At 40.5% G+C, this 72,089-nt stretch overlaps 1 long non-coding RNA gene across 1 annotated transcript; it reads right to left on the reverse strand.

Annotated features, from left to right (window-relative positions):
- Positions 1 to 32,213: 32,213 nt before the first annotated feature.
- On the reverse strand, positions 32,214 to 60,239 carry LOC122557700 (uncharacterized). The gene is made up of 4 exons (XR_006313915.2): positions 60,163 to 60,239; positions 54,858 to 54,929; positions 36,229 to 36,399; positions 32,214 to 33,030 (listed from the first exon to the last, which is right to left on the reverse strand). It is a non-coding gene; the product is annotated as an uncharacterized LOC122557700 (long non-coding RNA).
- Positions 60,240 to 72,089: the final 11,850 nt, after the last annotated feature.

Here is a 72,089-nt window from a genome sequence, read left to right on the forward strand (position 1 = left end):
AAGTAAAGAACAAAACTAACCAGCTGTTTCCAAATTTGCCCAACAGAACATTCTTTTGCTTGAAGAAGAAGAAAACCTTAATTAACTTCTTGATCCATATGACTTCACACTCAAGATGGAAAAGGTATAAGTACAGTGTTTACAAAGTATCCAGGGAAGGCTTGTTGATGCATTTCAAGTTAATTTTGCTTTGCGTTATAACTACATCAGCACCTTTCCATAATGCCACAAGACTGGTCTTTAAATAGTCTTTTGAACTCTGTTCATTTTGTAAGTATATATATCAGATCAGAGATAAGATAAACACAGTGTCATCAAAATATGTGTGAAACAAATAAAAATCTTTCTTATGTGAGGAGTGTAATTTTGGGTGACTAGTATCTACGGAAATGGCAGTCACATTTACTTATTGGGCTTTACTCTCTCAATGAATTTCTCATCACAAATGGTTTTAGTGCCTTTGATTTCAAAATAACATGAACTTTGTAACGCCAGGAATGTTCATATGATGTACTTACAGCCGTGTATATTATTACTTGACATTTAATCCATTACTGAGAATTATATCTATAAATACTCTCAAACATTAAATATACTTCAATTCCACATAATAAATATTTCAAATCTCTGTTAAAATAAGATCATAGCTAGCATAGTTATACAACACTCAAGTCATATCATATCTTCTGAATAAACTACAATCTACATTTATTGTCCAATGATGACTCATTGTTCACAGCTGAATTAACATTCAATTTCTTCTAAATGCTTACTATCACCTTACCTATTGTAATCAAAAATTGCAACAGATACAAATTTGTTTAATGAAAATACATTAAGACCAAGCTCCAAGTGAATGTTGTCATATTTCATTTTCAATAAAAGCAGATATATAAAATCCGGAGAAAGGTAATTGATTGACCAGGAAAAACAAAGTTAGTTCAATGGGCTGGGAAAATGGAAATAAAATCTAGCCCCATTGACAAATGTGCATTCAATAGTTGACAAATCAATGGTCGAGCAGTAGGGGTGCATCAATGCAGATTTGTTAACACTAGTATATCAGCACAGCTATACCAATTTCTTATAAACATTTTGAATTCCAGAACTGTATGACATTCAACACCTCAGCTGGGAATTTCATAAATTAAAGTCAGGCTGCCTGGAGGAGATACTGAGTAGATGCAAGGTGGATCACATTGGAACAAGAAAGAAGTGTTTGGGAAAGTATTTAAAGATAAGGAGGAAAATCATAGAAGGAAAATTGGGAACAGTGCAGACAATTATCACACATTGTGGGTCTAGGAGAGTTCGTCAGTGATTTTTCAGAAAGTATTTTCATCCAAAGATTTTGCCAGATAACCTAACATTCCAAGGAACCAACTCATTTTTACAGCCATTTCAAAAGCCTGCAAACATATGCAAATAAGCTGTCAACCCAACCTCAAAGCATCATCCTTTTAATGAGCAGAGCTTGCTTCCAGTGCAATTTTCACAACTAGCAGAGATTATCCAGGAAACTCAAGCACAATCTATGATTTAAAAAAATTCCCCAATCAGATGTGCTTGTAATGCTATTGAACAAAATGCAAAAAAAAGTGAAAGAGTGCAAAAAAAAATGAGCATCAAGTAGAAGAGTGAGTGAAAGTTGCACACAGAGGAAGTCTGCGTCATCTCACCTGGGAGTTGCAGAGACATTGGTCATGCAAGGGAGCAGCTCAGAACAGAAGGATATTCATTGAGGCCTACAGTGCTTATCTGAGAGTGGAGAGGCATTGGACCTGGGAGGAAGCAGCTCAGAGTGGGAGGCTATAAATCATGGACATAAATCTTCAGGCATCGATTTGATCTGACAATCGGAGAGGCATAACATTCAGCTGCTTTGAACTAGCCTGGGTGGAATGCAAAAGGAGAATGAAAAAACAAAATAATGACATTACAGAAATTCTGTAAGAAACTGCTATTAGGGACCAGCTTTAAATTGCTGTGAATTGTAAAAGTGTATTATTTTTAAAGAAATAGCTATACTTAGGTTTAACTAAGAATCAGGGAAAGTCTGGGTCTAAATAATAAAGTTATATAAGTAATCTGAAATGGAACAAAGTTAATCTAAGGGAAATAATTTTAAGCTATGGCAATTCATTTCGGTTGATTTGAATGTGTGGCCTTTAGTATGTGGGAAGTCATGGGCCTGGCAGGTGTTCTAAACTGCCACATAAGCAGGAAATACTGTCGGTTATAGAAATTTGAGATCCGGGTTTCAGAGCTCAAGCGGTTGCTGCAGTCATTGTGGCACATTCACAAGACTGAGAGTTATGAGGATAGCCCTTTCAGAGAGGTAGCCACACCACAGCCTAAGGGCCTGGAGGCAGAAAGGGAATAAATAGGTGACCATCAGGCAGTCCTAGAGAAACTGGCAAAATATGCAGAAGACCCATTGGATCCCACTCATAAATCATTTGAGAGTTGATGAGGACAGTGGTCTGTCAAGGGAGTGCAGTCAGAGCCAAGTTTATGATACCGCAAACAGCCTGACTGACCATGAAGGGAGGAAGAAAAAAGTGATAGTGATTGTGATAGTGATAGGAGATTCATTAGTTAGGTGAACAGACAGGTGTTTCTGTCACCATAGATGTGACTCCAGGATGGTACGTTGCCTTCTACATGCCATGCTCAAGGATGTCACACAGCAGCCACAGGACAGTCTTCTGAGGAGAGTGCACAGGCAGAAATTGCAATTCACATTGGTACCAATGACTTAGATAAAAAGGGGGATTGTAATTTAGGAAAGTATGAGAAAATCAGAAGCAGGACCTCAAACATAGTAATCTTCAGTTTGTTCCCAGTGGCTCATGTAAGTGAGTACATAAATGTGAGGACAAGAAAATAAATATATGGCTGGAAAGATGTACAGGAGGGTGGGCTTTAGATTCCTCATTCACTGAACAGATTCTGGAGAAAATGACTCCTGAACAATCTGGATGGGTTTGCATCTGAGCAGAGCTGGGACTGAGTTCCTAGTGGGGTGTTTTGCTAGGATTGTTGGAAGAGCTTTAAATTAATTCTGGGAACAAAGAGAGGATATTAAAGAGGAATACCAGGGTGCACAAAAGACTTGGAGAGATGGACAGCACTAGTATAGAGAACAGAATCTCAATCGGTGACATTAGAATAAAGGATAAAGTAATTAAGTCTAAATCAGGGTTACTGTGCATATTTGGGAAAATGTACTAAATGCGATTGGGAAATTACAATGTCAGATTGCCACATGCAAATAGTGTTAATACTGATCGGCCTCAAGGAAGGGCAGAACTGGGTATGAAGGATTCTTGGTACAAGATATTCAGAAAAGATAAAAAAAGGAGGCAGAGGTGGCAGTAGTTGTTAAGGACAGCATTGTAATGCTGGAGAAAGAGGATGACCCAGAGATTTAAGGACAGAATCAAGTTGGCTACAGCTAAGACACAAAAAAATTGCAATTACAATACTCCGTATAATGTACAGCTCACCAAATAGTGGGAAGGATGTAGGGAAACAAAGAGAGTCATTGAGTCTTAGAGATATACAGCACAGAAACAGATCCTTTGGTCCAACTCATCCAGGCCGACCAGATATCCTGAATAAATCTAGTCCCATTTGCCAGCATTTAGCTCATATCCCTCTAACTCCTTCCTATTCATTAACCCATCCAGATGCCTTTTATCTGAAGGGAAATTTCAGTGCGATGCCAACATTATATAGTGATTATTAATGTGACCGTTAACTGCCCAAATGCATGAAGGATGGTGAGGAGCCAACGTTCCTTGATTGGATTCAGGAAAATTCATACAGCAGTTATGTATTCAGTAGGATAAACTTATTCTTGGAAATGAGGTTGTCAGTTGTCAGTTGGAAATGTTTAGGATAACTAACAGGGAGAGAGTGGACTTCAAGGAGGCAAGAACAGAGCTGGGCCAGATAGACTGGAACAAAGGTTTTGCAGGAAAAGCTGCAAATGAACAATAGTCTACCTTCAAAGAGGTGATGGTTCAGATACAGTCAAGTTACATTCCTTCAAGGCAAATAAATGTAGAGCTCTCTAGATGGAAAAGGCAATAGAAATTAAAGGGAAGACAAAGAAAAAGAGTGCCAATGAAAGGTGTCAGATCGAAAATACAACTGAAGACCAATAGGAATACAGAAAGTTCAAAGGGGAGGTGGAAAATCATGTCAGAGAAGCGAAGTGGGATTATGCAAAAAGATAGGTGGCCAATATAACGTTGAATGCCAAAGTCTCAACAGGCAGATCGGTAGTAAAACTGATTAAGGACTAAAGAGAGGATTTACACACTGAGGTAACAGACATGGCTGAGATGTTAAATGAGTACTTTGCATCGGTGTTTACCAAGGAGGGAGATGCTCCCCAGGCCATGGTGACAGAGAAGGAAGCTCAACGTGTCCAATACTGATAAGGGGCAAATGTTGGACAGACTGCTAGTAATTAACGTTGACAAGGCACCAAGTCCAGATAAGATACATCCATGGATATTGAAGGAAATGAGGATGGAAATTGCAGGGGCACTGGCCATAATCTTTCAGTCTTACCTGGGCCCAGGGGAAATACCAGAGGACTGAATAATTGCAGAAGTTAGTCCCTAATGCAGAAATGGTTATCAAAATAAGCCCCAGAATTGCAGACCAGTCAGTTTGACTTCAGTATTGGGAAATCCTGGAAATAATGATTCAAGAAGGAATTTGTTTTCACATGGAAAAAGAAAGGGTTTCTAACATGCTGAATCTTTTTGAAGAGGTAACAGAGGGCTCAGTGAAGATAATGTATTGTTGTGCTGCACTTGGACTTTTAAAAGGAAATCAGTATAGTGAAACACATCATACATGTGAGAAACATTACAGCTCAAGGAATAAAATGGACAGGAGCAATATGGATACAAAGCTGTCTGTAATAGGAAACAGTGTGTAATGGTCAATGGATATCTTTTGAGCTGGAGGAAGTTTTGTAGTGGAGTTTCCCAGGAGTCAATATTGGAACCCTTGCATTTCCTGATATATATGTTAATGATGTAGATCTCGGCATGTGGGGCATAGTTTCAAAGTTTGCAGATGATATGAAACTTGGAAGCATTATAAATGATAGTATAGAACTTCAAAGAATATAGACAAGTTGGTGGAGTGGGCAGATACATGGTTGATGAATTTCAATGTGGAAAATGTGAGATGATGGATTTTGGTAGGAAGATAATGTAAACAGGGGATATAATACTTAAGGAGGAAGTGAGGACTACTGATGCTGGAGATCAGAGTCAAAAAGGGTGGCACTGGAAAAGCACAGCAGGTCAGACAGCATCTGAGGAGCAGGAGAGCGGACGTTTCGAGCATAAGCCCTTCATCAGGTATAATACTTAAGACATGGAGGAGCAAAGGCATCTGAATGTATGAGTGCATAAATCATTGAAAGTAGCAGAATAGGTGAGAGAGGTCAGTTAATACAGTATTCAGTAAAGTGGACTTTATTAGTAGAGCTTCCAACCTCAGTTCGGGAACCCCATACTGCCCGGTTCTATCTCCTACCCAAGATCCACAAGCCTGACTACCCCAGCAACCCATCGTCTCAGCCTGCTCTCACCCCATCGAACTCATCGCCACATACCTTGATACTATCCAATCCCACCTGGTCCAGGAACTCCCCACATACGTTCGGGACACCACCCACACCCTCCACCTCCTCCAAGACTTTCATTTGCCAGGGCCCCAAAGCCTGATCTTCACCATGGACATCCAGTCCCTATGCACCTCCATCTGCCATGACGAGGACCTCCAAGCCCTTTGTTTCTCCCCTCCCTACGTTCCCACCAGTACTGTTCCAATGACACTCTCATTCATTTCGTGAACTGGTCCTCACCCTCAATAATTTCTGCTTTGAATCCTTCCACTTCCTCCAGACGAAAAGGGTAGCCATGGGCACCCACATGGGCCCCAGCTATGCCTGTCTCTTTGTCGGCTACAGAGAACAGTCCAACTTCCGTAGTTACTCTGCCACCATTCCCCACCTTTTCCCCGCTACATTGATGACTGTATCAGCGCCACCACCTGCTCCCACAAGGAGGTTGAATAGTTCATCAATTTCACCAACACATTCTACCCTGAACTTACGTTCACCTGGACCATCTCAGATACTTCCTTCACTTCCTGGATCTCTACACCTCCATCAACAGTGACCAACTCAATACTGACATCTTCTCTAAACCCACCAACTCCCAGAGAAACCAAGACACACCTCCTCCCACACTGGCTCCTGTAAAAATGCTATCCCTTAATCCCAATTCCTCCAGTGCATCTCATGCACTTCCTCCACCTCTGCCCTCGAACCCCACCCCTCCAACACAACAAGTACAGAATCCTCCCCTGCAGCCTCCACCCCACCCCGGTCCTCACCTTCCATTCCACCAATCCACAAATCTCCATACATATCACATCATTCTCTACCATTTCCACCATCTACAAATGGACCCCACCACCACAGATATATTTCCCTCCCCACCCCTATCCACTTTCCGTAAAAACCGATCCCTCCAAGACTCCCTCGTCAGGTCCACATCCCCCCACCAACCCATCCTCCGCTCCTGACACCTTCCCCTGCCACTGCAGGAATTGTAAAATCTGCACCCACACCTCCCCCCACCTCTGTCCAAGACCCCAAAGGAGCCTTCCACATCCATCAAAGTTTCAGCTTCACATCCACACATGCGGTCTCCTCTATAATGGGGAGATAGGATGCCTCCACTCGGAGAGCTTCAGAGAACATCTCTAGGACACTCACACCAACCAATCCCACCGCCCCATAGCCAAACATTTCAACTCCCCCTCCCACTCCGCCAAGGACAGGCAGGTCCCGGGCCTCCTCCACTGCCACTCCCTAACCATCTGATGCCTGGAGAAAGAACGCCTCATCTTCCGCCTCGGGACCCTCAAACCCCATTGCATCAATGTAGATTTCACCAGTTTCCTCACTTCCCCTCTGCCCACCTTATCCCAGTTCCAACCTTCTAACTCAGCACCGCCCTCATAACTTGTCCTACCTGTCCATCTTCCTTCCCACCTATCTCTCCACTCTCCTCTCCGAACTATCACCATTACCCCCACTTCCATCTACCTATTGCACTCTCAGCTATCTAGCCCCCAGCCCCACCTCCCTCCCATTTATCTCACCCCCTCATTTCCTCATTCCTGATGAAGGGATTTTGCCTGAAATATCAATTCTCCAACTCCTCGGATGCTGCCTGACCTGCTGTGCTTTTCCAGCACCACACTCTTGACTCTAATCTCCAGCAACTGCAGTCCTCACTTTCGCCTTTATTAATAGAATCCACAAGCAAACGAGAAACAGCATTATTGGTAACTTATTCAAAACACTTATTCGACCTCAACTAGAGTATGGTATACAGTTCTGCACCTCACATTATAGGAAAGATGTGAATGCATGAGAGAGAATATAGAAACAATTTATGAGAATGATTCCTGAGATGAGAAGTATCAGTTGTGAGTATATGCTGTAGTGGAAGGTTTCCTGATGAAAGGCTTATCCCTGAAATGTCGATTCTCCTGCTCCTCAGATGCTGCCTGACTTGCTGTGTTTTTCCAGCACCACACTATATGTTGAAGTGGTTGGGTCTGTACTTATTAGAGTGTCAGCCAAAAGGAGATCTAATACAAAAAACGTTTTTCAAAATATGAGAGGTCTGCATAGAAAGATAGGGAGAAACTGGTTCTATTCATTTAAGGAAACAAGAGAGCACAAATTTAAAGTGAATTGCAAACATAGCAAATATGACATAAGAAAAGACACTTTCATAGGATAAGTAGTTCCTGTGTGGAATGCACTGCCTGGACGTGTGGTGGAGGCAGAGTCAATTGACGCATTTCAAAGAGCATTGGATGATTATTTGAATAAAAACAATATGCAAACCTATGGGGAAAAGGCAGGCAAATGGTACTAAGTTATTATTCTTATTTGGAGAGTTAGTATAGGCACGATGGGATGAATGACTCCATCTGGGTCATAATAATTTTGTGATTCTTTAGAGAAACAGCACAACTGATCTGAAACTCCCAGGGCTTATATTTTTGGTTCGGTCCATAACAAAAATATTTTCTCCCTATCTATTCCTTTAAGATTCTTCATTGTTTTAAAGATCTCATTTAACTTGGCCCTCAGTCTTCACTTTAGAATCATAGAGTTTAGAAATGTATAGCACAGAAACAGATCCTTCAGTCCAACCTGTCCATGCTGACCAGATATCCTAAATTAATCTAGTCCCATTTGCCAGCATTTGGCCCATGTACCTCTGAACCCTCCCTGTTCATGTACCAATCCAGATGCATTTTAAATGTTGTAATTGTACCAGACTCCAACACTTCCTCTAGCAGCTCATTCCACACAAGCACCATCCTCCACCACCCTTAGGTGCCTTTCAAATCTTCCTCCTCTCATCGTAAACTTAGTCCCTCTAGTTTTTGACTCCCCTATCCTGGGAGAAAGAACTTGGCTATTTGCCCTATCCTTGCTCCTCATGGTCTTTTTAAACATCTATAAGGTCACCCCTCAGCCTCCGACGCTCCAGGGAAAATAGCCCCATCCTATTCAGGCTCTCCCTACAGCTCAAACCCTCCAATCCTGACAAAGTCCAGACAGCAGAGCCGTTCTGAACTCCTTTCTCTTGAACTCTCAATTCTGTATCATTCCTGTTTACCTTTTTGCACCTTCTCCAATGCTTTTCTGTAATACAGGAACCTCAACTACGCATACTACTTTTGGGCAGAATGTTTGGATGGCAGGGTTTCCTGCTCCGAATCTGAAAACGTTGGCAGGGAGCATCTACTACTCCTGACAGTGGCCTTGTAGCCATTTAATAATGTTTATTCATTTAATGTAACTGATCCCAAACAAATAGAGAACAAAGATTATTTGTGGATAAAGGAGTCAGAAGGGAAACCCATCTTTTCTCATCTGTCAACAACAAAATTAGTAAAAAAACAAATTGTTCACAAATCAGGATGCCAGCAGTATTGTATGGCAGATACCCTTGAAAGATTGCTGATACATTTATTACATCATTCAAGCAATATTGCTTCAACTATTTACCATTTGGAATCTTGTCTGCACCAGAAATTTTCCAAAGGGCAATGACGCAAATCCTGAAAGGGAAGTGGGATCCATTTGCCGTATAGATATTCTAGTGCATGGTAAAATAAAGTAAGGACACAACCAAAGGATCAGGAAATGTCCAGGACACTGCAGAATGCACTAAATGAGAAAAGTCAGTTCTTCACAACAATAATGTCCAAGAAAAATGCATCACAGTGGATTGATAGAAAACAAGGAAGCAAACAATGAATTTCTAGTACCAAAGTGCATAAATGATCTACAGCACTTCTTAGGCATTGTAAATCAAATAAACAATCATAGTAAATAATTTATCCCTAATTTAGCCAGTCTTATTCCATCAACCAGACAGCTTTTGGAGAAAGGACAGCAATAGTATTGAAGTCAGGAACAGACTGTAGCATTTGAAACAATTTTTAACAAGTTATTTTCTACTGATGTTTTGGCACATTAAATTCAATGTTTATTCACTACAAAAGCTGACGATGCATTGTCCACAGGGCAAGGTGTATTCCTTATGTTAGTTCAACTAGATGGAACAAAAAAAACCTGCAGATTTTATGTTGGGAGCTGTGAAGAAGATCAAAAAGAGTTATGTAATCATAGAAAAGAAAGCCATTTGCCAATGCATAGGGCTGTGAAAGGCTCACAGATTATCTCCCAGAACTAAATTCCAAGTTGAAAGGGACGATAACCTATGGTAACATTATTCAAATTGAAACAAATCTCAAAAATGCCTACACACATCAAGAGATTCAGGCTTAGACTGATGAGACATGATTGTGTCCCCAGCAAGGTGCAAGTAAGTAATGGCAGATAAACTCTCAAGAACAGCAGTGAATCAAGTAGAAAAAGATCTTCTACCTGAAGAACCAGAGTTCTTTCTATAGCAATAGCCAATGTTTTACCAGAAACTTAGGGAAAACTCAGAAATGTGTGCAGCTCAAAAATTGGACAAGGAAAGGTCAAACAGCTTTGTATGCAAGGGTGGTTGAAATATAATTCAGCAGATTAAGTGTTGAAAGGTACCACAAGTAAAATCATCACTTGACAACAGTGGAAGATTGGCTGGTGTACAACTATAGAGTGATTGTACTAAACTCAGTGTGGGTAAAAATTCTGAAGAAACTTTGTAGACATCACAAAATTCAGAGTACAAAGGATTTTCACAATCTACATTTTCCATGAAGAATTGGTATTAGACAATGGAATTCTTTATGTGAACGAGGCTTTCAGGGAGTTCAATTTAGAGGCAACCATCAACCGAGTCACAAATTCTCCCCTCCATCCATTTTTAAACTGAGGTAAAACCCCAGAACTTAGAGATAAAGTCTTGTTTCAGTTTTACTTTGTTTTTGTGCAGTTCTGTGAAATCCTTGGATGGATATGATTGTATAGAACAGTGCTCTGAGAAAGGGAGAATATAATAAAACTAGATTGCCTTTGTGTAAGGAATTAATGATGTTCTCAAACCAGAAGTGTTGGGATATAACTCTGAATAGGTTACTGGAAACTGGGTGTATTTAAGTTCAGGTGTATGATAGTTCCAGGAAGAAGATTTCAGTATTTCCAGTTGCGGAGTTAAAGTCACAGTTACCTTAGGCCGATCAAGGTTATAGGTAAAGATTTTATTTTTACCTACCACGAGACTGAAAAAGTTCTGCTTTTTGTTCCTGTACAAGGGATTTTCTTCTTGTAATTTGTAAAGGAGCTTTCTGTGATTAATGGGACTAGCCTTCAATTGTGTGCGTAAAAGTCTTTTAGTTTGTGTGTAACTAAGTAGTTCTGCTTTTTCTATTTTATCTTTCCTTCTAGTGAATACGTTTCTGTTCAACAATAAAATCTGCAACATTGAGTGCTTATGCTTCAGGGACATACCACCTCATTCAAACTAAACAAAAAAAATTATCTATCAAGCCAGATTTCAATCTGAATTTCTGACTTGTACGGTAATTACGTTGACTAATGTAATAACAGAATGCAAACTGGAAATAAGCTGTAATCAGTTACACAGCGACATTATGAAATAATAGGTACTCACTAACTGAATTGTTAATGGGAAGAAGGTTAAAACATGACATTTTTAAACTTTTATTCATTCACAGGACAAGGGCATCACCGGCCAGGCCAGCATTGCTTGTCCATTCCTAATTTTTAAGAGTCAACTGCATTGCTTGGACCTAGAGTTACATGTAGGCCAAATCAGGTAAAGATGGTAGTTTTTCTTCATAAAGGGCATTTTTGAACCAGACGGGCTTTTCCTGACAATCGACAATGGATTCATGATCATCAGTGGACTCTTAATTCCAGATTTTCAGTGAATTAAAATGAAATTGCAGCATCAGTCTTGTTGGGATTCGAACCCAGCTCCCTAGGACATTACCAAGGTCTCTAGATTAACAGTCCAGCTATTATACCACTAGGTCATTGCCTGCCCCATGAAGGGAAAGAAACCTTGATGAGGATTATATACAGGCCTCCCAGAAATAATCAGGATGTGGGGCAGAAAATAAATCAGGAGCTAGAAAAAGCATGTAAAAAAGGCACTATTACAATAATCATGAGAGACTTCAACATCTCGGTGGACTGAAAAAGCAGGTTGGTAGCTTATCTAAGAAAAGGAATCCATGGAAAGTGTATAAGAGGTTTTTTTTGGAGACGTTTGTGGTACAGGCCACTAGGGAACAGGCAATTCTGGATTTGGTGATGTGTAATGAGGTAAACATGACTAGGGAGTTCAAGGTGAAGGAAAACCTAGGGGTCAAAAATGATATAATAGAATTCACCCTTCTGTTTGAGAGGGAGAAACTGGAATGAGATGTAACAGTATTACAATTGAGCACAGGTAACTACAAAGTCACAAGAGAGGAGCTGGCCAGAGTTGATTGGAAAGAGCCTAGCAGGGAAGATGGTAGAGCAGCAATGACAGGGGTTTCTGAGGGTAATTCAGGAGGCACAGCAGAAATTCACCCAAAGGAAGAAGAAACATACTAAGAGGAGGTTGAAACACCCATGGCTGACAAGAGAAGTCAACAACAGCATAAAAGCAAAGGTGGTGAAGGTTAATGGGAATCCAAAGAATTGGGAAGATATTAAAATCCATCAAAGGACGATTAAAAAAGCATTGGGGGTGAGGGGAAGATCACAAATGAGGGTACACTAGCTAGTAAGATAATATAAAAGAAGATTGCAACAGTTTTTTTAGATATATAAAAGGTAAGAGAGAAGTAAGAGTTGACATTGGACTGCTAGAAAATGAGGCTAGAGAAGTAGTAATGTGGAACAAAGAAGGTTCGAAGGTAGAAGCCAGAGGGTGGTGGTGGAGAGTTGTATTTCAGACTGGAGTCCTGTGACCAGTGGAGTGTCACAAGGATCGGTGCTGGCTCCACTACTTTTCATCATTTATACAAATGATTTGGATGTGAGCATAAGAGGTATAGTTAGTAAGTTTGCAGATGACACCAAAATTGGAGGTGTAGTGGACAGTGAAGAAGGCTACCTCAGATTACAACGGGATCTTGATCAGATGGGCCAATGGGCTGAGAAGTGGCAGATGAAGTTTCATTTAGATAAATGCCAGGTGCTGCATTTTGGGAAAGCAAATCTTAGAAGAGAAAATGAGGTCTGCAGATGCTGGAGGTCAGAGATGGAAATGTGTTGCTGGAGAAGCGCAGCAGGTCAGGCAGCATCTAGGGAACAGGAGAATCGACGTTTCGGGCATTAGCCCTTCTTCAGGAATGGCTAATGCCCGAAACGTCGATTCTCCTGTTCCCTAGATGCTGCCTGACCTGCTGCGCTTCTCCAGCAACACATTTCCATCAAAGCAAATCTTAGCAAGGCTTATACACTTAATGATAAGGTCCTAGGGAGTGTTACTGAACAAAGAGACCTTGGAGTGCAGGTTCATAGCTCCTTGAAAGTGGAGTCACAGGTAGATAGGATAGTGAAGAAGGCGTTTTGTATGCTTTCCTTTATTGGTCAGAGTAGTGAGTACAGGAGTTGGGAGGTCATATTGGGAGGACATTGGTTAGGCCACTGTCGAAATAGTGTGTGCAATTCTGGTCTCCTTCCTATCGGAAAGATGTTGTGAAACTTGAAAGAATTCAGAAAAGATTCACAAGAATGTTGTCAAGGTTGGAGAATTTGAGCTATAGGGAGAGGTTGAATAGGCTAGGGCTGTTTTCCCTGGAGCGTTGAGGCTGATGGGTGACCTTATAGAGGTTTATAAAATCATAAGGTTCATGGATAGGATAAACAGACAAAGTCTGTGGGAGAGGGTGGGAGAGTCCAGTACAAGAGGGCATAGGTTTAGGATGACAGGGGAAAGACATAAAAGAGACCTAAGACGCAACTTTTTCATGCAGAGGGTGGTATGTGTATGGAATGAGCTGCCAGAGGAAGTGGTGGAGGCTGGTACAATTGCAACATTTAAGAAGCATTTGGATGGTATATGAATAGGAAGGATTTGGAGGGATATGGGCAGATGCTGGCAGGTGGGACTAGATTGGGTTGGGATATCTAGTTGGCATAGATAAGTTGGACCTAAGGGTCTATTTCCGTGCTGTACATCTCTATGACTCTATGACTCTAAATGGTGGAGGAACTGAATAAGTACTTTGCATTAGTATTCAAGGTGGAAGACACCAGTAGCACACCAGAACTTCAAGAGAGTCGGGGGCAGAGAAGACTATTGAGGCCATCATGAAGGAGAAGGTGCTAAGAAAGATGAAAGGTGTGGAGGTGGACAAATCGTCCAGACTGGATGGAGTGCACCCCAAATTTCTTGAAGAGATGTCTGATGAGACTGTGGAGGCATTGATGGTGATCTTTCAGGAAGGGTCCCAGAAAACGGGAAACTGGTCCATGTAGCACTCCTGTTTAAGAAGGGAGGGAGCAGGAGATGGGAAATTATTGGCTGGTTAACCTGACCTTGGTTGTTGGTAAGATTTTGGAATCCATTATTAAGAATTAGATTGCAAAGTGCTTAGAAGTGCATGGTAAAATAGGCCTGAGTCAGCACAGCTTTATCAATGGGAGATCATGTCTGATAAATCTGTTAGAATTCATTGAGGAGGAAATGAGTAAGTTAGACAAAGCAAAGCTCGTGGAAATGATCTATTTGGATTTACAAAAGGCCTTTGGCAAGATGCTGCACAGGAGGCTTCTAATTAGGATAAGATCCCATGGTGTGAGGGACAAACTACTGGCATGGATAGAAGATTGGCTGGCTGGGAGAAGGCGGAGACTTGGGATAAAGGGGTCAGTGTGCCAGTCAGTGACTAATAGAGTTTTGCAGGGGTCTGTGTTGGGACCACAACTATTCACATTATACATTAACGATCTGGATGAAGGAACTGAGTGCATTGTTGCTAAGTTTGCAGTTGTCACAAAGATAGCTGGTGTTGAGGAGGCAGGGAGGCTGCAGACAGACTTGGCAGACTAGGACAGAGGGAAAAGAGGCAGCAGATGGAATACAATGTGGGAAAATGTGACATTATACACTTAGCTTGAAAAAATAGAGGCATAGACTATTTTCTAAATGGTGAATGGCTTTAGAAATCTGAAGCACAAAGGGACTAAGGAGACCTCAGATTATGATTCTTTTAAGGTTGACATGGTTCAGTTGGCAGTTAGGAAGGCAAACGCAATGCTAACATTCATTTCATCCAGACTAGAATACAAGAGCTGGGATGACCCGGTGAGCCTGGATACAGCTCTGGTCAGATCACATTTGAAATATTCTGAACAGTTTTGGACCCTGTATCTAAGTAAGCACCTTGGAGGGGGTCCAGAGAAGATTTACAGGAATGATCCGAGGGATGAATGGCTTGTCACATGAGGAGTGATTGAGGTGTGTATTCGATGGAGTTTACAAGGATGAAGGAGAATCTGATTGAAACTTTCATAATACTGACAGGCCTGGATAGGGTGGACGTGAAAAGATATTTCCACTAGTTGGCGAGACTAGGACCCAAGGGCACAGTCACAAAGCGAAGGGACATCCCTTTAGAACTGAGGTAAGGAGGAATATCTTCAGTCAAAGGGTGGTGAACCAGTGGAATGAACGGTGCTGGGTCTCTGATCATTTATATGAACAGTTTGGAAAAGAATTTTGGAGGACTGGTTAGTAAGCTTGCAGACGGCATCAAAATTGGTGATAAACGAACAACAGCAGGTTTTGTAGGGCCCTGGGTAGTATTGTTGAACAGAGAGACCAAGGGTTCAGGTACATTGTTCTTTGAAATTTGCATCACAGGTAGACAGGATGGTTAAGAAGGCATTTTACACACTAGCCTTCATTGCTCAGGATATTAGATATAGCAGTTTGGACATCATGTTGAGTTGGTACAGATGTTGGTGACGGCACATTTGGAGTACTGTGTGCAGTTCTAGTAGCTCTGTGATAGGAAGGATATTAGTACATTGGAGAGGGTTCAGAAAAGATTTACCAGGATTAATAGGGTTGAGTCAAAAAGAGATGCTGGATAGACTGGAACTTCTTTCACAGCAATGTAGGATATTGAGGGATGATCTTATAGACATTTATAAAATCATGAGGGGCACGGATAAGGTGAATGGCAAAGGTCTTTTACCTAGCATCGGGGAGCTTAAAACTAGAGGGCATATTCTTAAGGTGAGAGGAGAAAGCTTTAAAAGATAACTGAGGGGTGATTTTTCACACAGGGAGTGGTTCGTATGTGGAATAAACTGCCAGAGGAGGTGACAGTTACATCTAAAAGACATTTGGACAGATACATGAATAGGAAAGGTTTAGAGGGATATAAACCAAAGGCATGCAAGTGGGACTAGTTTAGTTTGGGAAATTTAGTCAGCAAGGGCGAGTTGGATCGAAGGTTCTGTTTCTGTGCTGTATAGCTCTATGGCTCTGGAGGCCAAGTCATTGAGTGCATTTAATACAGAGATAGATAGGTTCTTGATTAGTAAGGGGATCAAAGGTTATAGGGAGAAGGCAGCACAGGGTTGAGAAACATATCAGCCATGATTGAATTGCATTGTAGACTCGGTGTGCCGAATGGCCTACATCTGCTCCTATATCTCATGGTCTTACTTGTTATAAAAAACATGAACACAGCCCAAATACAATATCTCAATACCACTCGAAGGTAAAACAAATAGAAAAACATCACTGTAAAAGAAGAGCAGAGGTGATACAAATCTAGACACAGAATGAAAGATCTGTCAAGCTTAAAAGCAAGATAGAGAGTTTGGATACAGCACAGAAAATCAGAAGCCAACGTCATCAGAGAAACTGATCAACCTAGCTCTTACATTGTCAGAACACCTGGATGATCTTTCAGGAGAAATACGTTGTTCATTAACTGGAGGAGGAAGCTCCACAAGTGTCCCATTCTCAGTGATGGGAGAATCAGCACAAAAGGTATGGCTGAAGTTTTCACACCAATCTCCAGCCAGAAGTGCCGAGTGGGTGATCCATCTCAGCCCCCTCCAGAGGTCCCCAGTATCATAGTCTTCAGCCATTTTGATTCATTCCACATGATATCAAGAAATGGTTTGAGGTACTGGACACTATAAAGACTATGGGCCCTGACAGCATTTTGTCAATAGTTGCATTTTGTTCATGTGGGCATCACTGGCTGACCCAGTATTTATTTCCTGTTCCTAGTTGCCCTGAGCTGCTTTCTTGAACTGCTTCAAGTCAATCCTATAGTTAGACTCACAATGCCATTTGGGAGGGAATTCCAGAATTTTGACCCAGCAGGAATGTCAATATAGTTCCAAGTCAAAATGATGAATGGCTTGGAGGAGAATTTGCAGGTTGCAGGCTCTGGCAACACCAATAATAGTACTTAAGAACTCTGTTCCAGAATTTGCAATGCCCTTAGCCAAGCTGTTTCAGTACACTAAAATAAAATGTTGGCATTTACTCAACAACATGGAAAATTGCCCAAGTATTTACTGCACACAAAGAGCAAGACAAATTCAATTTGAACAATTAATCTGTCTAAACTACATTGACAGTGAATTAATGGAAGGTGTCATCAACAGTGCTGTAAAGCAGCACTTGCTTAGCAATAATTTGTTCAATGGTGCTCAATTTGGGTTCTGCCAGGGCCCATCAACTCCTGACCTCATTACAAACTTAGTCCAAACATCGGCTAAAGAACTAAGCTTCAGAAGTAAGGCATGAGTGACTGATCTACACATTAAGCTGCATTTCCTGAGTGTGACTTCAAGAAGCCTGAGCAAAACAACAGTCAATGCAAACCAGGGGAAAAGTCTCTACTGGTTGGAGTCATACCCAGCGCAAAGGACAATGGTATTGATTGTTGGAGGTCTGTCATCTCAGCTCCAGGACATCTCTACAGGAGTTCCTTAGAGTAATGTCTCGCGCCCAACCACCTCACCTGCTTCATTAATGATCTTCCCTTATCATTAGGTCAGCAGTGGAGATGTTTGCTGATCATTGCACAATTCTAAACGCCATTTGCAATTCCTCAGATATTGAAGTACACTAAATGGAGCATAACTTGCACAATATCCAGGCTTGGGATGACAAGTGACAAGCAACATTTTTAAAAACAATGACTGCAGATGCTGGAAATCAGATTCTGGATTACTGGTGCTGGAAAAGCACAGCAGTTCAGGCAGCATCCGAGGAGCATAAACCAAACCATCCGCCGACATTTCCGCCACCTCCAAACGGACCCCACCACCAGGGATATATTTCCCTCCCCACCCCTTTCCACCTTCCGCAAAGTTCCCTCCGTGACTACCCGGTCAGGTCCACACTCCCCAATAACCCACCCTCCCGTCCTGGCACCTTTCCCTGCCACCGCAGGAATTGCAAAATCTGCACCCACACCTCCTCCCTCACCTCCATCCAAGGTCCTAAAGGAGCCTTCCACATCCATCAAAGTTTTACCTGCACACCCACCAATATCATTTATTGTATCCGTTGCTCCCAATGCAGTCTCCTCTACATTGGGGAGACTGGACGCCTCCTAGCAGAGCACTTTAGGGAACATCTCTGGGACACCCACACCAATCAACCACACTGCCCTGTGGCCCAACATTTCAACTCCCCTTCCCACTCTGCCGAGGACATAGAGGTCCTAGGCCTCCTTCACCGGCACTCCCTCACCACCTGACACCTGGAGGAAGAACGCCTCATCTTCCGCCTCGGAACACTTCAACCCCAGGGCATCAATGTGGACTTCAACAGTTTCCTTATTTCCCCTTCCCCCACCTCACCCCAGTTCTAAACTTCCAGCTCAGCACTGTCCCCATGACTTGTCCTACCTGCCTATCTTCTTTTCCACCTATCCACTCCACCCTCCTCTCTGACCTATCATCTTCATCCCCACTCCCACTCACCTATTGTACTCTATGCTACTTTCTTCCCACCCCCACCCTCCTCTCATTTATCTCTCCACCTTTCAGGCATTCTGCCTGTATTCCTGATGAAGAGCTTTTGCCCGAAACATCAATTTTACTGCTCCTCGGATGCTACTTGAACTGCTGTGCTTTTCCAGCACCACTAATCCAGAAGCAACATTTGTGCCACTGAAGTGCCATGCAATGAATATTTCCAACAAGAGAGAATCTATCACCTTGACATTCAATGGCATCTCCATTACTGAATTCATGACTACCATTGAATAGAAGGTGAACTGGACTCACCATTTATATACGGAGGCTATAAAAGTAAGTTACAGGTGAGGAATACTGCAGTGAGTAACTCATCTTCTGACTTCCCAAAGCTTAACCACATTTACAAGATTTGGAGATGCCGGTGTTGGACTGGGGTGTACAAAGTTAAAAATCACACAACACCAGGTTATAGTCCAGCAGATTTAATTGGAAGCACACTAGCTAGTGTGCTTCCAATTAAACCTGTTGGACTATAACCTGGTGTTGTGTGATTTTTAACTTTGTACACATTTACAAGGTGCAAGTCAGGAGTGTGATGGAATACTCCTCACTTGCCTGGATGAGTGCAGCTCCAACAACGCTCAAGAACTGTAACACCATCCATGACAAAACAGTCTGCTTGATTGTTTATGGATGTAGTACCATTTACTCCCTTCACAACCGACGTTTAGTGTATACTCTCTACAAGATGCACTTCAGAAATACACCCAGCTTCCTTAGACACCACCTTCCAAACTCACAACCATGAGTAGGAAAAGGGCCACAAATACACTGGGACCCTAATAATTACAAGGTCCTCTCCAAACTGCTCACCACCCTGACTTGATAATATACTCTTGTTCCTTCAGTGTCATTGGTTCAAAATCCTAGAGCTACCACACTATCAGTATTGTTGATGTTCCTATACCAAATGATGGCATTGATTCAAGGTGACAACTCAACACTACCTTCTGAAGAACAATGAGAAATGGGCAACAATTGTTGGCACAGTCAGCAATGCCAATATTCCAAAAATGAATTCCATAAATTCCAGATGCAGAGGGCTGGCATTGCATCATGTTCCAGTGTAGAAGAAACAGTAACCAGACACATGAAGTTTAAAATGTTCCATTCCACAAAACTATTTTATCTCAAAGAGTACAACATCCAGAAGAAAATTTATTAATTAAATTCTATGTAACTCTTACCATTTAAGATAATGCAATAAGTTGCCTACTGAATTTGACCATCAGTGTATTGCCATTTACTCGAACTTTGCATTGTCCATTTTATTTCATCCTTTTAATCTTCCACCTTCTTTATAAGGCAGAAAATAGAATGTCACAAGATTGATGTTTGAAGAGTAAAAAATAGTAAGTTGAAGCAGGAAGACTCATCAAGATTCATGTAACATGTATCAACCAAGTTCACTAAAATAGATAAAGGAGAGAATGAAATTGTCCTCTGTGGAGTGACAACATCAATGAGTAGGTGGGGAGCAGAGGGATACAGATGCTTAGGAATTGGGCGACAGTAGATTTGGATCGGCTCAGGCTTGGAGGGCCGAAGGGCCTGATCCTGGGCTGTAAATTTTGTTTGTTCTCTTTGTTCTTTGTCAACAAATTTGAAGTGAATTTTCAGGACACACATACGCTCACAAGACACTATGAGCAGTATGGTAGCACAGTGGTCAGCACTGTTCCTTCACAGCACCAGGGACCCTGTGACTGTGTGGAGTTTGCATGTTCTCCCAACGTCTGCATAGGTATCCACCAAGCACTCTGGTTTCCTCCTACAATCCAAAGATGTGCAGGTTAGATGGATTGGCCATGCTAAATTGTCCATAGTGTTCAGGGATGGATAAACTAGATGAATTAGCCATGGTAAATGTGGGGCAATGGGAATAGGGTAGGGGACTGGGTCTGGGAGAAATGTCCTTCAGCGGATTGGTGCAGACTTGACAAGCAAATTGCGTTTTTCTGCACTGTAGGGATTCTATGAGTCTACATATGAAATTAGATCCTGATCAGTCTATAATCTGATACCTGCCTTTTAAAATTATGAAGTCTGAAGGCATAACTGACAGCGTGACTGGTTCTGCTGTGTTTTAATGCACAATTATAATGCTGCCCACACAGTGGGAATTGGATGAACAAGCTGTTAAAATCCCTGTGGGATCTACCTATTGAGAGCCTTCTCTCTTCCCACAGGTCCTGATTTTAACTTACCACTCTGTCATTGGAATCCAACTGCACCATGGGGCCCAACTGCTATTTTAACTAGAGGCTAGCATTGGGTCACCATTGTGGCCTTTCATTTAGATTAGATCTCCCTCTGACTAATGCACCTAACACTACGGGCAATTTAGCATGGCCAATCCACCTGACCTGCACATCTTTGTAACTGTGGGAGGAAACAGGAGCACCCAGAGGAAACCCACGCAGACACGGGGAGAATGTGCAAACTCCACACAGTCACCCAAGGCTGGAATTGAACCTGGGACCCTGGTACTGTGAGGCAGCAGTGCTAACCACTGAGCCACCGTGCCACCCTAAAGTATGAATTGATTTAGGTGGATTCTTAATGCCTCATTGTTTACCTAATGCAGAGAAATGTGACTTCACTAATAATTTCTAAAGTCACAGTGAACTTTGTTGTGACTGCCATATTAATGGTGGAAGGACTGATGACATCTATTTTCCTGTCATGTCAAATATATGCCAAGTCAGAATGCCTGCTGGCTCAAGTACACAGTCAAGCTGGAAATAATCAGTCCGAGAAATAGCGGCATTTCAAAAGACATCTGTTCCTATTTGAACAATGCCTGTGTGCGTGTGTGTGTGCAACTCCTGTGTCACTCTACTCAACATTGGTTTGAGTAAAGCCACTTATTGATGTCATAGTTTTCGTCTGAGCTATATCATGAATGTATTAATTATAGAATCATGCAATATTTATCCTTCATTACTTTTATTCTTTGTACTATTTGCAGAGCTTTGTTGCAACCAATATTGATGCTAAGCTGCATAGCCAAGCAATAGCCTAGAAGGTACCTTGTTTACTGATAAATACCAAGCAACATAAAAACCTGGTCATGCAAAGCAAATACATTTTAATGGCACTGTTGGATGCAACATATCTTCAAAATAATCAAGTAAAGTACTTGTGGAATGAAAGTACTGTTATTTTCATGGATCTTCACACATCAGTCAGCAATTGTACACCACATTGTAATGTGCGAGAATTTGAAGGTGTCAGCCTTTTAGCTGGGATCTTTCAGCAATGCAGTGATTAAATTATTACACAGAAAATTTGTAATTTTAGAATGTTGAATTCACCCGCCAAATAGTTCATGTGCTTCAGGACTTTGTATCTTCAACTCAATCCAAAGTCAATTAGGGCAGTCAATATTTATACTATTTTCTAGCTTAAAGTTTCAGTAATCACACCTTAATCATAAGATTGCAGAAAGCCAGGTACCACACAGATGATTCACATTTATATTTTACTCAGAATGAGACAGTACTGCACAGTTGGAGAGGTGAATCTTATCAAGAGACATTAAACTCTGAGCCTTCTCAGGTGACCATAAAAAAAATCGCCAGTACTCAGTAGCAGCAGTACCCTGTATATGATGCACTGCAGAAAGTCACTAGAGCTCCCTAGCTAGCACCTTCCAAGCCAATGACCATTACCATCTAGAAGGTCAAAGGCAGCAGATACATGGGAGCACTACCACCTGCAATTCACCTCCAAGCCACTCACCATTCTGACTTGGAAATATGTCACTATTCTTTCAGTGTCACTGAAGGTCAAAATCCTGAAATTCCCTCTCTAATAGCATTGTGAGTCCACTTGATCCAAATGGACTGCAATGGTTCAAGAAGGCAGCTCACCGTCACCTTCTCAAGAACAATTAGGGATGGACATTTAATGTTGGCCTAGCCACCAACACCCATATCCTGTCAATGATTTAAAAAAATGAACATATGAATTAGTGCAAAAGTAGGCCACTTGGCCCCTCAAGCCTACTAGGCCATTCAAAAAAATCATGGCTGATCAGATTACTCCCGACTCCCACCTACATCTGATATCCTTTCATTCCCCTTGCTCATCAAGAATCTATCTACCACTGTCATAGAGTCATAGAGTCATAGAGATGTACTGCCTTAAAGAAACTCAAAGACTTTGCTTCCACAGCCTTTCGAGAGAGAATTCCAAAGACTCACACCCTCTGTGAGAAAAAAAATTCTCTTCATCTCTGTCTTAAACAGGTGACCACATATTTTTAAACAGTGACCATCTAGATCTATAATTTCCCACATGAGGAATCATCCTGTCCATGTATTAAGACTTCCCAGAATCTTATATGTTTCAATCAAGTTGCCTCTTATCCTTCTAAATTCCAGTAGACACAAACTTAGCCTGACCTATCTTTCCTTACAGGACAACCCATTCCAGGCAATAGTCTAAACTCCTTCTTCTTAGGCAGTTCCAAGAGACTGATAATTTTCTTCCACACTGGAGTTGTTTGTCTTGAGCTGACCAGACAAACTAAGTCTGGATCCACCCAACCTGCCACAGATGGGAGAAGAAGTAGATTGATAAAATGGTTGGTGGGGGGTGGGGGATGGGGGTTGTTGGTTTCATATGTTTCTTCTGCTGTTTCCATTGGTCTATATCTGGACCTGTCAGAGATACTCAAATAATTGGCACCTTCACGGATGCATCTTCTCCTGAGGAAGAGATGCCATTAATCAGAGGAAATATTTCAATTTTTCAGAAAGGTTTTGAAGTAGTTATTCTACCTTCCAGGTAAACACTTGCTGTGAAGAAAGTTAGGGTAGAGAACTTCTTCTGAAAGGCTTGTGTCAACCAAGTGGACAACACGGTCTGACCAATATTGTCTGTAATTAATACCTCAATATTGGAGATATTGGCCTGAGAGAGGACAGTGATATAGAAACACATATTCACCATTGGTTTTCAAGACGTTTGTGGAGGCACTGCCATTGATATTTCTCAAAGGTTTTAAAATGTTTACTGTATATTGTCCATAACTCTGATGTACACAGAAGGGCAAGTAACATTACTACATTGTAGACCATGAACTTTGCACAATGAAAGTAAAGATTAATTTCACCATCGATGTCTACCTTCACTAAAAGGAACTTCCACATTAAGAGAATTGATCCACATTGTCCACTGGTTTACCATGCATCTTGATAAGCAGTGGATAAATTTGAGTTATGGGAACAGACTGGAGCATGGACTTCATCTTGTGATGCTTGCCTAGGATCCAATCCAAGGAAGATGCAGAGAGCAGCAGCAACCTCCAATGGTCTTCTAAACTGCTCCTAATACATCTACATTCTTCCTTAAATAAGGTGACCAATTCTGTGCACAGTACTTCAGATGTGATCTCATGAATGTCATGTATTACTGAAGCATGACCTTCCTACTTTTGTATTCAATTCCTCGAGCAAGAAGCAACTTTCCATTAGCTTTCCTAATTATTTGCTGTAACTGTATACTAATCTTTCACAATTCATGCACCAGGGTTTTATTTTTATTCACTTACAGGATATGGGCACTGCTGGCTGGGCTAGTATTTATTTCCCATTCATTGAGATAGTGATGGCTAGCTTCCTTGTCGAACTGGTGCAGTCCATGAGCTGTAGGTACCCCTAAGTACTGACACCATTAAGAGGAGAATTCCAGGAAGTGGACACCCAGCAACACAGAAAAAAAGTGATATATTTCTAAGGTGAGTGGCTTGGAGGGGATCTTGTAGGTGGTGGTGTTCCCATGTATTTGCTGCCATTTGTCAAAAAGGGTCAACTGAATTCAAAATGTAAACTTTGTTCTTCTCTCTACAGATGCCTCCAGACCTCTGACATTCGAATGGAACCTTCCTTGGATCCAATGAATTTTGGAAATTAAAAACCAATGCATCAACTGTCTCCCTAGTCACTTCTTTTGAGACCAAGGATGAAGTCTATCAGAGCCCCAGGACTTGACACCCTGCCAGTCCAGTAATCTGTTCAGTGCAACTTCCCCGTAATTTTCTTGGGTTCCTCCATTCCTTGCATCCTCCATTTTGAGGACAAGTTCAAAATACCTGTTCAATTCTTCTGCAATCTCCTTCAATTTCATTATTAATTTCCGGACTCACTTTTTATAGATCCAATGATCACATTGTTCACTCTTTTTAACACTTCAATAGAAATTGTTACCATCTGTTTTTATATTTCCAGTTAGCTATCTCTCATACCATAATTATTTCCTCCTTAATAATCTTTTAGCCAAACTTTGCTAATTTTAAATCCTGTTGAAGGACTTTTGCCCGAAACATCGATTCTCCTGCTCCTCGGATGCTGCCTGACCTGCTGTGCTTTTCCAGCGCCACACTGATCTAAACTCTGGTTTTCAGCATCTGCAGTCCTCACTTTTGCCTAATTTTAAATCCTGTTCACTCTTCTGCCCTGCCATCCATCTTTGTACAATTATATTTCTTTAAATTTGATATTAACTTTTTTTGATTAACCATGGATGTAAGGTCCTCCCTTGGAATGTTTATTTTTAATTGGAATTAATCCATTCTGTGTGTTTTGAAACTTCCTGATAAATATCACTACTATATTTCTATTCATATATGCCTAACCTAATTCATTCTAACCAATTCTGCTTTTATGCCCTTATATATGTATCTAAGTTTAAAATACTAGCCTTGAAACTATTTTCCTCTCCCTCAAGCTGAATGTAACAAGATTATCTAGCCATTATCTCACTGGCATGAAATGAAATGCACAACATTGTTTACAAGAACGTATGTGCAAATGACTGTCTAGTTTCTCCATTACAACTTTGCAGAAGTATTTAATTGATTGTGAAACACTGTTGTAACATGGATGTAGGTTTGCTGGCTGAGCTGGAAGGTTTGTTTTCAGACGTTTCGTCACCATACTAGGTAATATCTTCAGTGAGCCTCTGAATGAAGCTTCATTTGGAGCCTCACTGAAGATGTTACCTAGTATGGTGACAAAACATCTGAAAACAAACCTTCCAGCTCAGCCAGCAAATCCACATCCAGATCCTCAACCTGAGCTACAAATCTTCTCAAAACTCGCTAACTGTTGTAACATCTCAAGATTATCAAGTCCATTTATTTCCTCTCAAACCATTGTCCAAAACTTCAAATATTCCTTCTGCCAACTACAAGCCAATAAAAACTGCAATGGTAGAGCCCTGATATTAACAACTTCCCGCTATTTGCCAAGAGGCCCACAGGTCTCATGCCAGAGTTTCAATAAAATGACCAGCAGAACCTATGATTTTCTTTATTCTTTCACATGTGTGGGCATTGCTGACAAGGTAAATCTTTGTTACCCATCCCTAAATGCACTTGAACTAAGAGTACGGCTTAAAATTCAGCCATGTTGCTGTCGAGAGTCACATGTAGTACAAACCAGATAAGGATGGTAAATATCCTTCCTTAAGTGACATTTATGAACCAAATGAACTTTTGTAAGAATCATTGATGGTTGTCATGGTCACAGTCATTGGGACTGAATCTTCAGCTGCAGAATTTATTAGTTGAATCCAAATTGCTCCAGCTACCATGGTGGGAATTGAGCACATGTGCCTAAGATTACAACCTGGGCTCCTGAATGGCTAGACCAGTGACATTATTCAAGTTATCTCATCACACATTTTACAATGATACAATGCTTCACACCCATTCTGTAAAATGAAACAGAGCAAGATAGCAGACAAAGACACATCCCTCCCTAATGCGCTCAATGCTTTCTCTGCTCGTTTTAAGTAGAATGCCAGCAGCACGGTGATGCCTGTTCGGATAGCACCTGTCACCGCTGCACACATCAGATCAGTCTTCCTGGAAATCAACCCAAGGAAACAGACGGGCCTGGATGGTATCCCCTGCCAAGCACTAAGATCTTGTAAGGACCAGCTTAGCAAGTATTCTCTGATATCTTCAACTGTGCCCTTCTCCAAGCCGAAATCCCCACCTGCTTCAAGAAGACCACCATCATCCTTGTTCCTAAGAAAGCACATGCAATGTATCTTAAAGACAACCACCCAGTGGCTTTGCCCTCCATAATCATGAAGTGATTCAAGAGTCAGGTCATGCCCCACATCAACTCCAGTCTCCCAGCCTACCTCGATCCCTACAATTTGCCTAACAACATAACAGATCCACAGTGGATGCCATATCCCTAGCCTCACACTCATCCCTGGAACATCTAGACACCAAGAACACTTACGTTAGACTCCATCTTCAGCACCATTATCTTCTCCAGACTACCTCAAAACTCCATGACCTTGGTCTGGGATCTACCCTCTGCAACTGGACTGCAATCAGTGAAAATAGGTAACTCCAACTCCTCTACAATAACAGTCAACATTGGAGCCCCCATGCACCCCTCCCTCCCAAGGATGCGTTCTCAGCCCCCTACTGTACTCCCTGTACACCCACAACTGTGTTGCCAAATTTCTTAGCAACAAACCCAAACAAGCAGACAAAACGCATCCAGAAACCCTAGCCACTCTCCCCTACATCAAAGACATCTCGGAAATGACTGCCAGACTATTCAGACCTTGGCACCATGGTAGCCCACAAACCCACCAACACACTAAAACTACAGCTAATGAACTTGAAAGACCCTATACAGACAACAAGTAAAACCAATGTCATTTACAAAATACCGTGCAAGAACTGTAACAAACACTACATTGGACAAATAGGCAGAAAACTATTCACCAGGATACAGGAACATCAACCAGCTACAAAACAACATGACCCTCTCTCACATGTATCCTTACATACAGATAAGGAAGGACATCACTTTGACTGGGACAACACATCCATCCTAGGACAAGCCAAACAGAGACACGCACAAGAATTCTTAGAAGCATGGCATTCCAACTGGAACTCTATCAACAAACTCATTGAGTTAGGCCCCATCTACCATCCCCTGAGAAAAAGAACAGGAAATGACATCACCACACGAAATGACATCCCAACCCAGAGAAACCCAAACATATAAATACAAAGCAGGAATTATCAGCAGTGCTTCACCCAGAGGCCCACTGAAGATGTTATCTAGTAGGGTGATGAAACGTCTGGAAATGAACCTTCCAGCTCAGCGAGCAAACCTACATCCAGTTCCTACAACCTGTTTCATCAGGTAGAAGATACAGAAGCCTGATCACACACACCAGCAGGTTCAGGAACAGGTCCTTCCCCGCCGTTATTAAACTGATGAATAGAATCTCTAGACTCAAATAATGCTGATCTTGCTAATACTGGTCTTGGACTATGATCTACTTGGACTGCTCGGTAAACAAAGCTTTTCACTGTACCTCAGTACACGTGACAATAAATTAATTGAACAATCAAACCCACTTGTCTCTGCATTCCTGGACACAGTAAAACCCAATCTTGGACATTCTCCATCTCTCTTTCAGAATTAGGTGGTGTGCAATAGAAGGGGGTGAGAACAGCATAATTGAAAGGGGCTCTGCATTGCCTGAACCCAACATAGATGTATTATATTAGCTAATCTCAGTAATGAAAGCCATGAAACTGGAATTGATTGTTATAAAAACCTATCTAGTTCATTATACCATTTTTGGGAAAGGAAGTATCTCATCCTTATCATTCTGGCCTATGTATGGCTCCATATCTACAACAGCATGGGTGTCTTTTGAATGGTGTAGCAGTTATTCAATTCCATGACAATTAGGTATGGCAACAAATCCTGACCTTGCCAGTGACACCTACATCAAATAAAGGAATAATTTCCTTTAATATTCTGATGTTTGATGACTTGCATTTTTAAAAACTCTGATTCAAATTTTTACTTGCCACTATAAAATGGCCATCCCATGAACATTATGTATTTTGCTGTATCTCCTCCTGATGCACAAGAAAAGGAAGTTAATGCATTTGATGTCATCATTGTATGACATCACTGCAACAGAACCAAAACCATAGTAGTGTGGCCAGTGTTGCTGCTTTGTTGGTCACAAAACCATTTTCCAGTCCTTTTGCTGCACCACCTACAACATCATTCTCCTCACCGCTCGCTACCCAGGTCACCATTACACTCACCATTCTGTTCATAGCTAAATTCTCCTCTCCACTTGCTGATTTGTTCATTACAAGGTATATCCCAAGTCCCTCAATTAAACTTTTTCATTCTTATGCATAAAACACTGTCTACGTGTCGACATATTTGAGTGGAGAATATGGGTGAATTAGTTGCTTCAATGCATTTGTCAGTGATTTTAGATTTCCTACAGTGTGGAAACAGGCTCTTCGGCCCAAACTAGCTCACACCAACCCTCCGAAGAGTAACCCACCCAGACCCATTCCCCCTAACTAATGCACCTAACTCTACGAGCAATTTAGCATGGCCAATTCACCTGGCCTACACATCTTTAGACTGTGGGAGGAAACCGGAGCACCCAGAGGAAACCCACACAGACACAGGGAGAATGTGCAAACTCCATACAGACAGTTGCCCAAGGCTGGAATTGAACCCAGGTCCCTGCCAGTGTGAGGCAGCAGTGCTAACCACTGAGCCACCGTGCCACCCCTGATTTTTCTGGATGAACTTTTGTGGTGTTCTCCTAAAAGGTTTAATTGCAAAGTGTCTGGTGAAATGCAGTGATGTCAGAAGCATTGCATCTATATGTTCATTGACTGTTGCATTGGCAACAAATGCAGGCTATTTATTTTCATTTTTTGTTGCACTTTTGAAAAATCGATGTTTTGATGCAGTTGTACATTTTATTACCCAACATTTTTTGAAATATGTAATTGCCCAGGCTTTGTGATTGGAATACTATTTGGGCTGTGAATATTCATTGCTATTCTCAATAAATCTACAAGCAATACAGAAATCAGGAAGTTGAAGTACAATTTTACTTGCCCTTCCATGAACTTTGCAAAACTGTAGTTTGCTAATATTTTTCAATCTAGGAGAAAGTGAGGGCAGCAGATGCTGGAGATCAGAGTTGAAAAGTGTGGCACTTGAGCAGCATAACAGGTCAGGCAGCATCCAAGGAGCAGGAGAATCACTGTTTCAGTCAAAACAGGAATATTTTCAATCACATGAAGACCGGTAACTTGATGTACTTACCCATTTAATACTACAGAAAAAAGTTAAGGCTTGTCCATTCTACAGTAAATTATTAACATCCTTATCCTTCTTAATTACTGCCAATCACTCAGGTCTTGAAATGATTACTTTTATAAGAGTGGGATCTTGTTCCTTCAGATATTAATTATTGTTAGAGATTAAAAACATAGGTCGGATTTTACTTTCTTGATCTGTCTCTTTTATCTCTTCACTTAATTCCATTTATCTTTCCCGCTGTACATAATTTTAATTTGAATTAAATATTCTTACACTTCTCAGCTTACTCTTTGCACGGCTCAGTAAGAATTCTTCAATCTGTTTGGTTGCTATGCTTATCTTGCCCACAGAAGTTCCCGATCCTTTGGAAAGGAAACTGTGCTGAACCAAATTTCCAAAGATTGAAAATAGTTGCATAGAAAACCACCACAGTTCTGTAGAAAGCTGCAAATGCAATCAGTGTTATTTTCCATTTTTGTTGCTAACTTGTATGGGTGATAGAGGCAGAAATCATCATAATATTTGAGAAGTATTTAAATGTATACTCGTGGTGCCAAGGCACACAAGTCTATGAAGAGAAAATGAGGTCTGCAGATGCTGGAGATCAGAGATGGAAATGTGTTGCTGGAGAAGCGCAGCAGGTCAGGCAGCATCTAGGGAACAGGAGAATCGACGTTTCGGGCATTAGCCTGAAGAAGGGCTAATGCCCGAAACGTCGATTCTCCTGTTCCCTAGATGCTGCCTGACCTGCTGCGCTTCTCCAGCAACACATTTCCACACAAGTCTATGAGCCAAGTTATGGAAAATTGGATTAAAATCCTTAGGTGATTGTTTTGAGCAGCACAGACTGGATGGATGGAAGGGTCTTTTTCTGTGCTGTGGATCTCTATGAGACTATGCCTCTAAAACCTGGTCTACTGATAAAATCACAAAATCTTTCTTCTTCTCTGACATGAGTCTCTGTATGAGCCTCTGAATCATAAATCTGTGGGTCCAAGAGCAATTCCAGAGACCCCAAACTGTTGTTCCATTGCTACAGTGTTGTAGATATCACTCTTTGAATGAGATGTTAAGCTAAGATCCTGCCTGCCTCCCACAGGTTTATCCAGGTTTATTCCTCAAATAAAATCTCAAAAACGAAGCCTGTTTATGGTAACTTGCTTATGCGAATTGATTGCCACAATCCCTATGTTCGACACTGACCACACCTTAACACGTACTTCATTCGCTAAAATTAAGAAGGAAACAGGAGCCCCAATGTCCTAGTCACATTCCACTTTCAGTTCAGTGATGGCATGTTTCATCCCTCACAAGGAGCAGAAGTGAATGTTGTGCCCCTATTAATGTTAGGAAGGCATTTAATCGAGCAAGAGAGTGGTCATTCATGGCCCTGCCATATTCATGATGCCACCTGATGAACTCCATGACAAAAAGGCACTTGGTTGGCATTTCTCACTCACCATTGAGGCCTTTAGTTGGGCAATTAACGTTCAATTTAGAGCATCATTTTGCTGCCACTGGTATTAACACAGCGGCAGACATAGGGAGTACAATAAGTAAACTCTAACAAGATTACTTGGAGCTCCTGGGGGGGCGAATCTCATTCAAAGACATCCAGCCCCTGATCAAGGAAGCCAAGTTGAGGAATGGGTGCCTGCTGAGAGTCACCACCCCTGCTGCTGGCCTCCTTCGCCATTCCCCTGGGACTCCCACTGTGTAGCTACTCCCACCATCACTCACCCATGACCTAGAATGCAGAGGCGATCTGATGTCCTGGATGGCTATAGCATCAGCAGCAGCCACCGCCTCCCCAGTTCTCTGCAGTTCAATACTGCTCCCAGCTTTTAGTTAGTAGATGCAACTTCCACCCCCAGTATCCTTGATCACAGGGAAAGACTGCCACTGTCTGTGTACCACTTTATATGACAATGCAGGGTCTCTCTGGCTTTCCAGTCGCCTTTTACAATCTCAAGGCCTCCCAAACTGTTTAAAATAACAAATGAAATAATTTGAAGAGTAATCACTGTTGCAAAGGAGAGAAACAGCAGCTAATTTTCCCATGACGCACTCACTAGAGCAATGTGATCAATGACCAGATACTTTGTCACTAGTATCAGTTGAAGATATTGAGTGGACTCTTCTTCGAATAATGCAATGAAATCTTTTACATCCATTTGAGCAGGTAACTTGGACCTTGATGTAATGCATCAGTGAAAATCAGACTGTGAAGCACTCCTTCAGTCCTGACTCTACCTAGGCTGAGCACTCAAGACCATTGAGTGATGCTTTGAATCTGTGAACATCTGACTCAGAGTTGAGAATGCTACCCAAAGTTAGCACCTAAATTATCAGCCAGAAGTCATTTAACCCAGCCTGGTGGTAACTTTACATCTCATATTCAATCTTTCTTGAATTAGCTCCTCATCTCATTGATCACTTTGTTTTGGCTTTGAGATTGGCAATTTGTTGGTAGGATGGGAAGCAGGATTTGAATCTACAGCCAGCAACAGTGTTGAAATATTAAAGTTTGTGAAATATATATTTCATGCTCCTTCAACAAGTGAAAATATACTTAACAATGTCGGATAGTATATCAGGTACAATACAGATTCAGAATATACTTAAGTCATTTGAAGTCATCAGAGAGTAGTTAGGGAATGCTTTGCCTGCAACGGTAGTAGATTCGCCAAGTTGAAGTGCATTTAAGTCGTCATTGGACAGGCATATGGACGTACATGGAATAGTGTAGGTGGGATGGGCTTCAGATTAGTATGACAGGGCGGCGCAACATCGAGGGCCGAAGGGCCTGTACTGCGCTGTAATGTTCTATGTTTTATGTATTGTAAGCATTGTTTTAAGTAAACTTAATGTTTACAAAATTGATTTTGTGACAGTAATGATTTCACATTTCTCCCTGTGCTTGTCCCTTCTTTTTCACCATTGGCTCTGAAGTGTCTCCCAGCCTGTCTGCTTCTTTGAAGTCTTTCTGTGTTTGTGAGCTGCCCATAAAAGCTTAGACATATTAAGATGTTCCTTCCAACAATTCCAGTGAATTCAGCTGCAACTTCATCGAAAGGTGACAGCATTGTGGCACAGAATGGCAGGACATTGATTCACACCTGCAATTTCCCTTCATGTTGAGATGCTCAATCTGAGCTGGGTCATCAGCAGAAAGCATCAAGCTGAGCGAAGGCCCTTCTCCTGCAGAGTGGGATAATTGAGGGCAAGTCAACCTGGTTTGCTCTGGTGCACCTGGTTATGGAGTGGAGTTAGCAGACATCCTTATAGCGGGTCATCTGCTCAGCTTCTCTGCTGGGGATACATAGATGGCAAAGGTAGCATTAAGATTAAACATATGAAAATGAATTGGTTGCAAAGACAAGGCAAAGATATAAATCAAATATATTTTGAAAAGATCTTTAAATAGAGCTCCATAACTTTTATCACTGAACAGCACACTATTTTTGTCTGTCAAGTCATTGAACATCCCTCACTTCAACTCTCTAAATTTTGCAAGACATTCTGATTTTACAGGTTATAGATGATATAAAATTCAAGAGGTGAGGTTTCTGCACCTAACTGGGATTCAATTAAGGTGTAAATCTAAAAATGTTGAAAGCCCCGGAATCAATAACATTCTATTATTAATATATGCATGTATTACAAAGTCATCAAAAATGAGAGAAATGCCTCCTCCGAAAAGACAAAGCTTTCTCAGGCATCTTAGTATCGACTGAATTCAGTAAGAACCTGTGTAACGATTAGAAAATAACTCTGTAGCTCCCTCTAGTCGGGTTGCCTAGTAACCACTGAAGACCATGTACATTAACCCTTTCGTTTCCACTTCTTTGCTGTTGCCATAACTTGTAGTTATTTGATGGCATAATTTCCTCCATTTTCACCCTAAGCTCCTAGAGTATACTTTCATCCATTGACTACTTTTACAATCGGACAAAACAAATATATTTGGCTATAAATATCTGTAAGTAGTAACAGGAACTGATCCTTAGAGGTGATGGCTTCTTAGAATTCATCCAGGGTTGTGTCATTAACTAGTATTCTGAATACAACGTTGCAGAAAGCACTGTTAAAGATGGTACTGGGCCACAATGCCAGAGATTTAAGTCACCTGAAGGTAGAAAAACACTAAGGAAATAGTGACAATAGCCTAATTAGTTTTGCATGGAATAGTTAAAGGAGGAGTCAGCAGTACGGGTGGTGGACTGGAAATGAGTTAATTTCCGTGGAATGAAAAGGGATCTGACACAAATTAATTGATTGGAAAAATAGCAGATTAAACACAGATCAGCTGTTGGAGATATTTAAATATGGAGTAGATAAGGCACTGGTGAACTATGTTCTGATTTTAAGCAATAAAAATGTGTCAGAGGTTGGGATTCTACATACAATTACAGCAAAAACACTTTAAAAGTGACATAAAAATATGGGTAATAAGTGATAACCATAGAAGATGTAAAATAGGAAGAAAATGATATAATTAGGGCTAAGGCAGAGGATTCATAAAGTCTACTGCTGAATGTGGAGAAAAATAACAAGGACTTTCTAAGTAACTAAGAGTGTTAGGACAATCAAGGAACAGAACATCTAAGAGCAAAGAAACATCTTTACTCAGGGAGAAAGGGATAACAGAGATCCTGAATAAATATTCCTCCCATTGTCTTTTATAGAAAAGACTGAAAGTGGAACTGTACAAGTACCTACCAATATATTAAAATAGTTAATCATATAAACCCTACAGTGTGGAAATGGGCCATTCAGCTCATTATTAGATTACTTACAGTGTGGAAACAGGCCCTTCGGCCCAACAAGTCCACACCAACCCGCCGAAACGCAACCCACCCAGACCCATTCCCCTACATTTACCCCTTCACCTAACACTATGGGCAATTTAGCATGGCCAATTCACCTAACCTGCACATTTTTGGACTGTGGGAGGAAACCGGAGCACCCGGAGGAAACCCACGCAGACGCGGGGAAAATGTGCAAACTCCACACAGTCAGTCGCCTGAGGAGGGAATTGAACCCGGGTGTCTGGTGCTGTGAGGCAGCAGCGCTAACCACTGTGCCACCGTGCCACCCTATTATGGCCCCACTGACCCTCTGAAGAGCCACCTCGACCAACCATTCCCCCCTCCCAGTAACATTACATTTCTCATGGCTGATTCATCTAACCTGCTCAGCTTTGGACTGTGAAACTGAAGCATCCAGAGGAAACCCAAACAGACATGAGGAAAATGTGCAATTACACACAGACATTTGCCCAGGGGTGGAATTGAACCCAGATCCCTTGCCCTGTGAACCGGTACTGCTAACCACTGAGCCACCATGCCACCCCAATGGGACAGAAAATAACACATAGCATAGCTGGTGGATGTTCCAGAATATTGAGTGAATACACAGAAGTTAAAGGAAAGACTGACCAAAATTATAAAATGTGAGCTGTGTCAAAAGCCAAGCCTGGAAGATGTTGAGTATCACATCACTGTTTGAGAAATGGAAAAAGAATATGCCAGGACATTTGAGAATTGGCATGTGTAAATTTTGGAGTCTGAAACACTGAATGAAATTCACAAAAGTTTAGCTAGTTGTGGCTAATGAAGGATAGACAGAAAAGATTTGATGAGTCAGGTCATGCATGACTAACTGAGTTCTTCAAGGCAGTTGGAAAACTTATAGGTAAAGGAAATGAAGGTTCAGTATGTTTAGTAATTTACAGAATGTTAATATCAATAATATTCCATTTAAATTAAGAAACATAATATCAAAAGGCAATGGAACTACATGAACCAAGAGATAACTGGGGGACAAAATACAGAGGAGGGATATCTGAATGGTTTTGGATCAGTAGCATGTTGATAGTGGTGCTGTACACTGTTTTTTTCTGTAATTCACAAAGAATTATATTGAAGCTGGATGATTATAACCTAATAAAGGATTTAAATAAATGAGAACGCATGTTAGAGATAGCTAGTGGACATAGTATAGCAGAGTGTGCTGACGAATGGCAGATATCGGGGCTCAGTGCAGAAAAATGTGAGCTGGTACATTTTAGGACAATTAACAATGAAAGGAAGTGTACTCCAAATAGTAAGATTCTTAATGGAATGGAGTGAATCTGATGGAAGCTTTCAAATGTTGGAAAGGAAACATTGTGTCAACTGGTGGATAGAGTGGGAGAGAGGTGATTATTTCTATTGCAAAGAAAGGGAAAGTTTAAAGAGATGCTTCCACATGGAGTTATTATAACATGGTTGTACCTAGTTATTGAAACAAAGACTACATCGAATTAGACAAATTAGGAAAAATAAGCTGAAAACAATATGTTAGAATAGATGGCTACAACTGAAGAATTAGCCACATATCTTCTTCTGTGTTTTCTGTATTTTTCTTTAATAAATAATTTCACTAATGTCCCAAAGAATCCTTGATCAAGATAGTGTAACATTTCTGGAATCAGTAGAACCCTGTGAGAATTGTACAAAAATCTACCTTTACAGAATAAATTTCTTCTCAGTGCTGAAACTTGCAGTTGAACAGTTTAGATGCAATGCAGTATGTAAATGTGGAACTGGTTCAGAAATGTCCATCAAGCTTGATGTAGCCCATGGATTGTATCCTCTTCTACGTGGATTTTATCTTATGCATTTTCAATCAACACACCTACAACATTTAAAGAACAAAAGAGAAATGTTTGGGTTTACTAAAAGAATTTTGGATAATCAAAGTTCATTGTAAGTGACTGCAATCTTATGTTGCTTTGGTTATTACACTGTTGTGCAGCACATTTAGTAGCTTGCAAATCAAAGTAAAAGGAACACGTACAGACAGAAATGTGATAAATAAATTCCATCTGCATATCACGCAAAACACTAATCCAAACTGTAACTAAGAAACAAAAGAAAAATATTCCTAATAAATTTCCAATTCAAGGAATAAACTTAAATGCAAAACTGCAGTCAAGCATTGAATATGTCCCTTAATGTTGTTCTATGCATTCAACACTGCAAATTTCATCTCATTGGCGAATATGGCAGAAATTGTCTTGATCTGAAATGACATGAAGGTTTATATTGTCTTTGATTGAACCACTTCATGAATCATTACATGGATTGTAGCACAAGGACTTAAAAACAAGGTATTTCTATTGTAGTAAACAAGCTGTCCATCTGTCACAATTTCAGGTAGATTCTACCTTTTGTTTCTTTCCAACCAGTTATGCTTCTATTAATCTATGGTACCATCTTACATCGAATTTGTAACTCAGATACTCATCCATATGTCAATGCTTATACTTCAAAACAGGTCTCTTCCCACTCCAGTTATGTCATTTCATCCCATCCACACACTCACCTGTTCCTTTTTACCTAGCTTCCCCTAAATCATCTATACTTTGATCATTTTACTGGCCTGTATCATGTATTCCTCACACAATCAGAAAATGAGCAGTTGCCTGTAATTAAGTTGAATTTCTCAGATTAGCTTAGTTAGGCTGCTCTACACTTGTATTCTTGCTTGTACTGAGCAAGAATACTAGTGTAGAGAAGAACTCATCGTTGTGTTGGATTTATATAATTGGCATATTTTAATAACAGAAGATAACTCTTCAGATTATTTTTTTGTGTGTTATTACACCAAAGAAGTCACAGTTATTGTCCTTTCTTTGCTATCTTGTATTCTGATATGCAATAGAGTAAAAACTATATATAGTTTTAAGATGTTATATACAGACCGGAAGATCACACATCGTATCTTTTGTCAATCAGATGACTCACTCAGAAAAAAGATTTAACAATATTGACATGAAGCTGGTTGTTAAACAAAACCCCACTTCTCTTGTGCCCCTGGGGCTAGACAAAACTGTGACCCATCAAGTAGGACATGTTTCACATTGAACAGTTTCATCAATGGTGAATGTTTGGACCAGGTTCTGTAAATAGGAAGGCTCATGCCTGTTATAATGATAATGAACTCTCAACCCAATCTGGCATTTTAAAAAGCACATGTCTGTTATGCCAAGTGATAACTGGATCCTGTATAAACATTATATTAACTGAATGAGAAACTACTCAGAGGTTCCATAACAATAGAAACAGCCCATTTTGATGTTGGGGTGATTAGGAACATTTAAACATCCATCCACCTAAATTAAAATTCTTATCAATTTTAATAATTTTATTACTTTAAATATCATAATAGTGATGGGTATAACAAAGTAATGAAACCTCGCAAGGTTTGTGAAGGTTTGTAGCTCAGGTTGAGGTTTAGGGTGTAGGTTTGCTCGCTGAGCTGTAGGTTTGATATCCAGACGTTTCATTACCTGGCTAGGTAACATCATCAGTGGCGACCTCCAAGTGAAGCGAAGCTGTTGTCTCCTGCTTTCTATTTATATCCTTCTCCTGGATGGGGTTCCTTGGGTTTGTGGTGATGTCATTTCCTGTTCATTTTCTGAGGGGTTGATAGATGGCATCTAGATTTATGTGCTTGTTTATGGCGTTGTGGTTGGAGTGCCAGGCCTCTAGGAATTCTCTGGCGTGTCTTTGCTTGCCACCACACACTGCAGCTCAGACGAACTTCGAAAAACAGAAGAGAACCACCTATACAAAGTATTCAAGAAGAACGGATACTCAAAAAACACAGTGTGCAGATTCCTCAAGAACAAACCACGACAAGCAGACAAAACACAGCCAGAAACCCTAACCACCTTACCATATATCAAAGAAGTTTCAGAAATGACAGCCAGACTACTGAGACCCCTCAGAATCCTAGTAGCACACAAACCCACCAATACTCTCAAACAAAAACTAACAAACTTAAAAGATCCAGTACAACCCATGGACAAAACCAACGTCATCTATAAAATTCCATGCAAGGACTGCCACAAACACTAAATAGGACAAACAGGAAGAAGGTTAGCCACCAGGATTCATGAACACCAGCTAGCCACAAAAAGACACGACCCCCTCTCCCTCATAGCCCTACACACGGATGAAAAAAAAACCACCATTTTGACTGAGACAAACATCTATCCTGGGACAGGCTAAGCAAAGACATGCCAGAGAATTCCTCGAGGCCTGGCACTCCAACCACAATGCCATAAGCAAGCACATAGATCTAGATGCCATCTATCAACCCCTCAGAAAACGAACAGGAAATGACATCACCACAAACCCCAGGAACCCCATCCAGGAGAAAGATATAAATAGAAAGCAGGAGACAACAGCTTCACTTCACTTGGAGGTCGCCACTGATGATGTTACCTAGCCAGGTAATGAAACGTCTGGATATCAAACCTACAGCTCAGCGAGCAAACCTACACCATAATGAAACCTATACTGTGATTAGATTTTCAAAAGATTATATTGTATTTGAAGAGTTAGATATTTTTGCTGCATGAAATACACATTTCTGAAACACATTTTTCCAGCCAAATAGATTTTTTTAATTTTATGTATCTTATTAGATTGCGTTATTGAAATTATTTTTTGGTGTCTCAGTCAATTTGAAGATTCTCAACTACTATTCATTTGATGACAAGGTATCTTTAGCATCCTGCTAAACCACAGAGTCTTTCAGATGAGACATTTTACCAAATCATCTCAGGTGGACAAAACAGATCCCACAGTACTATTCTGAAGAAGAATAGGAGAGTCATCCCAGTACACTGCCTAATAGTTATCTCTGAACCTAAGTCATCAAAAAAACCTGGTCACTTTATAATTGCAAATTATATTTCACATCTTCTATATTACAGCAGTGACTGTGCATCAGTGACACATGAAGGCAAGAGACATTCCACCAGCAATGCTTGCACTACATTTTCTGAATTCAATGGGAGGCTCATTGAACAATTGCTAGTGTCCTTCTTCAAGCTGACCCTACAAACAATCAGGCAAAGCTCGTGCAAATCAACTACAACAGACTTGATACTGTGTCCAGATGGCTGGGAAGGCATCTGGCCAGTCAGGTCCTGTTTTCTCAACTCTCAAATGGCAGGTGTTCCCAGGGAGAACAAAGAAAATGTTACAAAGGCATTTTGATGCTCTCCTTAAAGCACAGCAGCATTGACATTAATGACTGGGAGGAGCTTACTACCAATCATTTGAAATGGCAACATATTGTCCACCAAGTTGCATCATTCCTTGCGTCCAAGCACCCTACTGATGGGGCAGCACACTAGCAGAGAAGGAAAGAAAAGGAAGAAAGTTTTATACTCTGAATCCCCGTATCTTATAGGATGTTCTGCTCTATTTGCCCAAAGATATACAGTCTGCTCAGTCATATGGCAGGAATGGCAAAAATGTGTAATCCTGAAAAAGATATTATTTTCAAAGCAAAGAACGGCTGATGACAAATGATGCTTCATTGGCCTCATTATTGACTAACAAGAGAATCAAAGGAAACTGGGGCTAAGCAGGAATGTGGAGTTGAAGCTGCAATCAGGTCAGCCATGATTTTATTGAATGGTGGAGCACCTTCGAGAGGTCAAAAGGCTTATATTTGCTCCTAATCTGTATGTTTGTACGTGACTGCTTCTAGATGTCCTAAGTTGTTCTGTTTAAATGCATCTTTTTCATTTCTCCTTTTAAATAGATTAACTATCTCACTCATGATTTAAGGCAAGCTTTGCCAATTTAATTGCTTCTTAGGATTCATGTTGATAGCAAAATGAGAAACGTGATCGCACTTAGGACATTCAAAAATAATACTGCTTGATAAAGACATGTTTCACAACTACTGCACTGGTGTTCTGAGATGTGGATACAACATGATGCACCAGGACTGACATAATGTATTTGTTTAGTATTAAACTGTCAAATTATACGCTGCAATGCTCGATAATACTGTGTAGTAACAGCCAAACAAAATTATTACATCCTTGGCACCAAATGAGTGAAATCGCAATTGTAATTATGAATCATTGCAATTAGTACCATGTCTGTATCTTTTGAACATTCACAAAAGTATAAAACCATTAAGCATGAATCATCTTAGGATTCTATATGAACCTATTAAAAATGGGTGATAGCATGCCAAGTCTAGCTGTTGGCACATTGCTGACAAATGAAAAGAGTAAAGACATGGCATTTCAAAGCTAATATATATTTTAATGGTGATTTGTTTACTATTTCCACTTTTTTGAAATTTCCAATAATATAATGAAAGTCTGAAATTGCAACATATGTACAATCTTTTAAGTCCCTTTGCCACTATTGTACAAGTCGAGTTAATTTTTGAGAAGTTTGGCAGTCATAAGGAAAATCATTTTTGTTCAAAATTTTTTCCAGTATGGATATTTGTTACAATTCTGTTTAACTAATCATTCCAAAAGGTACAATTTAACAGAAAATACTTTTGAAAGTTTTTCTGAATAATTGTATTTGTGTTTTCCAGTGACTAAGTGTTATTCATACCACAAGACATAGTAACCACAACCGACAAAAAGACTAATACTTGTATTGAGCACCAAGTTACAAGGCAGTAGTTACAATCTACAAATTATACTTGGAATAATATGAAAAGGTGTAATGATTAACAGAAGATTTCTGAACTTGTCTAGTTCTATAGATTATAGTCCATTACTTGATGTTTCTCATTTTGTATAATATAGAATATGTGCAGTCAGTTAGCAACATCTTGTCCTTACCGGCAAAAAGAATTTCAACTTGAAAGGGAACACACTTTATAAGCTGCTTATCAACTTATGCCTTATCTTTCGCAGAAACATTTCAAAATGCTTCACATACAATTAATTCCATAAAATTGCACTAACTGGATATTCCAACAGCTATTATGTGCACTGCAGTATTCCAGAAAGAGTGATCACACCATTGTATTTATTTTGGATGGTATTGGTGGAGGAATAGGAGCCCTGGAGAAATTATTGCCATCTTTCAAACAGCATTGTGCATGGAAAGGAAGATGAAGCTTTAGAAGAAAACACATTGCATGAAGGAGTGTAGCTAAGCACAAGACAGTTGTTCCCTCCTATGAAATTTCTAGAACATGCCATACAGAAAGACTTTTCATTTAGAAACTTGGAACAGTAGAATGGGATAGGTGGATGAAAGTAAAATATTATGGATGCTCAAAATCTGAAATAAAAACAGCAAGTGCTGAATAAACTCAGCAGGTCTGGCAGCATCTATGGAGAGAGGAACAGAGTTATCTTTTTGGGTCCAATATAACTCTTCTTCTAAAGAAGAGTCAAGTCAGACTGTAAATGTTAACTTTGTTTCTCTCAACTCAGAGAGACAAGATCTGCTGAGTTTCTCCAGCACCTTCTGATTTTTTTGGGAGGATTGATAAATGCCAGGTGCTATTTGGAACGGAGGTAAGTGTAGGGTTATTCATTTTGGTCAGAGAAATGAAGAGGTCACATACTATTTAGAATGCAAGAATCTAAATGGGGAGCAGACCAAACCCAAATAAAATACAAATAAAAGATCTCAAAAAGCAAGACAATAGGTCAAAAAAAGCAACAGCAAAAACCATCAAAGCATTGTGTTTTATTTCTGGAGGAATAAAGTTGAAAAATAGAGAAGTTATGCAAATCTTGTATCAAAGCAAAATTTGATTATGGCACATTTGGAGTGTTGTGAATAGTTCTATTCAAGAATACAGAAGCACTGGTGAGCAGGAATAAAAATATCTGGTAGGATGACATCATAACTGCAAGCTTAAACCTAATAGGAAAGGATGAATAAATTGGATTACTTTTCCCTTAAAAAAGAGGTTAAAGAAGCACCTAACAAAAATCTTTAAGTTCATGAACGGTATTGATGGAGTAGACACAGAGAATTTTCCCACAAGCAGCTAAAATTAGTGGCCATCTATATCAGATGGTCATCAATCTCCATGGGGAGGTGATGGCTTCATGGTTTTATTACTAGACTATTAACCTAGAGAACTAGAAAATACTCTGGGGCCCTGGGCTCAAATCCTGCCACAGTAGATGGTGAAATTTGAATTCAATAAAAATCTGGAATTAAAAGTCTCATGAGGACCATGAAACCATTGTCAATTGTCAGGGAAAAGTCCTATCTGGCTCATGAAAATCCTTTAGGGACCGAAACTGCCATTCTTACCTGGTCTGGCCTACATGTGACTACACTATCAGCAATTAGGGATGGGTAATGAATGCTCACCCAGCCAGAGAGACTCATATCCTGTGAATGAATTTTATAAATGGAAAAATTCCAAAGAAACATCTTTACCCAAAATATTGGTGAGAATGTGGAATTTACTATTCGAAAATTGAGTAATACTGATACATTTAAAGAGAAGCTAGATAGATGTAGGAGCGAAAAGTGAATAGAGGATTTTGCTGACCAACTTAGATAAGGTAGGATAGGAGGATGCTCAGGTAGAGCAAAATTACAGACAAGAACTGGTTGGATCAAATGGCCTGTTTCGGTATCTTCAATACAATGCTGTGCAATTTCAAGTAATTTGAATCTGATACTACAACTACGTTTATTTTCCTCAATATGAGATTTTTTATTCTTTTCAAAGAGTTTTCTCCCCTTTTTCCTTCCATGACCAACACATGGGAATGGAGGGGTGAGGCAATTTGAGCTTCAATGCTTGCCCTTACTATGCAATTAAATTGTAATTGCCCTGTGACTGCACTCAGATAAAGGGGGAATCCTATTTCCACATTTCTACACTGTCATTATTGCGTTGAGATCAAGTGGCCACAATATTTGAAAACTCATTCAGACATCCTCACTGTGTGCCGATTAATCAGTTGCAAAGCACACCTGTACACTCCACTCTGCATGATATCAAGGTTTCAACACACAGTTTACTGCACATTAAGATACTTATGTGCAAGTGCATTACTTACCTATTATTTGAAGAATGATGTACCACTCAATTCATGTTATATTACATTATATTTTTCAAGTATCTGGCAATCCAGAAACTCTGCAAATTTGAATTTTCTGAATTAAAATACATTGAATTTAAATTTTGGCTCTTGACATTACTCTATTTCTGAGTCAAGTAAACAAAGTGGCCTTTTTTTGCCTTTAGTCGTGCACAATTGAGTACTATAATCTACAAATAACTCAACCTGATTGAGTTTTGAGGATGACTTAATGAGCAGGAACACTGCACTTTTGGGTTGGACAAGTAGTAAATAATCGAAAAATAATCAAGATTTCTAACCTGTTGCATTCTGGATTTAGTGTTCGATATTTCTTCACTTATTCCTAGCAAAAATGGGCTTCCCCCGTGATCAAGACCATACTGCATTTTGCCGTCTTCTTCAATATCAAGGAATGTTACTCATAGTGAATTTTCTTCTGAAAGAGAAGAGAGATTCCATACCAAATCTCCTTGGAAATTTGCCTATTTAAATTTATTTGCATTCGATTTGCAAGTTTCATTTCACCAACTCATAAATATTTAATAGATTTCCATGTCAATTAACCAGAATAAAACAAATTCCTGTGCATTCATATGGAATTTCTAATTTAATCTATATAAAGTACTTCAAACTGAATGTACATTCATCATTCAATACTGCTTAGCCTAACTAAAACCAATAAGCAAGTGTTGATAGTTAATCCATAGGATGTCTTAGTTATACAAGATGGACACTTATTCACATCCAGAAAGGTTGCTAACTGACACACATACAAAATTGACAAACAAGACCCAACTGTTCTTCATGAAGCTGAAGAATCATACTGAAGTACTTTCTACTTGACACATTACAGCTTGTTATTCTATCTCACAATAGGCTTGTCGGCAGCTAGTTAAGCTGCTTCAGAGGGATAAACAAGAGTGAAGAACACCATTGTGGGTTAGAGATTACATATAGGTAAGGATGGAAGGTTTCCTACCCTAATAGGCATTTGGGAAGATTTTCCTCAGACCTGAGGCTATTGGCTTCAGTTTTCACTGATGTTTTGCTACTGTCTATATTCTTCATCCCACACCTTGCAACACTTATAATCAGAAAATGCTAATACACTGGAAATAAGCTTGATGAAAGAAGGAGAACCTGTCAATTAAAGCAACCCAAGATGTAACGCTAGGTAGTCACAGTAATATTCTATTTCAAGCATAACTCGCAATCTGCTATGACACATGGCTGGAGCAGGTAGGACTTCAACCCAGTCCTTTTGACAGAGAGGTTCCTTCAGACCCACACTACTAGAAGAACTCTTACACAGTCACAACAACTGACAGTGCACATCATGGGTTTCATCTGGTTTAGTTCAGAAGAGATTTCATTTGTTTAATCAGTCCTATCAAGATACATAATTTAGAATATCCTTGTAAACAGCCCTTAAAGGAGATTGAAATATGATGTTTATGCAACTTATTTTCTTTCCCAACAAGCTATCTCAAATTCACACACAGAAACAAACTAAACACCATTTTAGTGCCTGTTCCAGTTGTCAACTAATGAATTTAGACTGGTTACCATGATTAATCAACCACTCCATTCTCATATTATGCAACTAGCAGAATGGTAGAAGGTGAATTAAGTCGAACTTTTCTCAACCAATAATGTCAATTTTTTAAATATACATCATATTATGGATAAAGTGAGGTCTGCAGATGCTGGAGATCAGAGCTGGAAATGTGTTGCTGGAAAAGCGCAGCAGGTCAGGCACCATCCAGGGAACAGGAGAATCGACGTTTCGGGCATAAGCCCTTCTTCAGGAATGGGGAAATTTTGTCCAGCAGGCTAAGATAAAAGGTAGGGAGGAGGGACTTGGGGGAGGGGTGTCGGAAATGTGATAGGTGGAAAGTGGTCAAGGTGAGGGTGATAGGTCAGACTGGGGTGGGGGCGGAGAGGTCGGGAAGAAGATCTCAGGTTAGGAAGGCGGTGCTGAATTTGATGGATTTGACTGAGACAGGGTGGGGGGAGGGGAAATGAGGAAACTGGTGAAATCCGAGTTCATCCCTTGTGGTTGGAGGGTTCCTAGCCGGAAGATGAGGCGTTCTTCCTCCAACCGTCGTTTTGTTGTGGTCTGACGATGGAGGAGTCCAAAGACCTGCATATCCTTGGTGGAGTGGGAGGGGGAATTGAAATGTTGAGCTACAGGGTGGTTAGGTTGGTTGGTCCGGGTGTCCCAGAGGTGTTCTCTGAAACGCTCCGCAAGTAGCCGGCCTGTCTCCCCAATATAGAGGAGGCCACATCGGGTGCAGAGGATGCAATAGATGATATGTGTGGAGGTGCAGGTGAATCTGTGGCGGATATGGAAGTTTCCTTTGGGGCCTTGGAGGGAGGTGAGGGGGGAGGTGTGGGCGCAAGTCTTGCACCTCCTGCGGTTGCAGGGGAAGGTGCCGGGAGTGGAGGTTGGGTTGGTGGGGGGTGTGGATCTGACGAGGGAGTCACGGAGGGAGTGGTCTTTACGGAATGCTGATAGGGGAGGGGAGGGAAATATATCCTTGGTGGTGGGGTCCGTTTGGAGGTAGCGGAAATGACGGCGGATGATGCGCTGTACATGGAGATTGGTGGGGTGGTAGGTGAGGACCAGTGGGGTTCTCTCCTGGTGGCGGTTGGAGGGGCGGGGTTCAAGGGCGGAGGAGCGGGAAGTGGAAGAGATGCGGTGGAGGGCATCGTCGACCACGTCGGGGGGGAAATTGCGGTCCTTGAAGAAGGAGGCCATCTGGGTTGTGCGTTTTTGGAACTGGTCCTCCTGGGAGCAGATGCGGCGGAGTCGAAGGAATTGGGAGAATGGGATGGCGTTTTTACAGGGGGCAGGATGGGAGGAGGTGTAGTCCAGGTAGCTGTGGGAGTCGGTCGGTTTGTAGTAGATGTCCGTGTTGATTCGGTCGCCTGAGATAGAAATAGAAAGGTCGAGGAAGGGGAGGGAGGAATCTGAGACTGTCCAGGTGAATTTGAGGTTGGGGTGGAAGGTGTTGGTGAAGTGGATGAACTGTTCAACTTCCTCATGGGAGCACGAGGCGGCGCCGATACAGTCATCGATGTAGCGGAGGAAAAGGTGGGGAGTGGGGCCAGTGTAGTTGCGGAAGATGGATTGTTCCACATATCCTATGAGAGGCAGGCATAGCTGGGGCCCATGCGGGTGCCCATGGCTACTCCTTTCGTTTGGAGGAAGTGGGAGGATTGGAAAGAGAAGTTGTTCAGGGTGAGGACCAGTTCAGTCAGTCGAAGGAGGGTGACAGTGGAAGGGTACTGGTCGGTACAGCGGGAAAGAAAGAAGCGGAGGGCTTTGAGTCCTTTGTGTTGGGGGATGGAGGTGTACAGGGACTGGATGTCCATGGTGAAAATAAGGCGTTGGGGACCGGGGAAGCGAAAATCATGGAGCAGGTGGAGGGCATGGGTGGTGTCCCGAACGTAGGTGGGGAGTTCTTGGACTAAGGGGGACAGGACGGTGTCAAGGTACGCAGAGATGAGTTCGGTGGGGCAGGAGCAGGCGGAGACAATGGGTCGGCCGGGGCAGTCAGGTTTGTGGATTTTGGGCAGGAGGTAGAAGCGGGAGGTGCAGGGTTGTGGGACTATGAGGTTGGAGGCGGTGGATGGGAGATCACCCGAGGTGATGAGGTTATGGACGGTCTGGGAGATGATGGTTTGGTGGTGGGGGGTGGGGTCATGGTCAAGGGGGCAGTAGGAGGAGGTATCTGCGAGCTGGCGTTTGGCCTCAGCGGTGTAGAGGTCGGTGCGCCAAACTACTACCGCGCCTCCCTTGTCTGCTGGTTTGATAGTGAGGTTGGGGTTGCAACGGAGTGAGTGGAGGGCTGCGCGTTCCGAGGGTGAGAGGTTGGAGTGGGTGAGTGGGGTGGGCGAGTTCAGGTGGCGGTTAATATCGCGGCGGCAGTTGGCTATGAAGAGGTCGAGGGCAGGTAGGAGGCCAGCACGGGGTGTCCAGGTGGATGGGGTGTGTTTTTCCTCCGCTACATCGATGACTGTATCGGCGCCGCCTCGTGCTCCCATGAGGAAGTTGAACAGTTCATCCACTTCACCAACATCTTCCACCCCGACCTCAAATTCACCTGGACAGTCTCAGATTCCTCCCTCCCCTTCCTCGACCTTTCTATTTCTATCTCAGGCGACCGAATCAACACGGACATCTACTACAAACCGACCGATTCCCACAGCTACCTGGACTACACCTCCTCCCATCCTGCCCCCTGTAAAAACGCCATCCCATTCTCCCAATTCCTTCGACTCCGCCGCATCTGCTCCCAGGAGGACCAGTTCCAAAAACGCACAACCCAGATGGCCTCCTTCTTCAAGGACCGCAATTTCCCCCCCGACGTGGTCGACGATGCCCTCCACCGCATCTCTTCCACTTCCCGCTCCTCCGCCCTTGAACCCCGCCCCTCCAACCGCCACCAGGAGAGAACCCCACTGGTCCTCACCTACCACCCCACCAATCTCCATGTACAGCGCATCATCCGCCGTCATTTCCGCTACCTCCAAACGGACCCCACCACCAAGGATATATTTCCCTCCCCTCCCCTATCAGCATTCCGTAAAGACCACTCCCTCCGTGACTCCCTCGTCAGATCCACACCCCCACCAACCCAACCTCCACTCCCGGCACCTTCCCCTGCAACCGCAGGAGGTGCAAGACTTGCGCCCACACCTCCCCCCTCACCTCCCTCCAAGGCCCCAAAGGAAACTTCCATATCCGCCACAGATTCACCTGCACCTCCACACATATCATCTATTGCATCCTCTGCACCCGATGTGGCCTCCTCTATATTGGGGAGACAGGCCGGCTACTTGCGGAGCGTTTCAGAGAACACCTCTGGGACACCCGGACCAACCAACCCAACCACCCTGTAGCTCAACATTTCAATTCCCCCTCCCACTCCACCAAGGATATGCAGGTCTTTGGACTCCTCCATCGTCAGACCACAACAAAACGACGGTTGGAGGAAGAACGCCTCATCTTCCGGCTAGGAACCCTCCAACCACAAGGGATGAACTCGGATTTCACCAGTTTCCTCATTTCCCCTCCCCCCACCCTGTCTCAGTCAAATCCATCAAATTCAGCACTGCCTTCCTAACCTGAGATCTTCTTCCCGACCTCTCCGCCCCCACCCCAGTCTGACCTATCACCCTCACCTTGACCTCTTTCCACCTATCACATTTCCGACGCCCCTCCCCCAAGTCCCTCCTCCCTACCTTTTATCTTAGCCTGCTGGACAAACTTTCCCCATTCCTGAAGAAGGGCTTATGCCCGAAACGTCGATTCTCCTGTTCCCTGGATGGTGCCTGACCTGCTGCGCTTTTCCAGCAACACATTTCCAGATCATATTATGGATGTCTAAGAGTCAATCTGATATTATCTGCAAGTTAAACTTATTATTACACCTTTTTGATATTCCACAATCGAATATGGGTTTTGGTGGACCATTTGTTGCCCATCTCTACTTGCCCCAGAGAAAATTCTGGTGAGCATTTTCTTGCACCGCTGCATTCCTTGGAGTGGAAGTCCATCCATGGTGCTGTTAGGTAAGGTGTTCCAGGATATGGACCCAACAACACTGACAAAATGGCAATATAACTCCAAGACAGATAGTGACTTGGATGGGAATTTGCAAGTGCAGATTCAGTTGATGGCTCTTATTTTAATTTCTGAAATTGCTTACATCAACACAAAATGGTACAACTGGGACACACTAAGTAAACCCAAAATTGATTAAAGAAACATGCAAAAAAATTTAAAGATTCATGATCCAACAATTCCCAAAGCATTCTTTGCCTATTTCTCTGAGTTTGGTTATGTTTAAATAGCTTTCGGAAAGTGTTAATTTTGGCAGAGCTAGCCATTGTCAGAGTTAGCACAAAGGTATGTGTACAGAAAAGCCACTGAGCTCTGAATACATTTACTACCTGGAAATATCCAAGGTTTGGTTTGAGCCTTCCCCACTTTTCACATGTATACTACTTGCTAGAGTTTGTGGTCAAGTGGAACTGCGTCAGTACACTGTAGCATTTACTTGGATTTCTAAAATCCAAAGCAAACAATCAAATAACTTGCGGTTTCTTCCCACCCATTAACAACAAAACATCTGTCAGCACTGCCAGTCACGTTTACGCTATCTACCCCCCAAATGCATTTAAATAGATCAAAATGCATCAATTGGAAATAAGGAAACTAAACTCCTCTCAGTTAACTGAACGCAGTTGTGAATGGGGAATGTATCACTTCAGGCCGAACAGAAAATTAGTAAGTAAACAAAGCAACAAACCCAAACGTCAATTCTCTAAGTTTAATGTTGACGTTGTGTGCTCCCTATAACTTGGCATCAATTAGTTTAATCAAGGTCCTGGAACTCGCTCTCAAACAGCTCCTTAATTCACCCCACTGACTGCAGCGCCTTCAGGAAGATGGCCAATCACTAACCTCTCAAAGGGAACTAGGGGCAGGCAATAAATACCAGTCTTGCCACAATTCCCAAATCTCAAGGTTTTTGTTTAAAAATTACATTGTAATAAGTGTCATTACATATCGCCACTGTTGGAAGTTAATGGGATACAGTAGAATGACCTGCTACCGTACAAATGTCTTTAGGGTAAATCACATCAGACTGCGACCTACACTTCAGTGAACAACGACCAGAACTCGATTCGGAGTTAGTGATATTCCCACAGTTTTCACAATAAAAGTTGCTGGGCTTCACATTTTTGAACGCTGTATTTTTTTTTCTGAAGGACTGCACGATGACTGATGGTGGTGCTAATGTTCTGTGAGCTGGAGGTGTCGGGGAGGCAATATGTCCCATTACTTTGGCTTCGGACGGGGCGTGTAGTGGGTGTGGTAAAACACCGAATAGCCACGATCGGCGGATTAGCGGTGTATTGCCATTGGCCGAATGAATGCAAAAGTCTGGCTCAACTCAGTTTCACCTCCACGAGCAGTTGGCCGACGGCCGAATCCTTCCTACAAGAATGTTTGATAAATAACTTTTTATCTACAAAAATGGAGCGATTCTTGTTAGCTGAAGCTGCTCAATTAACATCTAATGTTCGTGATTACTTTCCACTGACGGGTGCAGGCGTAAACTTATAGGAGCCTTCAGCAAGCTTCCAGTAGCAAACTATTAAACAGGGATTTTCTACGTGTAGAACAATGTGTGGAACAATGTTGTCTATTTAACTGCTGCCGTGGTTAGGTCAGTTTAACTGTACAATCTAACAGTCTGAGCCAATTCAGTGCAATCATGCAAAATATTAAATGTTCCCACCGTTTCACTTTTATGAGTGATTTGAGATTGCACACATTGTCTGTATTTCTGCCACAAATTGACTTCATTGAAACAAGGTTTCCCGGTCGTACATCTGCGTTAGTATCCGTTTTGCCAGCGGTTGCTGTGACAATACAGCGCATGGGGACTTGTATTTTTCAACTACTGCCTTGGCTTTTAATCCTTTTTTTAAGCTACCTTCTATTTTCCTAAATACTGACATTTCGAGAAAAGCGCAACGAGCGAGAGAACTAAAGTGTAATTTTAGACGCCGGTGCAGTGGTTCCCGCTAGACACTAGCCAGCTTCCGAACAGGCGCCGAGAGAAGTCATCGGTCCCCTGTTTATTTGGGAAAATAAGGTGTAAGTGAGTAAAGGATTGGCGTGTCCTAAACAAGAGTTAGACGTTGACTTAATTAATAGCTACAAAAATAGCTGTCAAAAGTCAATAAAAGAAACTTGCAAGGGTAATCTGCGACTTTTTTTTTACGAATTATTACAAGCCAGTGATTGTGCTGTTGAAATCATTGCATATGTGTGATAATATAAAGGCCAAGTAACGCTGTTAGGAGTATTTCATGATTCAATGATGTTGATCCTATTACAGTGCATGAATGGTATCTCATCTGGTTAAATATAACTGAAGCAAACACGTCTTATTGTTAAGTTTTTTTTCGTTTTATGAGGGATAAAACACAAGGTTTGTGTACCTTCGGGATTTCCACTATGCAAGTGGGGTGAACGAAGTTACTTCATTTTCACGGCAATGCAGTTTTCTTTGCATTCCAGTTGCAAACTATTTCTCCTAGTTTATCTGCAATGCAGTACAATTCCCTCGAACTTTTTAATATGCTAATTATGAACTTTTTATTAATGACCGAAAATTGTACGTGGGCGAACAAATCAACCGCCAGAGGGCGTCTCGATCATTCATTGCCAAGCAACATGTCCATTGCTCGACTACTGGAGCGATTGGATCAAATTACCAGATTTGCGGAAAAAACTATAGTTTAATTGCGCTAATCGTTTGCCTGAGCTTTGTTGGGGGGAGGGGGGGCGGGGGTATTCATAACTCAATGGAATTACAATGACAGGTGTACTTAAGTGAGCATGTCTTTACCTCAACGGATTTGAAGAACCGTCAGAGACTTTGATTCATACATTGTTGGAACTACTTAAGAGTTGTACAGTCACAGAGTCATACAATATGGAAACACACTATTCGGTCTAACTAGTCCACGCAGAACATGTCCCAAACTAATCCAGTCCCACCTGTCTACGTTTGGCCCATATCTCTCCAACCCTTCCAATGCATGTACTTATCCAAACGTGTTTTAAACCTTGTAAGCTTTAAACCTTATCTGCATCCACCACTTCCTCTGGCAGTTCATTCCACACACTAACCACTCTCTGTGGCAAAAAGGTTGCCGCTCATGTCCTTTTTAAATCTTTCTCCTCTCATCTTAACAATATGCCACCTGGTTTTGAATTCCCACACCTTGGAGAAAATACCTTTGCCATTCAACTTATCTTCGCCCTTCATGATTTTATAAACCTCCATATGGTCATCCCTCAACCTCCCACTCGCCAGTGAAAAAAAAACCAGCCCATCCAGCATATTTTTTATGTATGAAACCTTCCATTCCAGGCAACATCCTGGTAAATCTTTTCTGAACCCTCTCCAGTTGAATAATATCCTTCGAAAACAGGGCGACCAGAACTGCACAAAGTACGCCAGAACAGGCCTCACCAACGTCCTGTACAACCTCGACATGACGTCCCAACTCCCCAAACTGAAACTCTCTTTAGTTTCAATTAGCGTTCAGGCTGCAGCTGTGGAAGTGGCCCTGACTGCACTAATAAAGACAGTGTTAAAAGAACTATAAATTGCATGTGGCCGACTTAAACAATGCTATGCTTGGCTTTGAAATCACATAAAAACGGGGTGATGTCTTTTGCAGGATACCAATTAAATTGTCTTATTATAATCTCCCTGGAGTCGCTATCTATAAACTATAGCTAGTTGGCAAATAAAACAAAATCCGTGTGACAGACAAAACGGTTTCATTTGGTTCTGTTCAATGTCAGAGATGAATTAAGGATCAACTCATTAACGGTGTTAGTCAGGAAGGCGGGGGCTTTTTGAAGCTGGAACATTGTTGAGTGCGAAATGGAAACTTGCGTTCTTGAATATTTTTCAGTTTCATTTTTTAATCAGAAATATCGTAATCCGTAAGAGCAGCTAGACCTGTTGTATTTCCCAGTTATAGAAGGTGATTAGAATGTATTCAAAATTTCTAGTTGAGATCTTTCAATGTCTGTGTTGAAATTATCTGAAATACATAAAATGGATAGAATTTGGGAACCCTTGGCAAATACAATTATCAATCGTTCTGTTGCTACAGAGTTAAATCTGACTATGATGAAGCATTATATCTGAAATTATAATCGTGCTTGCCCGCTTCTTAACCACTCCCTTATCTTATTGGTATCGAAATATCGATCTAGTGGATATTTCACCTGTGTTTACAGTTATGCTTACGGTCAGTAGCCACGCCACCAAAACTTTTAATAACTGGCAACTTGTACTGGAATCAGATTTGAGGATCCTCAAGTTTAGGGAGATTGACTCTTAATTCGATTCGCTTTCGAATCAGTGCAACTTGTTTCGCATTAGGTCTTTTCTCCATCCTATCCAAGTAGTCTCTCTCTCTCTCTACCCAAGCAAAGCTGTTGTATGTAAACCTGCATTCACAGCGTGACAATGGGGCTGTTTTTTTTTATATATATCCACAAGCTATTTATTTTCCAATCAGAGGTATTGACTGTGAATTTCTTTGGTAAACTGGAGGCTTTGGGGGAGCTTTGAAGAATCACAAGTGGAGGGTTTTGTCTGGCCGAGATTTCCTAGCAGAAAAAGCCTTTATCCGAGCGTTTTATTGGCCTTCCTTTACATATGTATAGGGGGAATGGAGAGAGGGAGAAAAAAAACTGTTGTTAGTCAAGCATGGAGTCCATTTCCCTGTGGCTTTCATAACGAGAGAGAAAAAAAAATGTGTGGCTGCGTCCCGTTGTATAGTGGCTCCCAAAACAACGTGGCAACAGTTTGAAATTCTTCAGGTCTTTTCTTCAGTAGACAGAAGTCGGTAACAAATCCGCAAGTTAGAATGGCGCTTGACAAGAAGACTCACAACGAGTGGCGTTAAAATAAATCTAAGGCTATTCTGCTCGGGAAAGTGAATTCGGGATTTCAGTTTTGTTCTCTCTCTTAAAGTTCAAACTGTAATTTAAAAACAAGAAGTCAGGTTGCACTGGCGAATTAAAAGGGAAGCTGGCGTTCCTTCAAGTGACGAGTTGCACAGATGTTTGGAGGTCCCATCGTGTTTTTTTTTGTGTGTAAGAATGGATGCATTGTTTGCACCGATTTACAAAGGGCAGAATGGTCCTCTTTTTTTTAACGAAGGGAGTATCATCCCATCTTTAAATGTTGATTTATTGAAGGAAGGTTGAATGAAAACGTAATTAGTATTTCTGAAGCATTAGAGTCTATTTAATTTAAATGCCAGTGAATATTTCACTCTCAGTTGCAAGTCACAATGTGTTCAGGATTGCCGGTGACTGCCTCTGCCATCTGTTACCTACCCTCGAAACAGAAGACATCAGAGAGCGAGGACACGGCTTATGGCCTAACGTTTGCGTAACTTCAACACCCCTTTCTCCAACAAGGATCATTCTTTCGCCCCTGTGATTGTCCAAGGGGGAATGTATTGTGCATTAAAACAGCGGTAGGAACTTTAATGATATAGGCCATAAGGAAAATGGGGGCGGACTTGGGGGGGGGGGCAAAAAGTTAAGCAAAAAGAAGAGGGCTCGGTGCTCAGAATGCAGTCAACGTTAAAAAAAACTGTTGTAATTTAGTTAAATCTGTAGTACCTTCCTGTCCCTCCACTCTTCTCTGAGCTGTGTGTCTCCGCTGCTGATCCTGTGCATGAAATGTCAGCAACTCTGTTCACAAAGAGACAACCAGTCACTACATTCCTCAAGTATAAAATAAATTACACATGTAAATGATTTTAAAAACATCTTTGAAAAGGACCGGGACAAATAGTCAACACGTTAATGGAGTTTACTTAGTGAATTACCCATTCCAGAACCAATGTTTTGCTGAGGTGGGGGTGGGGGTTGGGTGGGAGGGGGGAATGAAATAAAACAATTGTACAATTCCAAAGAGGTATGCGGTTTGCGGCGAGTAAATGTCAGAGGGCAAGAGATGAACGGAGGGGGAAACGAGTGCAATCCGTCCACACTCAAGATGTTAATGAGCCCAGTGGGCTTCCTGATAATTGGGATCATTTGTTTCCCTTTTCCCCCTCCCCCCACACCCTCAACCCCTCACACAAACTGATTTTATGCCATGAAAGTTGTGTGAATTACACATCACCATCCAGTTAGTGGCGTAAATTTTAACTTATTGCATTTACACATTTACTGAGGAGCATTTTGTGGGGAAGGAGCTATTACAGCTCACATGTCTGTATAGTAACTATAAATTAACTGATGTTTTCCTTAAAGCTGTGATCCAGGGAATGCATTTTTTTTAGGGAAAACAACTAATACATAAACTCTCCTTTATGTTTTATAAACCTTTTGATTTAAATTTATTGCAAGTTTTCCATCTTTTGATCACAGAAAATAAATCTTTGCCATTTTACGGTGTAGATATATTCCTGATAAGTGTTTTTTAAAACAGAATCTTAGAGTTCTAAGAGCTTACCATTTATTACATTTAAACGACTGTGAAAGTGACACTGTGCCAATTGTATATTTTAAGGGCACATCATACAGTCTCGGTTTCATGTTGGGGTCGGCTTGTTTCAAGTTCATGAGCTGTAATCGCACCCTTTATACTAAGGCTAATTTAGTAACAATTGTCGGTAGTGTTATAAACTCATTACGGGATTGATATCTAGAACAAATCTGCAAATCTAAAGCACCATGGTCACAATGAGAAAGTACAAGTGCAACGTTACGTTAAAGTTAATCTGGTTTAAAATGGTTTGAATAATCCGAGCCATTACTTTATTCAGTGCAGCAACAGCTGAAATCGCCTGAGCATAGTATTCCTTGTGTGAGTGCATTTTTAAAAAAATGCCACAGGCATCGTGCACCGAATGGAAAAGTTGAGTTTGTGGTAATTGAAAACATTTATTTGGTAAACTTTATGTGTAACAAATAACATTTCGTCTCTATTTTTCTTTCAGTCAATATTTCTTGAATTTACAGATGAGTCAGTGTCCCAAAACGATAACATCTGCAGTTATGCAAACGAAATGGGTTCCGCTTTCACCATTTCCGCCATCCCATTGCTTTTTTTTTCAGTTACACGCCGAAAACTAGTACCTGTTCCCCTATGAAGTAAACAATACTTGAAAGGCTCATCCTCCCCCACCCCGTGTAAAGTGAGCCAATAACAGCTGGCTCGGCTCGTCATTTTGGTGTTTCTCTTTAGTGCTTTCAGTTTGCACTTTTGGGAAAAAAAAGCAATCATTGTGTCTGACGGCGTGAAGTGACAGACTTAATTTTGATAATGGCCGAAAAAAAAGCTTTCTTGATGACAACATCGTGAAATAACTTTTTGTGTTATTTTGAAGCTTTGCCATCGCTTACATGTTATGAACGTATCTACCGCAGCAGAAAGTAAAATGTGGTAGGTCATGTATCCTATATGATTTTAAAAAACTCAATATACACTTATCCATCTTCAGTTCAAATTGGAAGAGATCATATGAGTTCGAAGTAAAGTTTTTATTCATACGTATACTGCTGCTCACAAAGAAAACAAAGCAAATGAGAACTGAGGGTCTTTGAGCATAATTTTCACAAGTACCTGCCAAAGGCTAGTGCTATCAATAAATCTACACACAAAATATTGGGTCAGTTTTAACAGGTAACCTATGTATAATATAAAATTATCTGTTAATATTACATTTTATCTAGTTGGTTTATAATTCAATTTTGAGAGTAGTCCATGTATTGATTTCGCTGGAAAGGAACATTTGCTCATAGGAAGTATTTTGTTTTAATCCCACATAGCATTAAAATAATATTTCGATATTGGATACTTTGTGAATTTGAACTTGCACGGTACTAGTCATAACATTAAGAGGAGATCAATGCTGTTGTATTGGACGAAAATGTGTTCTAATACCAAGTAGATGGCTCTAAACTAACTGAGTCAGACAGACGTGATTTTCTTCCGTTTTAACTAATAGCAACATTTCGATTCACACCAGCAAGTTATTTTGGGCGTTTCGACTTACCCCCCCCCCCCCTATCGCTGCTGCAAAAGTTTGGTAACGAAAAGTTTGGTAATAAAATTCCTCAAATGACACTTTCAAATGTAGTTATAATCACTGGGGTTATTGTAAAAGATTGGGCGTATTTAATAAAATCTCGAAATTAGAGGTTCAAATTCGCTGTATCAGGAAATAGCAAAGGAGTGGAACTGCGTTCAAGACAGTGCGCCATCTTCACATTTTCTGCTATTAACGTACAGGAAATAAGAACAGTTAGAAGCGAATGTCGTTAGATATTTTTGTGCTTGTCTCCTGGTAAGGTGTGTTTTGGACTCTAAATTGACTTCTGTCGATGTTGCCACTGCAATGTGACAATCAAAATGGAATTTCATTGCCAGTTAGATCATGCACTATTGTGTCAGCTTGAGTCTAACAAAACAACCCACTGGAAGAAAAGCTGTCGCTTTATTAACCCAACAATGATGTGAAGTATTTTTCAGAAAACGAGCATGCAATAAAACGAAAGTTCAAATTATTGTAGAATCGTTTTTTGTTTGGACCTGCCATTTATTGTTGTAATAGCCACTGCAATTTCAAAAGAGATTGACATTAAACACAGGAAACGAAACTATTGTCTTGCAACATTTCCTCATAACAACTGGAAAATAGTGAAAACATCGAAAAAGGTGCATCACTATGGGTGGCACAAATTGCTCAGGTTTTACTTTGTAGAACAATGCTGGAGTTCTTTGCATTTCATGCACTACAGAGCAGCTCAAGATCAATTCGGTGCTGAAGATGTGATCAGATGTCTAACAAATAACTGGTGCAATTTTTAAAAAGCGCTATAGACGTTGCTATGTGCAACACTGTATTTCACTGCAAAATGCAAGATTCCTAGAAAACATTCTGCTCTACGTAACTGTTTATATTGCAAATCATTTGTAATTAACAAAAAAAAATCCTTCCTTCAGTCTATCTCACAAAATCTTCAACCGTGTAAGAGTTGGTGAACACTTCAACCTCGTTTGTATCGAGACAAATACATCGAGAAAATGACTACTCTTGTCAAATATTTCCGTCACGCTGTTTAATCATTTTTAAATGCTCTTTCTTAGAGAGAAAATTAAAAGGAAAGTCAAACTACATTTTTAAAAAGTCAAATGTTCATATTTACAGGGCTGCGTCAAAAGGAAACGTGTTGCAATGGGGAAAGGATGGTCAGACTAGTTGGATAGTTCTCAAAAAGAAGCAGCACACTTACGATGGGCCGAAGAGCCACCTTGCAGGGGAGGCGCTTTTGTGCTGCATAACTCTATGGTTCTAATAACACCAGGTGTGCAGTTTGGAACTGTAAAATCAAACTTCCTATTAAAGATAAATTGCATGGATGTACTGAAACCCTTTTTATATATGAAAGGAAACTGCTCTGCTCAATCCTATAACCGTACAAAGAAAATGATTTTCTTTTCCAATTCCTCGCTTCTATAGGGTGACCAGGAGTTGGTCATGTGTTTGACTGTCATGTTTCTGGCTTCGGTATTCCTGTTCAAGTTATGCCATCAAGCTAATATATTTTGACTGCTCTTCTCTCTTGTGACAAAGCCTTGCAGCTGCCTCCGAATCAATATATGTCAAAGAAATATGAAAACAATAGTGACAGAAGACTTAAATTCTCCATACACTATACATAATGAAATGTCCCAAATTCTCAAGGTAGTTGGACACACCAACTCATTTAACGTTAACTTTGCTTTTTGGTCAATTTTTATTTCGACACCTTTTCTTCTCCTTTCCCAGCAGATACTGTCTACATCTGTTGGTTTTGTAATGTAATTTGTAATTATTGCCCTTCATGTGGTCTAGTGCTTTGAATTATCTTTAATTAAAAGCATAATTAAGGCAAGATCTTAAGCAAGTCAATTACCAGATGGCTTTTTAAAATATAAACATTAGCTAGTTGAAGATTTTGTTGGTCAACTTCAATTTCTTTTTTATTTAATATATCAGTAAGTTCAATTTTCCCACCGCAGTATTCAACTCATTTTTATGTAACGTGGAACGAATTGTCACATCGAAAGACATTTATATCAACCGCTTCGTGTTTTAGGCAAACCATTACTGGGGAACAATACTTGGAATGAATAATGTAACAAGTTCAACCTCCTAAATTTGTTACAGCAGAAGATTTTTGAAGACATTATGCATGAGAGAGAGAAGCAAGTCAACGGTATAATGTAAATTTAAATTATATACAGCTCCGGATTTCTGCAATTGCTGTCGTTCTGTTTATGTCCCCTCACTTTTAAAACTGCGAGAAGTCATCATTTCAATTATCCTCACGATATTTACTTTATAATAGTTGTCATCCAGAAGAAAACGCATAAAATGTAAATTGTACCTTCCCTCATGGTTTCCCTTTCCGGACGGTTTGTTGCTGTTATTGGCCTGATTTATTTCGTGTTATTCCCTTCCTTGAATTATTTCAAATATCCCGTCAATTATTTATATACAAATTCCCTTGTTGTGCTGATAAATCTCTGTTGCTAAATCAGGCATGGCAGCATTCTTGCTTTATATTTTCGACTTTTCTTCCAACTTCCTTGTTATCTGGTCAACACGAAGTGACGAATTGTTCAGTCCTCCTATTATCTAAATCATTTGTTTTCTTTGTGACATTTCTTTTTGACTAGTTATCATTGACACTCTAGAAACAGTCATATATTTGAGCCAGGAATTAAGCATACACGGAAAGTCTTGCCAATGCCTCATAATGTAACAAGTTTTTTTTTAGAAATGTGTAGCTGTCGCTCGTTGTTTCCAACATTTCAAACTACTGTGTGTGTTTTGTTTTAATTAATTGTGGATACACAGTGCGTATTTAAATTTCAATCTCTTGAACTCATTCTTTTTAATGCAGTATTTATACAATTCCTACTCACCTGGGACGCCCTGGCTTGACATGAAGCTGTCGAACCCCGGTTCATGTTTAAAAGAACAGCAAGACTTTCTAATTACCTCTAGAGAGAGAGAGAGAGGGGAGGGGGCGAAGAGAGAGAGAGAGTGACAAAAAAATACAGAACAAATGTAGAATCGTGGCCTGGATCCAGGCACACAAGAGGCCATTTTAATTCAGACATTTGGGAGAAAAAAAATGAATAGAAACACTCCTTAGATATTATATTTGTGAACTATCGTCTCATTAAAGCTTTTCACACCTTCTAATTCCGATCAGTGGTTCCATTATTTTTGATTGTCATTAACGATCAGCCATTAAACATTGAGCAGTGAGAGAATATGAAGAGATTTGGGGGGAAAATCCTTTGTATAATGCTAATTCAGCATGCGTGCTTTTGTTGTACTTTGCATTATACAAACCTATTTTGTGGAAAAATATGTGTCATTTTTGTTTGGAGAGGGGGCATCAATTCCCTTGCTTCGATACACAGCAAGCTCCCTCGTTTCTAAAACAGGCTGTTGGGCAAGTGCGCCATCTCCTAGTGGCTAGCACCTGGAGTCTTGTAAAATTAGCATTGATATAGATTTAGTTGAAATGTAATCTCTTAAATCTATCCCAAGTTACACAGAGATAATTACACTTTCGCTGAATTGCCATGGGTCAGTGTCTCTGTAGACTCGGTGGAGTTGATTTAGTGACAATTGTGTATACATGAAAAACAGTGTTTGAGATTATAATGTTAATAGATGTACTCACTGGGGAGTACAAGCAGTCTAAAACTAATTCGGTAGGCCCGTAACTTGGCTGTCTCGTCACAGTGCTCGAAATTACTTATGTGCTTAATTTGAAGGTGGGTAGGTCTCGTTGTAATTAAAGGCAAGGCCGGGAATTTTCATCACTAGGGTACTGGGCAGCACATCAAACGGTACATGTTACTCAATGAGTTCTTTTTTATATTGTTTTACATAGACCTACGTTAGCTCACACCAATTAAGCTACACAATGCTGAACAATGCAGTCGACAATGGGACAACATGCTACTAGAATATTATCCCAGGGTTAATGTAGTTTCTCATAATATATAGTAGGGTCAGATATTATATTAGAATATTTATTACTTGAATTCTAAAAACACTTATTTGAAATAACCTTGTGACACCAAATGTTCTGAAAAGCAACGACACTGTCAGATAGTCTATATAGGGAAAGGGGTACCAACATAAAAGGCAAACCAATGAAGCAGTAATTAGATCATCAAGAAGGACGCTCAGGATCCAAGTCCTTCCCAGGTAAGGGCAGAGAAATCAAAACAATCCAGTTGTGATGGAAGCAAGATGGCTGTATGGTTAGCACTGCTGCCTCACTGTGCCAGGGACACAGGCTTGAATCCACCCTCAGGCGACTATCTGTGTGGAGTTTGCATATTCTCTCTGTGTCTGCCAGGATCTCTTCCGGGTACTCCAGTTTCCTCCTACAATCCAGTGATGTGCAGGTTATATGGATTGGCCATGCTAACTTGTCCAGGGTTGTGCAGGCTAGGTGGACCAGCCATGGAAAATGCAGGGTTACAGGGATAGTGGAGTGGGGGGAGGGGGGGGGGGGGGCTGTACGTGGGATGCTATTTGGAGGGTTGGTGTGGACTCAATGGGCTGAATGTCCTGCTTCCACACCACAGTGATTCTATTCTACTCCATGAAGTCAGAAGAATAGAACTTACATTTCAATGTTGTAAACCAAGCAATCAAAGAGTAATACCCTATTGGAGGTTATGCCCTCAACCACCTGTGTTCCAAGCCCTCAAATATATTCTAAATCTCTCCACTCCTCTATTGTCTCACCTTAATTAAGACTTTAAAACTGATCAGTTGGACCACACTTTTGGTCATCCACCCTACTGTCTGCATCTTTGGCACACTATTAATTTTCTTTGCATGGTAACATGGTTGGGGAGTGTCCTAGTATACTTTACTGTCATATAGGAGATAGATAAATTAATTTCTTCACAACTCATTATGTACATGGTTTAGAATATAATGGATGCAGGATTGTATTTTCATTTGAACAATTTCAATGTGTTGCATAATATAGAATTTAACTATAGAAATTAATATCTGAAATGTGACACATCGATTTACAATTCACATGTTTTCTACTACCTAATTTCATGTTTGCATGTTCCTATTTGCATGTTCCTACATTACAACAGTAACTACAATTCAATGGTATGTAATTAGCTTCAAAGCGCTTTGGAATGTCCTGTAGTTGTGTAAAGTAGAAGTTCAATTCTTTCTTTCTATCTATGAGACATCATTTCAATTTTACCTCCAATTAAAAACTGGGAAAAGAAGCAATTGTTTTATGCAGTCTTTGATTATAATCCCATCCCAGACCATTGTCTTAAGCTAAATCAATCTATTTGTGACCTCTGTGACTCAAGATTCCATTCATTGTTTTCTTTTTCCAGACTTGACTATTCCTATTTTCTGTTGACCAGTATCCATCTTCTGCCCTGGAGAGGCTTAAACTGTTGAAAATTTTACTGCCGGTTTGCGAAACCACACCAAGTGCCTTTCATTTATTAACCCCTGTACTCATAGACCTACATTTGCTCTTGATTCACTAAAAACTTTCTATTTCTGTAAACACATCCAGACAGAAGTCTTTTTTTAGAACATTGCATTCCTAAATCTCTAACTTTCTGTGGATCCTCAATTTTCTTCCTCTGCCATTGGCAGTTGTGCCTGCAATTGTCGAGGCCCTAAACTCTGAAATTCTCTTCTAAGTATCTCTACTTATTTATCTTCCATTAAGATGTTATTTCAAACTGACCTCTTTGATCAAGTTTTTGGTCACCTGTCCTAATGTCTCCTTGTGTGGTTTATTATCATTTTATACCATGTTTCTGCGATATTTGAAATACCTTACTACATTAAAAGCACTACATAAGTGTAAGTTGTTACGATGTGCTCAGTAAACACACTAGTAATGGCAAGTAATTAAACTGTATTGTAAAAAGTTCAACATGCATATTATGTATGAAATAAGCATCTTCCCAAAAGCAGTCAGCAGATTCAACTAATGTATGTTCAGGACATGATCAGTTGCATCGCAAATTCCCCATTATAATTTTGTATGTGTCATTTGTAAATTGTTTGGAGTTTCCCTTTAAATTAATTACTCAGGAAGAATTGCAGCTGGATAGTAAATGGTCCCCTGTAATTTCAGGTCAGTGACTTCAACACTATTATAAGAAAATTACAGTCCTAGTTTGTTTACAGTACAGGGTACTGAATCTCTTTGTTTCAGTATGAGAGAAAGTGTAAGTTCAGTTACGAAAAACTGTGGTTTATACCATGCAAAGTGTTCAAAGACTGTGAAATATTAAATAGTTCTCCACTAACATTGCAAATCTCTTCCTTTCAGTTTTGGAGGCATTTGCAGATATTCTTTGAATTGTAATATGAGTTTAAAAATATTATTAAAGTTACAACTGCATGTGTACAGTAGTGTAGAGTTTAGGGTACTCGGCAACTCAACGATTCACTCAGAGGAGTAATAATTGTGAAATTCAATTCAGTTAATGTGATAATCTGAGACATGGCATCAGCAAATGACCATGAGAGGTACAGGATTCTTAAAGGGCCTCAAATAGTCCACTGTCATCTTTGTGGAAAGGGAGCTTTACCCAAATTTGCCTACTAATTAAAAACAAGCTCCTGTAAGAGTCAGCTACAATGTTTAGAGATTAGTTTTAAGATGCATCAATAAGGACAATGACAAAACTTGCAATTATGCCTAAAAGCAAAATGCTGCACATGCTAGAAATCTTAAATTTAAAGAAGTAGAAATGCTGAAAATGGTCAGCTGGTCAGGAGGTAGTGATGCAGAGAAAAACAGAATTAAATGTTTCAGGACAATGTCCTTTAATCAAACATACTTACTAATCATTTAACCCACATCTGTATATGACTCAGTCAAATATCATGTGGCCCCTATACTTACAATGGTTCTCAGTTGGTTCAGTAAGTAACTGATCATGATCTTATGATTTAAGTTGTGCGGCAGGTTTTTTAGCCTAATGCATTGCCTTATATAATATGCTGGAAATGTGTTGCTGGAAAAGCGCAGCAGGTCAGGCAGCATCCAGGGAACAGGAGAATCGACGTTTCGGGCATAAGCCCTTCTTCAGGCTTATGCCCGAAACGTCGATTCTCCTGTTCCCTGGATGCTGCCTGACCTGCTGCGCTTTTCCAGCAACACATTTCCAGCTCTGATCTCCAGCATCTGCAGACCTCACTTTCTCCTTATATAATATGCACTGGTTATGAAAATAAATTATAATACACCTAAATCAACATGACATTTGCACATGAGGAACACAGTGCATTGAAAACTTCAACCCAGAAATAGAATTATAAAGTTACCTGGAAAGAAAAATGGTAAAAATAATATTACATATCATAAAAAGAAAACAGATATGAATAAATGAGTGAAAAGGTGCAATTCAATTGTGTAGTTCAAATAATAATTGGATATAATTTCTTCTTTGTCAATGGTGACATTGGTGTTATTAATAAAAAAAATTCAATTTTTGTTGCATGCTCTTAATTAAAAGATTGGCCTAAACCGGAATATTTCTTTATTCTCCTGCCCCTCTCTAGGAATTGTATACTCATTTACAAACTGGAGTGAATAACAATTAGAACATACATCTGTATAGCTCCTTTCATGTAACAAAGTATCCCAAAGTGTTTGAGAAAAGCTCTGTTATCCAAAATTTGATATCAAACTATGCAAGGAGATACTAGGACAGGTGACCAAAGATTTGCTCATAGATGGTTACTCAATGATGTTTCTGATGTCTTTATGAACTGTTAAAGTGCAACTCTTATATTTTCAGAAATTGAATGACACTACTTATTCATAGGCATATTTTTATTGTTTTTATTTTTATTTTCTGACATATATTCTTGCATACTTTGCAGATCCAAGACTAAGGATCTGGGATATTAGATGCAAACTGTCCTTGCATTTTGCACATATAGTAGCACCAAAAGTCAATCAGTTGGTTGCTCTCTTGCTTGTGAGTCACTCCAGGGCTTAAACACAAGTCTCAAGACTGTGCTCCAGTGCAGTACTGAGGATATGCTGCCCTGTCAGAGGTATAATTCTTTGAATGTGATGTTAAAGCGAGTCTCTACCTTTCTGTTGTAGTGGAATTAAAGAATGTTGTTACACAACCTTGCCGAAGAGTTGGGAAGATTTTCTTGGTATCCTGTCCAATATTGAATCCTCAAACAAATTATTTAGCCATTATCACACCACTGTTTGTGCAAGTTTGCTGTGTGCATATTGGCTGTTGCACTGTCTGTAATATAGAAGGAACTACACTTCAAAGGGTATTTAATTGGCTGTAAAGCAATTTGATATATGCAATGGTTGTGACAGTGCCATGCACGTCTTTTTTCCTCTTTTTTTAATGTTTACCTTACTTGATCAATCATATTCGTATTGAATGGCCTAGCAGGCTTGAACAGAATGGCCTACTCCTGCTCCTATTTTGCATATTTCAGTGTTACAATCGGTATCACAACAGCAAAATTGTCCCCCAAACACTGGCTGTTCATATCACAGAGATAATTTAACACTTCAGTAGCAATCGTGATCCAAGTCTTTCATCTTATCACAACAGTTAGATATCAAGTCACCATTTTCAGAAGAATTATATGATGACATTCGATAACACTGCAATCTACAATGGTTTTTAATATACTAGCTTTATAACAAATACTTTGAATTGCAGTGCTTTGAGTTCAATTTCAGAGTTTCAATGGTGTAATTTCAGCTCCTTGACATTATCCACAAACTTTGTAACATATTGGGTTAACATCAGGACTGGGTGATTGGAACCAATAATGAGGACTAGCATCTCACTAGCCATGCTGCTCTGCTGTAAACCTACACAACTTGTATAAGTCTGGTAAACTATTATTAGTAAACTAGTTCTGTAGTCTAAATACATAAGGCCAATACTCTCAATATCAACTCATTATGACATCATGTAGATGCAAGATCTTGTACAAGATATATATCCACTATCTTATCCCTTGCCTGTGCCACCTTATAAACATTAACAAATTCAATCATTATTTAAAGAAGAGTGTTACCAAAAGTTCAGCAGCCGCTGAATACAATAAGGATTGATGATAGGTGAGGATTAGAAAGCAAGAATTGGATTAGAAAGATCCAAAGATTCTTAAGAGCACCTTATCTACTGCATATCTACCTTCTGACTTATACCTCAACATCAATTTTCCTCTGTGTAACACTATAATATCAATCAGCTGATAAAATATTATTCACAGTGATAATTGATAAATACATTAAAATAAAAGCATTGCAATTATGATAAACATCCATTCAATCCATCCATCCTATTCCATGAAACAAGACAAATGCAACCATAATTATCTTTTTTCTTAACTCAAGCATTTATTTATTGTATTTATTACTCTCCCTATATTTTGTACCCACTCATCTTTTTCTACAAATCTATTGCTTTATTACATCTGTATCAGGAATTAGTTTAATTCCCATTTGAATGGTACAATTCATCTGCATTATTGCATTAGGTGGCAACCTATTCTATGACAACTCAGATGCCTGTTCTTAAAATATCAAATATTAGCTCTTGTGTTAATTAATTTCAAATTCTCACTTACGGTTCTTCAGTCTTTTTCCAACTACTTAATCAATTTGTTTCTTTGCATTAAAATCCTGGCTCATATACCACTATATTTAAACCCAGTAGAGATAGCGGCACAGTGATATATAATGGGGAGGTATCTGCACCTTCTAGTGGTGTTCAACATGGAGGAGCACTGACTCATTCACTGAGAGTGCCAAGGGATCAGAATATACTTCGGATGGTGATATTCAAAGTCTAGGGGTGTCTCAACAGCACCATTACTGATTGAACTGATTGGGTCCTCAAGGACATTGCTACTAAACTGGGCTGCAGAGGCAACCAACAAGAAGGATGAACATACTTGACCCTGTCCTCAGTAATGTCTGTTGCAGATACATCAGTCCATAACATTGATAAGAGTGACCACCACACTGCCTTCACATTGAGAATACTTTACATCATGCTGTGTGGCACCATGCTAAATGGGATAGATTTCAATCAGATCTAACCATTTAAGGCTGGGCATTCATGAGACATCACAATCAATTAACAGCAACAGGATCATATTTCAACACAATCTCATAACCTGGCATATCCCAACTCTGCTGTTACCATCAAGCCAGGGGATCAACCTTGTTTCAATTAAGAGTGTAGAAGGGTATGCCAAGAGTAATGTCTGGCATACTTAAAAATGAGGTGTCAACCTGATGATGCTACACAACAGGACTACTTGTGTGCCAAACAGTGTAGCAGGTGACAGACAGAGTTTAGTGATTCCACAACCAACAGATTGAACTAAGCTCTGCAGTCCTCCCACATCCAGTCTTGAATGGTGGTGGGTAATTAAACAACTGACTGGAGAAGGAAGAGGAGGCCTCACAAATATGCCCATCTTCAATAATAGGGGAGCCCATCACATCAGTGCAAAAGATAAGGCTGCAGCATTTTCAACAATCTTCAGACAGAAGTGTTGAGTGGGTGACCCAGCTCAGCCTCCGCCAGAGCATCCCAGAATCATAAATACCAATCATTAACCACATTGATTCACTCCACATGATATCAAGAAACAGCTGGAAGCACTGACACTGCAAATGGTAGGGGCTTTGGCAATATTCCAACAATGGTACTGAAGACTTGAGGTCCAGAAATTGCCTCACCCTTAGCCAAGCTGTTCCAGTGCAGCTCCAACACTGTCATCTACTCAACAATCCAACAAGTTGCAAGCTATGTCCTGAACACAAAAAGCAGGTTAAATCCAACCCGGCAAATTGCTAACACATCAGTCCACCCCTATTTATTGCAATATGATGGAGGATGTCATCAACTGTGCAACCAAGCAGCACCTGCTCAGCAATAAGCTTCTCGCTAACATCCAGTTTTAAGTTCCACAAAGGCCACACAGCTCATGGCCTCATTACAGTATTAATTCCAGAGGTGAAGTGAAAGCAACTGCTCTTGACATCAAAGCTTCATTTGACTGAATGTGGCATTAAGGAGACCTTGCAAACCTGCAGTCTTGCCTGGCACAAAGGATAATGGATGTGATGACTACAGTTCAATCATCTCAGCTCCATAATACCTCTGCAGAAGTTTCTTATGGTTGTGTCCTAAGCCCAATCATATTCAGCTACTTCATCAAAAACCTTCCTTTTATCATAAGATCAGAAGTGTCATATTCACCAATGAATGCACAATGTTCAGCACCATTCACAACTCCTCAGATACTGAAGCATTCAAATGTAGCAAGGTCTGGATAATAACCAGGCTTAGGCTGAAAAGTGGCAAGTAATATCTGCACCAGAGAAATGCTAGGTAATCACCACCTCGAAGAAGCAGGAGTCTAACTTGACATTCAATGGCATTACTATTGATTTTTCCACTATCAAGATCCAGAAACTGAATTACATTGACCAGAAACTGAACTAGACTAGGCACTAAATACAGAGTAGTACAGAGGCTAGGAATACTGCAGCGAGTAACTCATCTCCCCAAAGTCTGTCCACCATCTACAAGGCAATAGTCAGGAGTATTAAGGAATGGTCCCCACTTATCTAGGTGAGTGCAGCTCCAACAACATTCAAGAAATTTGACACCATCCAGGACAAAGCATCTTGGTTAGTTGTCATCACATCTATAAACATCCATTACCTCCACCAGTAACACTCAGTAGCAGCAGTGTGTACTATCTACAAGATGCACTGCAGAAATTCACCAAAGATCCTTAAGCAGCATCTTGCAAACCCATGGCCACTTCCTCTAGAAGACCATCTGCAGGATGGGAACACCACCTTCTGCAAGATGCCTCCCAAGCCACTTAATATCCTGATCTGGAAATATATCAACATTTTTTCAGTGCTTATTGGTAAAAATCCTGGAATTTCCTCCCTGTCAACATTGTGGGTCTACCTACTGCATATGGTCTGCAGCTGTTCAAGAAGACAGCTCACCTTCACCTCTTCATGGACAAATATGCATGAGCAATAAATGCTGGCCTAGGAATTGATACCCATGGCCTCTATGAGAACGAAAAAGGGTGGAACTTGTTTTCCAATCATCAAGAATCTAAAAGTATTTGAATTCTTCAGTAGCTCAGAGGCTAATAACATATGTAATATGAGGTTGGCCACAAGTAGGTCTCAGATTTGATTTACTCTATTACACGCAGGGAAATATTGGCCAAATGTATTGTTCCAACTATTTCTGAGTTATAAAGTGAGGAAAAAAATGAGTGCAGGGCTGGATTCAGCTTTGATCCCTTTTGGAAATTCATTGTTTTCATACTAAATGTCCAGATACACACAGCAACTGTACATGTTATGGTATTATAGTTTGGACAATGGTAGAGCTGATAGAATTAGACTATCTAAATCACTGCCTTCTGGAGAGAAGAAAAATAATTGAAGGGTAATAGTCTGAGATTAAACCAGACTGTTTGCAACCTTGGTGTCATATCTGACCTTGAGATGATTTGTGCCCACAATAAAATTGCTCATTCACACCTCTGTAACATGGTTGGACTTCACTCCTCTCTCAGTTTATCTGCTGCTGTAATTATTAACTCCAAGCTCAACTATTCCAACATTCTGTTCTCCACGAACTTGAATTTATCTAAAACTATGCCTGTGTCTTAACTCTTAGAGAGTCCTGTCCCTTTTATCAGCCAGATTTTTTTTGTGTGTATTTCTACAAATCCCTTAGAACAAGTCATTTTAATACCCACCAAGGATCTTTGGAATTCAAGCATTGAAGCTTCAGACCTCTTGCCTACTGCCTGAGTGGGATCATTGGATTATTATTATTGCATTATTCAATTAAACCTGGTGGAACTAGAAACTTCTTTCCTAATCATGTGCCAAGTTTAGAAGGACTCTTATTCCATCCCCTTTGCCACAGTGGTTCTGCATTATCCGGGCAAGGGTTCTACACCTTACAAAACTCAGTATGGAATGCAACATTGACAAAATACTGAGCATTTTTCAGCACTGAACAGCTTCTACTGTTTTCTTCCACCAAGATAAACTGTAACTGTACCCAAATAAAGCTGAGATTATTTCCCAAAATCAATAGATTTTGCCTCTGGCATTGATTCATTGATCTATAGCCAGTACGAAAAAGGTTATTTACACATTTTTCATGAAAAACTGAAAACGGCTGCATTGTTTCTAAGAAAAGCTCTCATAAACTTCTATCCAAGTGTTTTCAATGGTTAAGTAAAGCCCTTCTTAAATTTATACTCAGCACCTTTGCCTTGGGGATTCATTAGCAGCAATGACATGACTGATTTGCCAATACGGTGTAGAATTGCTAATATTTGAAAATCACAATCCTTTCAAATTGTAACTTCTGCTGATAGTTACCATGCTTCCCTCATTTTCCAGTTCTATGTCTCAGACTTTTGTTATAATGGTACTTTAAGATAATGCAAAGTGATTAAAATGCCACTTCATATGAAAGTAGCAATATTTCTCTGTAGTGTTGTTGATAATCTATTTGCCAAGGACATACAAAGTGCACTTATGACGGCAATTTTTAGTACTGTAAAGTAACTTCTCCTACACCACAACTAAGGTTCACGTATAACTTCAATTCTCAATCTGGCTCTATTAATGCAGTAGTGTGAGGCTCTCTCAGACAGCTCACCAATCATTACTTAAAATTGTCCTTAAAAAGAACGCAAGACCTGTGTGCTATTAAACTGGCTTTAAAAAGTGGCGCAATGATCTACTGAACCTTCTTTTCATACTCAAGCAAAGTATTTCTGTGTATGTTTGTGTATGGTTTCTCCCATACTATCTTTAGAACATTCAGAACATACAGCAAGGAGAAGAAATTTGCATACAAGATACATCCTGTTATCAATTATAATGATTAACCCTCAACATGAACTCAGTATTGCTCATTATAATTCACACTTTAGTCCAACTAATTTCAGTCCAATACCAGCTGACAGCGATCTTGCTGCTGAGTCAGAAGGTCGTGAATTTAAGTTCCTTCCAGGGTCTCAAGCATTAATTCCATGCTAACTGTTCTAGTGCAGTACTGAAAGAATACTGCAGTCTTAGAGATGATACATTTTAGATGAGATATTAATTCAACACTCAGTCTATTCCTTTAGGGTGAATGTAAACAATCTTATGGTGCTATTTTGGAGTCAATGAGGGAAGTTGTTCCAAAATCTTGTCCAATATTAATCTGTCAATCATTATGACAACAATCATATTTTGTGGTCATTATCTTATTGCCATTTGTAGAAACTTGCTTTGTACAAAATTGTTCATATCATTCATACATTACAGTAATGACAACACTGCTAAAGCACTTCATTGGCTAGAAATCACTTTGCACAATCTTTAGAAAATAAAAGGAGTGGAATAAACATATATTTTAACATCTTTCTACCATAGTTCAACCATACAATAAAGCAAGAGATATAGGCTACTGTCCAGCAAATAAGTTTAATTGCCTTAAGTTTGCACATGATGCAGAATTTTACAATCTAATGACTGATATCTAATTGGTGAATTTAAATACTTATATTTTTAAATTGAGAAGTAAGGACATCACCTTCCTGATTTTCAGGTCAGAGCCATTAGGAGAGACGTGGGAAATCTTGTCTCACAAACCTGATTGAGTTTTTTGAAGAAATAACAAAGAGGATTGATGAGGGCAGAGCGGTGGACATGATCTATATGAACTGCAGTAAGGCGTTTGAAAAGGTTTCC

This window comes from Chiloscyllium plagiosum, unplaced genomic scaffold, assembly GCF_037043375.1.
Source record: "Chiloscyllium plagiosum isolate Xiang-an unplaced genomic scaffold, Cpla_swu_hap1 HiC_scaffold_18, whole genome shotgun sequence".
Lineage (NCBI taxonomy): Eukaryota > Metazoa > Chordata > Chondrichthyes > Orectolobiformes > Hemiscylliidae > Chiloscyllium > Chiloscyllium plagiosum.